This window comes from Semicossyphus pulcher, unplaced genomic scaffold (genome assembly GCF_022749685.1).
Source record: "Semicossyphus pulcher isolate SPU_LCO1_2020_fin unplaced genomic scaffold, fSemPul1.0.p SCAF_14, whole genome shotgun sequence".
NCBI classification, from domain to species: Eukaryota; Metazoa; Chordata; class Actinopteri; order Labriformes; family Labridae; genus Semicossyphus; species Semicossyphus pulcher.
In genome coordinates this window covers 3279010-3351098 of record NW_027211648.1, presented here as the reverse complement: position 1 = coordinate 3351098, position 72089 = coordinate 3279010, and the positions used below count along the sequence as shown (strand labels likewise).

General features: G+C 41.0%; 2 protein-coding genes across 2 annotated transcripts; one reads left to right on the top strand and one right to left on the bottom strand.

Annotated features, from left to right (window-relative positions):
* Positions 1-41186: 41186 nt before the first annotated feature.
* On the top strand, positions 41187-47739 carry LOC138591142 (dynein regulatory complex subunit 4-like). The gene is made up of 11 exons (XM_069661662.1): positions 41187-41321; positions 42123-42320; positions 43506-43706; positions 43830-43884; positions 43977-44167; positions 45030-45185; positions 45306-45386; positions 45490-45699; positions 45829-45894; positions 45977-46094; positions 47253-47739. The coding sequence occupies exons 1-10, from the start codon at positions 41208-41210 to the stop codon at positions 46049-46051; spliced, it is 1347 nt and encodes a 448-aa protein (XP_069517763.1). The 5' UTR covers positions 41187-41207; the 3' UTR covers positions 46052-46094; positions 47253-47739.
* A 2877-nt stretch (positions 47740-50616) lies between these two features.
* On the bottom strand, positions 50617-68771 carry LOC138591356 (M1-specific T cell receptor beta chain-like). The gene is made up of 7 exons (XM_069661929.1): positions 68726-68771; positions 68264-68577; positions 55070-55112; positions 51507-51854; positions 51372-51395; positions 51162-51268; positions 50617-50878 (listed from the first exon to the last, which is right to left on the bottom strand). Exons 1-7 carry the CDS (start codon positions 68769-68771, stop codon positions 50852-50854), a joined length of 909 nt encoding a protein of 302 aa, XP_069518030.1. The 3' UTR covers positions 50617-50851.
* Positions 68772-72089: the final 3318 nt, after the last annotated feature.

Here is a 72089-nt window from a genome sequence, read left to right as displayed (position 1 = left end):
CGGGAAGGGAGATGGGGTTTTAGGTATCTGTTTCAGACAGCCCAATGGCATCACTTCCGATTTATTGAAATGTATTCTGTAACCAGAAAAAGTACTGAACATATTAATGGTCTCAATAAGGGTTGGAATAGATACCTCAGGTTCAGTCAAAACAATCAAGACGTCGTCAGCATAAAGAGTAATCTTGTGTTGTCTAGTGGCCAAGGTGAGACCATGTATGTTTTCATTTATCCTGATAGCCTCAGCAAGTGGCTCAATTGCTAAGGCAAAGAGCAGGGGTGACAGAGGACACCCCTGCCTTGTACCTCTAAAAATTTGAAAGTTAGAAGATTGCAACCCATTGGTAAGCACTGCAGACAAGGGATTTGTATAAAGTAACTTTATCCAGTTTATAAAATTTTCACTCAGGCCAAATTTGTGTAGTGTAAAAAACAGGTATGGCATCTCTACGCGATCGAACGCCTTCTCAGCGTCCAGAGAAAGCACTACACCATTAAAAGACTGCTGTTGAAAAACCTGAATTGTGTTTAATAATCTGCGCATATTATTGTATGAATTACGACCTTTAATGAATCCAGTTTGGTCATCATTTATAAGAATAGGGAGTAAGCCTTCTAGTCTTGTTGCTAGTATTTTGGAGAGGAGTTTCAGATCAGTATTCAATAAGGAGATAGGCCTGTATGACGCACAGTCTTCGGGGATTTTACCTTATTTTAAAATTAGAGAGATGTGCGCTTCTCTCAAAGACTGTGGCAAAACGCCTCTCTTAAAAGAGTCATTGAACATATTTAGAAGTGGGTCAATCAGCAAATCACAGAACTCTTTGTAGAATTCACTACTGAATCCATCTGGACCTGGGGCTTTACCAGACTGTCACCCTTTAATAGCATCGAGTACCTCCTTCTTAGATATAGGAGCTTCAAGAGATGCTTTCTGGTCCTCAGATAAGCTAGGAAGGTTAAGAGAGGAGAAAAAATTGTTCATTTTTTCAGTTGTATCAGTTTGTAGTTCAGATCTATACAAACTTTCATAGTAAGTTCTAAATGCATCATTAATGGCTACAGTGTTAAATGTCTGTTTACCCCGACTGTCTATGATTGAAGAGATAACTCGGGAGTCAGCCTTCTTCCTCGTCAAATATGACAGATATTTCCCAGCTTTATCTCCATGTTCGTAAATTTTTTGTTTGGCAAGTCTGATTTTACCTTCTGCATCTTTAGTCCATAATAAATTTAAAGCACACCGAAGTGCAGAAATCTCCTTAAGTTTCTGTACAGATGAGTTTTTGACATATTCTTTCTCAGCATGTTTCAGTTTGGACTCTAAGATTTTTCTTTGTCCATCCTGCCTTCGCCTCCTAGTGGACATATAGGATATAATAATACCTCTGGAGAAAGCTTTAGATGTTTCCCACAACAATGAGGAGTCATTAGTGGAGGCTGAATTAACAGAAAAAAATGAGTGAAATTCTTCTCTAAAGTAAGATAAGAACTTGCTGTCTGTTAGGATAGAAGGGTTGAACTTCCAATGTCTGGTTTGGTTGACTGGGTTCTCTAAATTATATTGTATGAACACAGCAGCATGATCAGAAATAACTATATTTCCTATAGAGCTGGAGATAACTGACGGCAGTAGAGTTCTCCGGAGAAAGAAATAGTCGATCCTGGTATAGGATTTGTGGACATTTGAGAAAAAGGTATATTCTTTCTCAGCAATATGTTGGGCTCTCCATACATCTGCATAGTCTAGGTCCTCACAAAGTGCTGAGATCGTTTTAGCTTGAGGTAAAAGTGGTAATTTACCAGGTGGAGATTTGTCCATGATAGGATTTAAATGGCAATTAAAATCTCCTCCAATAAACGTGTTTCTGACATTAAGATCTATCACTTTAGAGAAAGAAGAAGTAAGAAGGTCACTTGGGTATCCAGGTGGGTTGTAAATATTCTTTATAGCAATTCCTTCCCCATGTAGTATGCCTCTCACAATCACATAACAACCTGCTGTGTCTTTTTCACAGTCTAGAAGTTTAAATGGTACATTCCTCTGGATTAAAATGGCCACGCCTCGACTCCTTGAAGTAAAAGATGAAAAATAAACCTGTCCAAAACCTCCTTGTTGTAATTTCAGATGTTCACTGTCGTTTAAATGTGTCTCCTGCAGTAGCGCTATGTCAACGCATTCCTTTTTAAGATAAGTTAGAACCTTTTTCCGTTTGACAGGTGTATGAACACCGTTTACGTTCCAAGTGCATAGCTTCAAAGCTGACGTGATTATGGGTTATGGACTAAAATATTGCCTGAACACATTGCCTGTAATGTAATCCATAATGATGTGAGCCGAACAGAACAAAACCAAAAACAGAACATTATAAAGGTTATAACAAAAAATAGTGCATCTAAGGCAGCCTCTGCCTAACACTGGCATAAAATGTACACGCTGTCCTTCTCCTAAACTTGGAGGAGCTCGAGCGAAAGGCTTCTCTAGCAACAAAAGAAAGATATCTATCCGGGAAATCCGGAGGCATTGCTTATATTGATCCTACAAAGCTAAAAGACATCATCAGTGCTCCAAATCAAGTGTAATGCATATCCATTATCTAACTGCAAAACTTACTAAAAGTCCGACAGATCCGCTGCTCAGCATGAAGACTTAGATTAATGTTCACACATCATCATCACGGGGGGCATCCTTCAGTGACTGGATGTATTTCTCCACCGCGGCTGGGTCGTGAAACATCTTGGTGGATCCGCGACAGGTGACTCTCAGTGACGCGGGGTAGACCTGCCTGTAGTCAGCACCGAGCGCTCTCAGCTGTTTCTTCACTCCGTCGTATCCCTTTCTCCTGCGGAGAACGGAAGCTGAAAAGTCCTGAAATATCATCACCGTCGCGTCCTCATGTTTCAGCGCTTGATTTTTCCTCCCCATCTCCCACGACGCATTCATCACACGCTGTTTATCCTGGTAGTTGTGGAACCTGACCAGCACCGGCCGCGGTCTCTGGGTGGAGGGGGGCTTCGGGGCCAGCGAGCGGTGTGCTCTCTCCAACTTCACGCGGCCTGACTTCGTTTCAATGTGAAGGATTTTAGGGAGCCAAGCCTCAAAAAACTGAGTCGGGTCATCTCCTTCAGCCTCCTCTGGGAGTCCGACGATACGGATGTTTTTGCGTCGTCCTCTGTTTTCCAGGTCGTCGGACCGCTCGCTTAATTCACACACCAACTTCTCCAGAGCTTTCAACTTTCCGTCCACCGGGTCTGTGACGTCCTCCAGCGCTGAAATCCTCTGCTCGGCCTCGGTTATCCGCTTCTCATGGCTGTCCAGTTCTTCTCTGTGTATTTTTAAGAGCTCTGACAGTGGGCCGAGTTTTTCGTCGATGACTTTAGAGATGTTGGCTGTAATTTCGCCCACCGCTTCGCGAAGCGCCCGTAAGCTAGCCTCGGCTCCGGTGTCGGCTATGATGCTAGCTCCTGCATGGACCTCGCCAGCCTGCTGGCTGTGCTCAGCATCATCGGGAGCTTGATTTTTCTTACGTGGCATGCTGTCGGATTGCCTCAGAAAGTAGCTGTCAATGTTCATGTTAGGCTAATGAACCATTAAGAGGTTGGAGTGCTATTTTTGTAGGGTTAAGTGAATAAATTAGCTAATAAGCGCAGCAGCTCCCCCGAACGTGACCTTCCCTCACGCCGCCATCTTGAAAAAGAATATACACTTTTAAAAAAACTATGTTCAATAGGTTTGGACTTTGAAGTAAATAATTAGTCTTGAATGAAAGAACATTGCACTGTAGTATAAAAAAAAAATATCCAAATGGTGAATCAAAGTGTAAGTGGGCTGTTTGTGGTGCTTGAGGTCCCCCTACAGTACATGAGACAGAGGGATGGAGGTTTGCCAACAGTGCACTCAGAGGTTTTTGTTCAGCTCTCTCATGTGTCTGTATCACTGTGCTGACTGACGGCACAGAAATACCAGCCTTTGTCTTCTGGCTGCAGGTTCTTCACAGTCAACGTTCCTCTGTGAGCGTCAGGCTTTGTCGCTGGGAATTTCTCCTCGCTGAAGTTTGGTTCATAGTCAGGCTTTTGTGACTGGGCAAACAATATTAGTCTCATTGTTTGTCCAGGCAGCTGTCTGTACCAGTACATCTGGTTGTAGTTAAAACCCTTTGAGTGATTGCAGTTTATTGTTGCATTTTCACCGCTGTATTTCCACAGTTTGGGAGTCTGGTAGACATCGCTCCCATCAGTAAGACCTGAGAGTATAAAAGTTTATCCAAGATTACTTCCTGTAAAACAACATCACTTATAATGAGAGCAGAAGCCTGAAACAGTCATTTAATGTGAACTTGTAATGATAAAAGTCCAGTTTTATTGTAGGTTACCTGTAGTCCACAGCGTAAAGACTGATAATATAAAGAGGTCTCGTTTAATGATAAGGTCCATGTTGTTCTGGAGGACAGAAACAGAGTGTCATATAGTTGATATAAAGAGCTGCAGGTGGGAGTGTCACTGCAACATAAAAGTGTCTCTACGTGTAGATTGGAGTATGATGAGTTCTGTGGGTCCCCCTGCTGTTCAACACTGTCAGAAGTGATCATTGAGCACCACGTCTGGCTTTATAACTCAGTCACATTAACATGTTTTGACCTGTGATTGGCCTTCATGCACATATAAATATAAATATCAAAAATGATTTAATGCTTATTGATTTTCTCAATGACCCAGTCTGTTTGTTCTGTAGAGGAGGAGACCTCTGCAGATAATTTGGCTCCTGTTAAAAACCTCCTGATTGGCGCTGGTTTAGCTCAGACGCTAGAGCAGGCGCTCCATATACAGAGGCAGAGTTCTCCACACATTGGCCACTGGTTTGACTCTGACCATGGCCCTTTGATGCATGTCATTCCACTCTCTCTTCCACACATTTCCTGTCACTCTTCACTGCACTATCAACAAAGGTGAAAGGCCAAGAAAACAATAACAAAACCCTCCTGAAGTATTCAAACTAAAGAGGCATTCAGGGACTTTTTTGTGTGGTGAACAGTCTGCCATGCTGTTGCTCCTCTGTGTACAATGACAGCTAAAAAACTACAATGCAGAAATTCGACTGATAACATGTGAGACCTTTGCATCCATAATATCCACTACTAGTATTCACCACTTGCTCAGTATGATGTCTGACTGAAGATAAACCACATGATGAAAGAAAGGAGCCCAGGTGCAAGAGGCTGTGAGCTGTTCTGTGGAGATGAAGAGGAGGTTTTTGTACTGAGGAGCAGAGAGATGCAGCACTGTGGTATCCAGCAGCACAGAAGTAAACTGCACTGCTGTTCAGGTCGAGTTCATTAATTGTTAATGTGCAGTTCTTGTCTTTAGCTGCACTCCCGTCCATCTTCACTTTTACTCCAGGCTCTACATTTTCACTGCCTGCTAACAGGTATCCCAGGAGCTGTAGCTGTCCGTCCTTCATTTGTTTGTACCAGAGGATTTGATTATAGCTGTCAATGCTGTGTGAACAGTGTATTTTGGGTGTTTGTCCTGGTTTGGTGTGAATGTCAGCTGGAATCTGTGTGACTTTTTCACTGAGAGACGAACCTGTGGAGAAAAAAACATTGAACAACAGACAAACATGAGGTCCAAGTGTGAGTCGTCATGAATGTAAAATAAAAGAACGTCAGCAGGAGTTTCAGATTGTAACCTGTGCAGACATTAGAAAGTTTTTGCTACGTTACCTGAAACCAGTATGAAGTTAAGAGCTATGTAGACGACCGTGATCATCATGTTGTGTTTAATGACCATTTAAAAATCCTCTTCACTGTGTTTTCATCTCTGTATAAGCAGTTGTAATGAATATCCACACCTCTGTTGCTGGGTAAACCCTTGGGTGGTGTCATGAAGCATTTTCCTCTTCCTGATCTGTCACTGCACACCGCCCACACACTCTACTGCCCCCTAATGAAAGAGACCAAAGTACAAAGACGTGAAATTAACCATGACTAAGGCACAACAGTACAGTAGAGAATATACACTTTTTTATTTTTTTTATTTTTATTTTTTTACATATATGTTTATTAGTTTTCCAACAGGTAATACAACACAAAACAAAACAAAACACAAAACAAAACAAAAACAAGACAAACATTTGGCTCACATACATATTCAAATCCATACAGCATTCTGAGCTGTGATACAAACCCCCTTGTGAGAATGGTGGAAACATTCAGACCAACATATGACAGAAAGGGTTCCCATGTTTTACGAAATTTAATAGACAGAATCTTATTAATTTCCTGCCCTATGACCTGCTAAAACTGCTGTACTTCTCTACAATCCCACAAACAATGTGTCAGACTACCAGTTTCTATCTTACACTTGGGACACAGTGGAGATGTATTAGGGTTGTATTTATGACGTTGAGAGGGAGAGATATGAACCCTGTGTAGGAGCTTCAGTTGCATAGCTCTCACTCGGTTACAGACATTCAGTATTTTAGCACTTTTCCAAGCATCATTCCAGTCATCATCTGTTATCCTAACATTAAGTTCCCTTTCCCATAAGCCCTTCAGAGAGGAGGTGTTTGTGATGTTAGACTCCTTAAGGATATTATAGAATTGGCTAATAGAACTGCCAGATTTTTGCAAAAAGAGCTGTCTCTCTAGGCGTGAGATATCCTGACACTGAAGGATTGAGGTATCCTTCGTGACAAAATCTCTCACTTGCAAATATCGAAAGAAATCCTGTTTTGGAATATCATATTTCGTTTTCAACTGACTAAAAGACATCATGGTAGAGCCTTCCAATAGTTTGTGTAAAGTAGATATTCCTTTATTTTCCCAAATCCGAAAGTTATTGTCCATTAGTCCAGGGGGAAAGTCAGGATTGTCACATATTGGAGTGAATACAGATGTGAATCGAGATCTGCCTTCTAATTTTCTAATGGCATAGCATGCCTTAACTGTGGAGATTGTAATAGGGTTAGTACAAGCAGACTTCAAAAATGTATTTTTCCTAATAAACAGAAGATTAACCAAAGGGTGTTTAGACATTGAACTTTCTACATCCAACCAGAGAGACGTGGACTTATTATGCACCCAGTCAGCTATGATACGCACATGAACACTAAGCTGAAATTTTCTAATGTCTGGGAGATCGAGACCCCCCTCTGAGGATGGAAGACATAGCGTAGCTATTTTCAGGCATGCTTTCTTCTTAGACCATATAAAGGAGCTAAACCAACTATTTAACTGTTTGATAGTCTTATGGAGGAATATGACTGGGATCATTTGTATGGGGTAAAGTAGCCTAGGGAGAACGTTCATTTTTAGAAGTGCGACACGGCCTAACCAGGAAATTGGGAGGGTATTCCATCTTTCTAGGTCTAGCCTTATACGCTTAAATATGGGTGGGAAATTTGCTTTGTATAGCTGTTCAAACGAGGGTGTTACACGTATTCCCAAATAGACAAAACCTTCTGGCGACCATTTAAACGGGAAGGGAGATGGGGTTTTAGGTATCTGTTTCAGACAGCCCAATGGCATCACTTCCGATTTATTGAAATGTATTCTGTAACCAGAAAAAGTACTGAACATATTAATGGTCTCAATAAGGGTTGGAATAGATACCTCAGGTTCAGTCAAAACAATCAAGACGTCGTCAGCATAAAGAGTAATCTTGTGTTGTCTAGTGGCCAAGGTGAGACCATGTATGTTTTCATTTATCCTGATAGCCTCAGCAAGTGGCTCAATTGCTAAGGCAAAGAGCAGGGGTGACAGAGGACACCCCTGCCTTGTACCTCTAAAAATTTGAAAGTTAGAAGATTGCAACCCATTGGTAAGCACTGCAGACAAGGGATTTGTATAAAGTAACTTTATCCAGTTTATAAAATTTTCACTCAGGCCAAATTTGTGTAGTGTAAAAAACAGGTATGGCATCTCTACGCGATCGAACGCCTTCTCAGCGTCCAGAGAAAGCACTACACCATTAAAAGACTGCTGTTGAAAAACCTGAATTGTGTTTAATAATCTGCGCATATTATTGTATGAATTACGACCTTTAATGAATCCAGTTTGGTCATCATTTATAAGAATAGGGAGTAAGCCTTCTAGTCTTGTTGCTAGTATTTTGGAGAGGAGTTTCAGATCAGTATTCAATAAGGAGATAGGCCTGTATGACGCACAGTCTTCGGGGATTTTACCTTATTTTAAAATTAGAGAGATGTGCGCTTCTCTCAAAGACTGTGGCAAAACGCCTCTCTTAAAAGAGTCATTGAACATATTTAGAAGTGGGTCAATCAGCAAATCACAGAACTCTTTGTAGAATTCACTACTGAATCCATCTGGACCTGGGGCTTTACCAGACTGTCACCCTTTAATAGCATCGAGTACCTCCTTCTTAGATATAGGAGCTTCAAGAGATGCTTTCTGGTCCTCAGATAAGCTAGGAAGGTTAAGAGAGGAGAAAAAATTGTTCATTTTTTCAGTTGTATCAGTTTGTAGTTCAGATCTATACAAACTTTCATAGTAAGTTCTAAATGCATCATTAATGGCTACAGTGTTAAATGTCTGTTTACCCCGACTGTCTATGATTGAAGAGATAACTCGGGAGTCAGCCTTCTTCCTCGTCAAATATGACAGATATTTCCCAGCTTTATCTCCATGTTCGTAAATTTTTTGTTTGGCAAGTCTGATTTTACCTTCTGCATCTTTAGTCCATAATAAATTTAAAGCACACCGAAGTGCAGAAATCTCCTTAAGTTTCTGTACAGATGAGTTTTTGACATATTCTTTCTCAGCATGTTTCAGTTTGGACTCTAAGATTTTTCTTTGTCCATCCTGCCTTCGCCTCCTAGTGGACATATAGGATATAATAATACCTCTGGAGAAAGCTTTAGATGTTTCCCACAACAATGAGGAGTCATTAGTGGAGGCTGAATTAACAGAAAAAAATGAGTGAAATTCTTCTCTAAAGTAAGATAAGAACTTGCTGTCTGTTAGGATAGAAGGGTTGAACTTCCAATGTCTGGTTTGGTTGACTGGGTTCTCTAAATTATATTGTATGAACACAGCAGCATGATCAGAAATAACTATATTTCCTATAGAGCTGGAGATAACTGACGGCAGTAGAGTTCTCCGGAGAAAGAAATAGTCGATCCTGGTATAGGATTTGTGGACATTTGAGAAAAAGGTATATTCTTTCTCAGCAATATGTTGGGCTCTCCATACATCTGCATAGTCTAGGTCCTCACAAAGTGCTGAGATCGTTTTAGCTTGAGGTAAAAGTGGTAATTTACCAGGTGGAGATTTGTCCATGATAGGATTTAAATGGCAATTAAAATCTCCTCCAATAAACGTGTTTCTGACATTAAGATCTATCACTTTAGAGAAAGAAGAAGTAAGAAGGTCACTTGGGTATCCAGGTGGGTTGTAAATATTCTTTATAGCAATTCCTTCCCCATGTAGTATGCCTCTCACAATCACATAACAACCTGCTGTGTCTTTTTCACAGTCTAGAAGTTTAAATGGTACATTCCTCTGGATTAAAATGGCCACGCCTCGACTCCTTGAAGTAAAAGATGAAAAATAAACCTGTCCAAAACCTCCTTGTTGTAATTTCAGATGTTCACTGTCGTTTAAATGTGTCTCCTGCAGTAGCGCTATGTCAACGCATTCCTTTTTAAGATAAGTTAGAACCTTTTTCCGTTTGACAGGTGTATGAACACCGTTTACGTTCCAAGTGCATAGCTTCAAAGCTGACGTGATTATGGGTTATGGACTAAAATATTGCCTGAACACATTGCCTGTAATGTAATCCATAATGATGTGAGCCGAACAGAACAAAACCAAAAACAGAACATTATAAAGGTTATAACAAAAAATAGTGCATCTAAGGCAGCCTCTGCCTAACACTGGCATAAAATGTACACGCTGTCCTTCTCCTAAACTTGGAGGAGCTCGAGCGAAAGGCTTCTCTAGCAACAAAAGAAAGATATCTATCCGGGAAATCCGGAGGCATTGCTTATATTGATCCTACAAAGCTAAAAGACATCATCAGTGCTCCAAATCAAGTGTAATGCATATCCATTATCTAACTGCAAAACTTACTAAAAGTCCGACAGATCCGCTGCTCAGCATGAAGACTTAGATTAATGTTCACACATCATCATCACGGGGGGCATCCTTCAGTGACTGGATGTATTTCTCCACCGCGGCTGGGTCGTGAAACATCTTGGTGGATCCGCGACAGGTGACTCTCAGTGACGCGGGGTAGACCTGCCTGTAGTCAGCACCGAGCGCTCTCAGCTGTTTCTTCACTCCGTCGTATCCCTTTCTCCTGCGGAGAACGGAAGCTGAAAAGTCCTGAAATATCATCACCGTCGCGTCCTCATGTTTCAGCGCTTGATTTTTCCTCCCCATCTCCCACGACGCATTCATCACACGCTGTTTATCCTGGTAGTTGTGGAACCTGACCAGCACCGGCCGCGGTCTCTGGGTGGAGGGGGGCTTCGGGGCCAGCGAGCGGTGTGCTCTCTCCAACTTCACGCGGCCTGACTTCGTTTCAATGTGAAGGATTTTAGGGAGCCAAGCCTCAAAAAACTGAGTCGGGTCATCTCCTTCAGCCTCCTCTGGGAGTCCGACGATACGGATGTTTTTGCGTCGTCCTCTGTTTTCCAGGTCGTCGGACCGCTCGCTTAATTCACACACCAACTTCTCCAGAGCTTTCAACTTTCCGTCCACCGGGTCTGTGACGTCCTCCAGCGCTGAAATCCTCTGCTCGGCCTCGGTTATCCGCTTCTCATGGCTGTCCAGTTCTTCTCTGTGTATTTTTAAGAGCTCTGACAGTGGGCCGAGTTTTTCGTCGATGACTTTAGAGATGTTGGCTGTAATTTCGCCCACCGCTTCGCGAAGCGCCCGTAAGCTAGCCTCGGCTCCGGTGTCGGCTATGATGCTAGCTCCTGCATGGACCTCGCCAGCCTGCTGGCTGTGCTCAGCATCATCGGGAGCTTGATTTTTCTTACGTGGCATGCTGTCGGATTGCCTCAGAAAGTAGCTGTCAATGTTCATGTTAGGCTAATGAACCATTAAGAGGTTGGAGTGCTATTTTTGTAGGGTTAAGTGAATAAATTAGCTAATAAGCGCAGCAGCTCCCCCGAACGTGACCTTCCCTCACGCCGCCATCTTGAAAAAGAATATACACTTTTAAAAAAACTATGTTCAATAGGTTTGGACTTTGAAGTAAATAATTAGTCTTGAATGAAAGAACATTGCACTGTAGTATAAAAAAAAAATATCCAAATGGTGAATCAAAGTGTAAGTGGGCTGTTTGTGGTGCTTGAGGTCCCCCTACAGTACATGAGACAGAGGGATGGAGGTTTGCCAACAGTGCACTCAGAGGTTTTTGTTCAGCTCTCTCATGTGTCTGTATCACTGTGCTGACTGACGGCACAGAAATACCAGCCTTTGTCTTCTGGCTGCAGGTTCTTCACAGTCAACGTTCCTCTGTGAGCGTCAGGCTTTGTCGCTGGGAATTTCTCCTCGCTGAAGTTTGGTTCATAGTCAGGCTTTTGTGACTGGGCAAACAATATTAGTCTCATTGTTTGTCCAGGCAGCTGTCTGTACCAGTACATCTGGTTGTAGTTAAAACCCTTTGAGTGATTGCAGTTTATTGTTGCATTTTCACCGCTGTATTTCCACAGTTTGGGAGTCTGGTAGACATCGCTCCCATCAGTAAGACCTGAGAGTATAAAAGTTTATCCAAGATTACTTCCTGTAAAACAACATCACTTATAATGAGAGCAGAAGCCTGAAACAGTCATTTAATGTGAACTTGTAATGATAAAAGTCCAGTTTTATTGTAGGTTACCTGTAGTCCACAGCGTAAAGACTGATAATATAAAGAGGTCTCGTTTAATGATAAGGTCCATGTTGTTCTGGAGGACAGAAACAGAGTGTCATATAGTTGATATAAAGAGCTGCAGGTGGGAGTGTCACTGCAACATAAAAGTGTCTCTACGTGTAGATTGGAGTATGATGAGTTCTGTGGGTCCCCCTGCTGTTCAACACTGTCAGAAGTGATCATTGAGCACCACGTCTGGCTTTATAACTCAGTCACATTAACATGTTTTGACCTGTGATTGGCCTTCATGCACATATAAATATAAATATCAAAAATGATTTAATGCTTATTGATTTTCTCAATGACCCAGTCTGTTTGTTCTGAAGAGGAGGAGACCTCTGCAGATAATTTGGCTCCTGTTAAAAACCTCCTGATTGGCGCTGGTTTAGCTCAGACGCTAGAGCAGGCGCTCCATATACAGAGGCAGAGTTCTCCACACATTGGCCACTGGTTTGACTCTGACCATGGCCCTTTGATGCATGTCATTCCACTCTCTCTTCCACACATTTCCTGTCACTCTTCACTGCACTATCAACAAAGGTGAAAGGCCAAGAAAACAATAACAAAACCCTCCTGAAGTATTCAAACTAAAGAGGCATTCAGGGACTTTTTTGTGTGGTGAACAGTCTGCCATGCTGTTGCTCCTCTGTGTACAATGACAGCTAAAAAACTACAATGCAGAAATTCGACTGATAACATGTGAGACCTTTGCATCCATAATATCCACTACTAGTATTCACCACTTGCTCAGTATGATGTCTGACTGAAGATAAACCACATGATGAAAGAAAGGAGCCCAGGTGCAAGAGGCTGTGAGCTGTTCTGTGGAGATGAAGAGGAGGTTTTTGTACTGAGGAGCAGAGAGATGCAGCACTGTGGTAACTAGCAGCACAGAAGTAAACTGCACTGCTGTTCAGGTCGAGTTCTTTAATTGTTAATGTGCAGTTCTTGTCTTTATCTGCACTCCCGTCCATCTTCACTTTTACTCCAGGCTCTAAAGTTTCACTGCCTCCTAACAGGTATCCCAGGAGCTGTAGCTGTCCGTCCTTCATTTGTTTGTACCAGAGGATTTGATTATAGCTGTCACTGCTGTGTGAACAGTGTATTTTGGGTGTTTCTCCTGGTTTGGTGTGAATGTCAGCTGGAATCTGTGTGACTTTTTCACTGAGAGACGAACCTGTGGAGAAAAAAACATTGAACAACAGACAAACATGAGGTCCAAGTGTGAGTCGTCATGAATGTAAAATAAAAGAACGTCAGCAGGAGTTTCAGATTGTAACCTGTGCAGATATTAGAAAGTTGTTGCTACGTTACCTGAAACCAGTATGAAGTTAAGAGCTATGTAGACGACAGTGATCATCATGTTGTGTTTAATGACCATTTAAAAATCCTCTTCACTGTGTTTTCATCTCTGTATAAGCAGTTGTAATGAAGATCCACACCTCTGTTGCTGGGTAAACCCTTGGGTGGTGTCATGAAGCATTTTCCTCTTCCTGATCTGTCACTGCACACCGCCCACACACTCTACTGCCCCCTAATGAAAGAGACCAAATTACAAAGACGTGAAATTGACTCTGAAACTAAGGCACACCAGTACAGTAGAGAATATACTAGGGATCGACTGATTATCGGCCGGGCCGATATTTGGCATTTTGACGCATATCGGCATCAGCCATTTTTTTTTTTTTTTTTTTTTTATCCGACGGACGATAAGAGTGCAGAGTGCTCACACACACGGCGAGGAGGAGAAAAAGTTTATTTCTTTGCAAATTTTATTAAACTTTGTTTTATTTACTTAATTAAAGGAAGTTATTTATTTATTTATCTAAATTTTCAGTTAACTTTATAGGAGATGCTGCTGACCCTGGGAACTCCCTGCGCTTTTTGTTTGTTTGTTTAATAAACATATGCTTAAAGGCATTTAATCAAAGTTCAGTGTTGGAGTTTGTATTCAAAATTTTGACGCCAATATTTTCACTTTTACTGCAAATGAATATCGGCTCCAAATATCGGTTATCGGCCTCCTTGACTACTAATAATCGGTATCGACCCTGAAAAAACCATATCGGTCTATCTCTAGAATATTCACACTTAAAAACACTTAAAAACACAATGTGCAATAGGTTTGGACCTTGAAGTAAATAATTTGTCTTGAATGAAAGAACATTGCACTGTAGTATTAAAAAAATATCCAAATGGTGAATCAAAGTGTAAGTGGGCTGTTTGTGGTGCTTGAGGTCCCCCTACAGTACATGAGACAGAGGGATGGAGGTTTGCCAACAGTGCACTCAGAGGTTTTTGTTCAGCTCTCTCATGTGTCTGTATCACTGTGCTCACTGACGGCACAGAAATACCAGCCTTTGTCTTCTGGCTGCAGGTTCTTCACAGTCAACGTTCCTCTGTGAGCGTCAGGCTTTGTCGCTGGGAATTTCTCCTCGCTGAAGTTTGGTTCATAGTCAGGCTTGATTTGTTCCGAAAAAATTAACAATATTAGTCTCATTGTTTGTCCAGGCAGCTGTCTGTACCAGTACATCTTGTAGTAGCTAGCACCCTTTGAGTGATTGCAGAGTATTGTTGCATTTTCACCGCTGTATTTCCACAGTTTGGGAGTCTGGTAGACATCGCTCCCATCAGTAAGACCTGAGAGTATAAAAGTTTATCCAAGATTACTTCCTGTAAAACAACATCACTTATAATGAGAGCAGAAGCCTGAAACAGTCATTTAATGTGAACTTGTAATGATAAAAGTCCAGTTTTATTGTAGGTTACCTGTAGTCCACAGCGTAAAGACTGATAATATAAAGAGGTCTCGTTTAATGATAAGGTCCATGTTGTTCTGGAGGACAGAAACAGAGTGTCATATAGTTGATATAAAGAGCTGCAGGTGGGAGTGTCACTGCAACATAAAAGTGTCTCTACGTGTAGATTGGAGTATAATGAGTTCTGTGGGTCCCCCTGCTGTTCAACACTGTCAGAAGTGATCATTGAGCACCACGTCTGGCTTTATAACTCAGTCACATTAACATGTTTTAACCTGTGATTGGCCTTCATGCACATATAAATATAAATATCAAAAATATTTAATGTTTATTGATTTTCTCAATGACCCAGTCTATTTGTTCTGAAGAGGAGGAGACCTCTGCAGATAATTTGGCTCCTGATGCCCTCCTCGGGCATTTCTGTACATTTTTCTCTTCTTTTTTTTTTGGATTTGGCGATCATTTTGGCTGTGTTACAGCTTTTGGCATGAATTTTTGCAGGAACTTTTCTTTGTAGCTAAATTTTAGAAAATCCAATGTCTTTTACTCTGACATGTCTTTTATACTCTCGTGATGCATTTTGCACCCTCTGGACACCTTTGTGGCAAAAATGTACACACACAAAAAACTGCTATAAAATCATCATACATCAATATTTTTTTCTGATTATTTTTTTCATAAATCACTTAAACAACTTCAGATCTGCTCAAAACTACCAAACATTCAATCATTTTCAGGATTTTAACCCTTTAAATGCCAGTTTAATTATTTGAATTATTAATTATTTATTTAAAAAAAACACAAAAAGTGAATTATTTTCCATATTATAAACAGTAGGGAGATGGGGCTTTGGTGGTGATTAGAGTCTTGGATATGTCAAAGATTAGCAACAAAATTGATTTGATTGCATTAGTATTTTTCATGTAGTATCAGATACTCCCTCTGGACACCTTCGTGGCCAAAAGTGCCTCATTGACTTCCATTAAAACCACATTTTTTAATCTGGCTGCCATTACAGTATAAAACCATGCATTCTGTAATGTCAGCATTTCATTTTGAAGAGAAGTAGTGATATTTGACATTTTTACTGTCTTCCACCATATTCAACCCTTTTCCCATTGTAGGCCGATGCATGAAATTCTTGTATTTTTGCCAGTTGTATTATGGAGCCATGTGACTATCAGGGGGCCCCGAGAATGATTTGTGTGTGTGTGTGTGTGTGTGTGTGTGTGTGTGTGTGTGTGTGTGTGTGTGTGTGTGCGCGTGTGTGTGTGCGTGTGTGTGTGTGTGTGTGTGTGTGTGAGTAAGTGTGTGTGTGTGTGTCTGTGAGTGTGTGTATGTGTGCGTGTGTGTGCGTGTGTGTGTGTGTGTGTGTGTGAGTAAGTGTGTGTGTGCGTGTGTGTGTGTGTGTGTGTGTGAGAGAGTGTGTGAATCTGTAAGCACGCACTGATCATTTCAGGGGTCAAAAAAGGGCATCTTTTGAGGGATGTGTTTCATGTGTCTTTGAAGAGGTGCTTGAGTAAAAACATGGCCTCTTTGCTGTACTCAAAAACAAAAACAACTGTTAGTGTGTTTATGCACCTGGCTGCTTTCTCAGCCAAAGATAAACATGCAGCTTGGCTGAGGGGTCATTTCATTAGTGAGCAGAGAAGGACAAAGACCTGGAACAAAGAGAAGGAGCGAAAATGAAGAGGCATTTCAGTTCAGAAGAGGCTTTAGAAATGGTCATGCAGCCTTTATCTGCCAGCGAGCTGCAGGATTCATCTGAAGAAGACACAAGCTCCATGGGGGAGTCACTGCTGCAGAGAGCACCAGGTCACATGATGCAGGACCTGCTGGTCTGCTGCTGGAAGTGAACTAAACTAAACTAAACTAAACCCCTGAAATGATCAGTGCGTGCTTACAGATTCTCACACACACACACACACACACACACACACACACACACACACACACACACTCTCTCTGTCTCTGTCTCTCTCTCTCAATTCATTTATCTGTTTCTCTCAAACACACACACACATACATCACATATTCAAAGCCTGGATATTTCAAATTTGTACACATTTCATTTGTTCTGTTGTGTTCTCTTTTGTTGTTGAAGTTTTCAAAGTTGTTGCAGTCTGCACAATAAATGTTCCCATTGATGAATCAGATGTTGATTTAAAAATGATTTCACACACACACACACACACACACACACACACACACAAATCATTCTCGGGGCCCCCTGATAGTCACATGGCTCCATAATACAACTGGCAAAAATACAAGAATTTCATGCATCGGCCTACAATGGGAAAAGGGTTGAATATGGTGGAATACAGTAAAAATGTCAAATATCACTACTTCTCTTCAAAATGAAATGCTGACATTACAGAATGCATGGTTTTATACTGTAATGGCAGCCAGATTAAAAAATGTGGTTTTAATGGAAGTCAATGAGGCACTTTTGGCCACGAAGGTGTCCAGAGGGAGTATCTGATACTACATGAAAAATACTAATGCAATCAAATCAATTTTGTTGCTAATCTTTGACATATCCAAGACTCTAATCACCACCAAAGCCCCATCTCCCTACTGTTTATAATATGGAAAATAATTCACTTTTTGTGGGTTTTTTGTAATAAATATTAATAATTCAAATAATTAAACTGGCATTTAAAGGGTTAAAAAATGAGCAGGTCTGAAGTTGTTTAAGTGATTTATGAAAAAAAAAGCTGAAAAAAATATTGATGTATGATGATTTTATAGAGGTTTTTCTGTGCATGTACATTTTTGCCACAAAGGTGTCCAAAGGGTAGTAAATTTGAGGAGGGCATAAGGGTTAAAAACCTCCTGATTGGCGCTGGTTTAGCTCAGACGCTAGAGCAGGCGCTCCATATACAGAGGCAGAGTTCTCCACACATTGGCCACTGGTTTGACTCTGAGCATGGCCCTTTGATGCATGTCATTCCACTCTCTCTTCCACACATTTCCTGTCACTCTTCACTGCACTATCAACAAAGGTGAAAGGCCAAGAAAACAATAACAAAACCCTCCTGAAGTATTCAAACTAAAGAGGCATTCAGGGACTTTTTTGTGCGGTGAACAGTCTGCCATGCTGTTGCTCCTCTGTGTACAATGACAGCTAAAAAACTAAAATTCAGAGATTCGACTGATAACATGTGAGACCTTTACATCCATAATATCCACTACTAGTATTCACCACTTGCTCAGTATGATGTCTGACTGAAGATAAACCACATGATGAAAGAAAGGAGCCCAGGTGCAAGAGGCTGTGAGCTGTTCTGTGGAGATGAAGAGGAGGTTTTTGTACTGAGGAGCAGAGAGATGCAGCACTGTGGTATCTAGCAGCACAGAAGTAAACTGCACTGCTGTTCAAGTCGAGTTCATTAATTGTTAATGTGCAGTTCTTGTCTTTAGCTGCACTCCCGTCCATCTTCACTTTTACTCCAGGCTCTACATTTTCACTGCCTGCATACAGGTATCCCAGGAGCTGTAGCTGTCCGTCCTTCATTTGTTTGTACCAGAAGATTCTATTATAGTTGTCACTGCTGTGTGAACAGTGTATTTTGGGTGTTTGTCCTGGTTTGGTGTGAATGTCAGCTGGAATCTGTGTGACTTTTTCACTGAGAGACGAACCTGTGGAGAAAAAAACATTGAACAACAGACAAACATGAGGTCCAAGTGTGAGTCGTCATGGATGTAAAATAAAAGAACGTCAGCAGGAGTTTCAGATTGTAACCTGTGCAGATATTAGAAAGTTGTTGCTACGTTACCTGAAACCAGTATGAAGTTAAGAGCTATGTAGACGACAGTGATCATCATGTTGTGTTTAATGACCATTTAAAAATCCTCTTTACTGTGTTTTCATCTCTGTATAAGCAGTTGTAATGAATATCCACACCTCTGTTGCTGGGTAAACCCTTGGGTGGTGTCATGAAGCATTTTCGTCTTCCTGATCTGTCACTGCACACCGCCCACACACTCTACTGCCCCCTAATGAAAGAGACCAAAGTACAAAGACGTGAAATTAACCATGACTAAGGCACAACAGTACAGTAGAGAATATACACACTTAAAAACACAAGAGGTTTGGACCTTGAAGTAAATAATTTGTCTTGAATGAAAGAACATTGCACTGTAGTATTAAAAAAATATCCAAATGGTGAATCAAAGTGTAAGTGGGCTGTTTGTGGTGCTTGAGGTCCCCCTACAGTACATGAGACAGAGGGATGGAGGTTTGCCAACAGTGCACTCAGAGGTTTTTGTTCAGCTCTCTCATGTGTCTGTATCACTGTGCTGACTGACGGCACAGAAATACCAGCCTTTGTCTTCTGGCTGCAGGTTCTTCACAGTCAACGTTCCTCTGTGAGCGTCAGGCTTTGTCGCTGGGAATTTCTCCTCGCTGAGGTTTGGTTCATAGTCAGGCTTTTGTTCCGGTAAAATAAACAATATTAGTCTCATTGTTTGTCCAGGCAGCTGTCTGTACCAGTACATCTGCCGGTAGTCGACACCCTTTGAGTGATTGCAGTTTATTGTTGCATTTTCACCGCTGTATTTCCACAGTTTGGGAGTCTGGTAGACATCGCTCCCATCAGTAAGACCTGAGAGTATAAAAGTTTATCCAAGATTACTTCCTGTAAAACAACATCACTTATAATGAGAGCAGAAGCCTGAAACAGTCATTTAATGTGAACTTGTAATGATAAAAGTCCAGTTTTATTGTAGGTTACCTGTAGTCCACAGCGTAAAGACTGATAATATAAAGAGGTCTCGTTTAATGATAAGGTCCATGTTGTTCTGGAGGACAGAAACAGAGTGTCAAATAGTTGATATAAAGAGCTGCAGGTGGGAGTGTCACTGCAACATAAAAGTGTCTCTACGTGTAGATTGGAGTATAATGAGTTCTGTGGGTCCCCCTGCTGTTCAACACTGTCAGAAGTGATCATTGAGCACCACGTCTGGCTTTATAACTCAGTCACATTAACATGTTTTGACCTGTGATTGGCCTTCATGCACATATAACTATAAATATCAAAAATGATTTAATGCTTATTGATTTTCTCAATGACCCAGTCCATTTGTTCTGAAGAGGAGGAGACCTCTGCAGATAATTTGGCTCCTGTTAAAAACCTCCTGATTGGCGCTGGTTTAAGGTCAAGGTCAAGGTATCTTTATTCGTCTCCCGTGGGAGAAATTTGTCTCGGACAGAGGGGTCTGCTGCAGACAGGACATTCCACCCACAACAACATTCCACGTCACACATACAATAGTCATCAATAAAAATGAGCAATACATAATAAATAAAATACTCAGCAGAGTCACATAAAGTGCAATTCATGTCTGTGCAAATTCAGCGTCACATAGCCCCTGATCATTTCCGTCCATCCTGAACAATCTGCCCATTAATGAGCTTGACTGAGAGTGGGATGAACGAATGCTTATGTCTGTTGTGCTTACATAGAGGGACTCTATACCTCCTTCCTGAGTTCAATAAGACATATTCAGAGTGCAGTACGTGAGATGTGTCAGATAAGATGTTATCCGCAAGTTTAAGGATTGATTGTTCAAACAGGTCTTGGGGAGTTACAGGTGCTGTCATACCAATGATTTTCCCTGCCGTTTTTATCAGATTTAATATCTGAGCTTTTGATTTAACAGTTAGGTTGCCGAACCAGCTGATAATGCCATACCGTAACACAGATTCAATGGTTGCTCTATAGAAAATCAACATAATGTTCCTACAGACACCAAACACTCTGAGCCGACGTAGAAAATGCAGGCGCTGGTGGTTTCTGGCACAGACACTTGCCACTTGCGTGTGCCAGCTTAAGTCGCTATCAATATGGACCCCCAGATATTTATAAGAATTCACCTGCTCAATGTTACGTCCGTGTATGGCCACAGAGCTGTGATCCCCAACTGACCTTGGATCCATCAGCATCTCCACTGTTTTACCTGTATCAATCTGGAGTTGGTGAGCGTCACACCAGCTCACAAACCTGTCCACTCCAGATCTGTGGCCGTTTAAGTTGATATTGGTTTTTAGCAGACTAAGTATAACAGTGTCGTCTGAAGATTTCACCACATGCTGGTCCGGCTGGGAGCTGACACAGTCATTGGTGTACAATGTGAATAAAAACAGCGAACTGACGCAGCCCTGAGGGGCACCAGTGCTGCTCAGTACAGTATCCGAGAGAGCAGAGTTAAGTTTAACCTGCTGTGGCCTGTTTGACAGGAAAGAATAGTACCATTGAATTAGGAAGGGGTTCACGTTCAGCTGAGTCCGTTTTTGAAGGAGGATGTGTGGCTGGATACAGTTAAAAGCAGAGCTAAAATCGATAACAACTAATTTGGCATATGCAGAGGGACTCTCGAGATGTTTTAAAACTAGGTGCATTATAGTTAAAATGGCATCACTCGTACTGCGTTTCCTGTTGTACACAAACTGATGTTGGTCTAGGTGTGGTTCCACCTCTACACGAAGCTCTTGGATTAGCAGTTTCTCCAACGCTTTCATAACGTTAGAGGTTAGAGCCACCGGCCTAAAGTCATTATTCACTCGAGGGCACGCTTTCTTAGGAACTGGAATAATAACTGATCTTTTCCAGAGCTCTGGTTCCACATGAGTGTCAATGTAGAGCTGGAACAGTTGATGCCAAGCTGGGGTGAGTTCCTCTGCAAATGTTTTTCAAAGAAAAGCAGACATATTATCTGGCCCTGTCGCTTTGTTAGTGCACATTGATTTAAAAACCCAAGTGACTGATTGTGGGTCCACTGTGATTCTGAAAACAATAACAAAACCCTCCTGAAGTATTCAAACTAAAGAGGCATTCAGGGACTTTTTTGTGCGGTGAACAGTCTGCCATGCTGTTGCTCCTCTGTGTACAATGACAGCTATAAAACTAAAATGCAGAAATTTGACTGATAACATGTGAGACCTTTGCATCCATAATATCCACTACTAGTATTCACCACTTGCTCAGTATGATGTCTGACTGAAGATAAACCACACGATGAAAGAAAGGAGCCCAGGTGCAAGAGGCTGTGAGCTGTTCTGTGGAGATGAAGAGGAGGTTTTTGTACTGAGGAGCAGAGAGATGCAGCACTGTGGTATCTAGCAGCACAGAAGTAAACTGCACTGCTGTTCAGGTGGAGTTCTTTAATTGTTAATGTGCAGTTCTTGTCTTTATCTGCACTCCCGTCCATCTTCACTTTTACTCCAGGCTCTAACTTTTCACTGCCTGCAAACAGGTATCCCAGGAGCTGTAGCTGTCCGTCCTTCATTTGTTTGTACCAGAGGATTACATTATAGTTGTCACTGCTGTGTGAACAGTGTATTTTGGGTGTTTGTCCTGGTTTGGTGTGAATGTCAGCTGGAATCTGTGTGACTTTTTCACTGAGAGACGAACCTGTGGAGAAAAAAACATTGAACAACAGACAAACATGAGGTCCAAGTGTGAGTCGTCATGGATGTAAAATAAAAGAACTTCAGCAGGAGTTTCAGATTGTAACCTGTGCAGATATTAGAAAGTTGTTGCTACGTTACCTGAAACCAGTATGAAGTTAAGAGCTATGTAGACGACAGTGATCATCATGTTGTGTTTAATGACCATTTAAAAATCCTCTTTACTGTGTTTTCATCTCTGTATAAGCAGTTGTAATGAATATCCACACCTCTGTTGCTGGGTAAACCCTTGGGTGGTGTCATGAAGCATTTTCCTCTTCCTGATCTGTCACTGCACACCGCCCACACACTCTACTGCCCCCTAATGAAAGAGACCAAAGTACAAAGACGTGAAATTAACCATGACTAAGGCACACCAGTACAGTAGAGAATATACACACTTAAAAACACAATAGGTTTGGACCTTGAAGTAAATAATTTGTCTTGAATGAAAGAACATTGCACTGTAGTATTAAAAAAAATATCCAAATGGTGAATCAAAGTGTAAGTGGGCTGTTTGTGGTGCTTGAGGTCCCCCTACAGTACATGAGACAGAGGGATGGAGGTTTGCCAACAGTGCACTCAGAGGTTTTTGTTCAGCTCTCTCATGTGTCTGTATCACTGTGCTCACTGACGGCACAGAAATACCAGCCTTTGTCTTCTGGCTGCAGGTTCTTCACAGTCAACGTTCCTCTGTGAGCGTCAGGCTTTGTCGCTGGGAATTTCTCCTCGCTGAAGTTTGGTTCATAGTCAGGCTTTTGTTCCGGTAAAATAAACAATATTAGTCTCATTGTTTGTCCAGGCAGCTGTCTGTACCAGTACATCTGGTTGTAGAGAACACCCTTTGAGTGATTGCAGTTTATTGTTGCATTTTCACCGCTGTATTTCCACAGTTTGGGAGTCTGGTCGACATCGCTCCCATCAGTAAGACCTGAGAGTATAAAAGTTTATCCAAGATTACTTCCTGTAAAACAACATCACTTATAATGAGAGCAGAAGCCTGAAACAGTCATTTAATGTGAACTTGTAATGATAAAAGTCCAGTTTTATTGTAGGTTACCTGTAGTCCACAGCGTAAAGACTGATAATATAAAGAGGTCTCGTTTAATGATAAGGTCCATGTTGTTCTGGAGGACAGAAACAGAGTGTCATATAGTTGATATAAAGAGCTGCAGGTGGGAGTGTCACTGCAACATAAAAGTGTCTCTACGTGTAGATTGGAGTATGATGAGTTCTGTGGGTCCCCCTGCTGTTCAACACTGTCAGAAGTGATCATTGAGCACCACGTCTGGCTTTATAACTCAGTCACATTAACATGTTTTGACCTGTGATTGGCCTTCATGCACATATAACTATAAATATCAAAAATATTTAATGTTTAATGATTTTCTTAATTACCCAGTCTGTTTGTTCTGTAGAGGAGGAGACCTCTGCAGATAATTTGGCTCCTGTTAAAAACCTCCTGATTGGCGCTGGTTTAGCTCAGACGCTAGAGCAGGCGCTCCATATACAGAGGCAGAGTTCTCCACACATTGGCCACTGGTTTGACTCTGAGCATGGCCCTTTGATGCATGTCATTCCACTCTCTCTTCCACACATTTCCTGTCACTCTTCACTGCACTATCAACAAAGGTGAAAGGCCAAGAAAACAATAACAAAACCCTCCTGAAGTATTCAAACTAAAGAGGCATTCAGGGACTTTTTTGTGCGGTGAACAGTCTGCCATGCTGTTGCTCCTCTGTGTACAATGACAGCTAAAAAACTAAAATGCAGAAATTCGACTGATAACATGTGAGACCTTTGCATCCATAATATCCACTACTAGTATTCACCACTTGCTCAGTATGATGTCTGACTGAAGATAAACCACATGATGAAAGAAAGGAGCCCAGGTGCAAGAGGCTGTGAGCTGTTCTGTGGAGATGAAGAGGATGTTTTTGTACTGAGGAGCAGAGAGATGCAGCACTGTGGTATCCAGCAGCACAGAAGTAAACTGCACTGCTGTTCAGGTCGAGTTCTTTAATTGTTAATGTGCAGTTCTTGTCTTTATCTGCACTCCCGTCCATCTTCACTTTTACTCCAGGCTCTAAATTTTCACTGCCTGCATACAGGTATCCCAGGAGCTGTAGCTGTCCGTCCTTTGATTTCTTGTACCAGAGGATTTGATCGTAGCTCTGAATGCTGTGTGAACAGTGTATTTTAGCTGTTTCTCCTGGTTGGTTGTAAATATCAGCTGGAATCTGTTTGACCTGGTCACTCAGAGAGGAACCTGTGGAAAGATGAGCAACAATGCTTTCTTTAAATCTCAAACAGCACCACCAACTGTCTGCAAAGACAAGAACAAATGTCTGAGAACACTCTTCATTACATTACCTGAAACCAGTATAATATTCAAGGTCATGCAGCAGACAAAGATCATCATGTTGTGTTTTCTGCCTGAATTTAAAGCCATTCTTGTTTCTGCTCCTGGTTTTTTCACTGTAGTTTAAATGTAGGTACACTGAAGATTCCCTTCTTCTTTATGAGTGAGCCCTCCTGTCAGATGACTAAGGTGGGTGGTGCTTTAGTGCATCCTTCTGTTCTAAACATCGAAACCATCATGTCATTCACTGCTGCAGACACTGGCTTAGTACACGGGTTAAAAAAACACTCCCACCTAAACAAACAACAAAGACCTTGATTTCCTTTGTTTTTAAGGTAAACTCGGGCAGCACAATGAGTCTTATTTTCACCATCACTGTAATATGAACATGTTCGTCATGTTTCAGACCGTTCTATAATTTTATCGCACAAGTAAAATAATTTAAAGGTACAGCTACACTAAACATGGGAACATTGAAGCCCTGGAGACATAGACCATGCATCCACACCATTTGGCCAATCAGATGAAATCCCAGCTGGCCGTTCGCTATCGCTCTAGCTGATCTCACGCGTGACCCAGAATAAACACCTGACCTCATGGTAGCTGAGGAATGAGAGCAAGGAGAGGACAAAAACAACACTTTCAGGTTTTGCAATTATTTTGGATTCAGGAGAAGCGATGTTACAAACACAGGGACTTTGTAAAACATGGCCAACAGCAGGAAGACATAGGAACTGTAACGTTATAGCTAATATGCAATTTTTTGTTTCTGAACCTCAATATTTATGTGTTTATCCCTCATCAGATCTTACCTTCGTCAGTAATAATCACTGTTTTTGCACATTCTAGATTTCCCTCATATTATACAATCCTGCAAAAACTACGATGACATACCTACATAGATATTTACTATTCAGTTCCATCAAAATGGAACTTTGTAGTGAAAAATAATGACACCTCTAAAGATCTGTGGAGAAACACTGCACCCTAAAGGATAACATAACATCAGCCTCATGGTGAGCCAGCTGTCTGATATCAGTCATTCACAAAGTGGTTTATTGTTGCTCATGTGGTATTTAGTGTTTTTGTGTAGCTGTCTGCATCAGAGCAGGTTTTTGTTGCAGGCGGAGGGTTTGTGTAGCACCGTGCATCACTGGCAGCACAGAAATACACCGCTCTGTCCTCTGATCCACTCAGCTTCAGGATATGAAGGCTTGATAGACTCTTCCCATTACCGCTCACATTATACGTGGCTTTGAATTTATCCTCCACGACTGCAGAAGTGAATCGGACATAGCCAAGCAGAGCCATGTCATGTTCCCCAGCAGGCTGTTTGTACCACTGGATCATGTCAAAATTAGAGTTGGAGTGGTTGCAGCTTATCAGGACTTTTTCTGCAGGGTGTTTGATCAGCGCAGTGGGAGCCTGATCAACCCTGTTTTTTGAGAGTTCTGCAAGAGACATTTAAAAGAAGCAGGTTTAGTGATGAAAATAAACCTCAGTCAATATATTTAGTTTCATTTTTTATTCATAAAAATTGTAATATTACCTGTTAAACAGAACGACAGAGCTGGTAAAAGTATAAGAAGTCTGAACAGCATCATGATGATCTGTAACGATGAATGTAAACTGCCTGGATATAGAGGAGGAGCATTATGGGCTGTCGCATGTCTTCATCAGTGGATTTGTACTTGCGATGTTGTGTTTTTGATTCCTGATTCAAAGATTAGATTGAAAGGATCCTTCAGTTTTGATCATCATATTCAAAAGCAGCCCTGGAAAATCCTCCTGCCTCCCAGAAGTCCCAGCTGTGGCAACACTTTGCCTCCCTGGTCAGACTTAAAAGTGTAACAGCAAAGCTATAGTGACTACTTTGGGCATTACTGTTCCTGAGCTGTTTACATGACTAATGAAGATGAATATTCTACAAATGTTCCTGGTTAAAAGCAGCCCTGCATGCTCTGATTGACCCCAGCCTCGCAAATGATTGTCATACGTTCTGTTTACGACACAGAGACCTGACCGCACACATGCAAACTGTTACAACACCTCTGAGCATGTATGTTTTCATGTCCAAACAATGCAGCTAAAATCTGAATAATATTGGAGGAACAATATGTAACATTGACAGCTCGCGTCTTAAAAGGGGAACTGCAGCGTTGTCTCCCCCCGCCCCCTCCTCCTCTGATACGAATGTTAGCGTCTCCTGCTTCACCCTTCGGGGGAGACTTATCGGTCTGCCTCGGGGCCAAAGCTGCTGCTAGCTTCGGAGGTTAACACACACTTTACACAAGCAGCAGCGAGCAGGAAGCAAGACACGGGAGCTCGGCTTCAGTCTTGAGGAGTACGTGACTTTACAGTCGTTCTGCTGATCCGCTCCGATCCCCGTTCACTCTTGTATCTCACGTGCACACATTCACTTCCTGTCTCTCTCACTCACTTGCTCCTCCACCCACACTCACACACTCACACACTCAGCTATTCCCAAACAGAGCTACGCTTCTTGTACAAAACGAAGCTCACGCAGGTTGCCAGGTTGAGGACACTGAACCTACTTGATTGAAGACGTGCGCTTTGACAATGATGAGCAACGAGTCCTGTGCGGCAATTTGTGTCATATCTGGCCTCACGGGGTGATGAAATGGGCAGTGTGCGAGATCGCGCAGGCCAAAACACACACACAGGTTCCGCACCAGAATGGACATTTCAGGGGGAGAACATACTGGCTGCAGCATTGTTGTTGCAGAAGCCTGTATTTTAACTTAGCGTGTTTCCTTAATCTCTAATGACATAGAGATTACAGTGAATATATTACATGTTGTTCCTCTAACATATCCTAAATCTGTCATCAGAAAATGCTCTATTTATAAGGCCTTTTTCAGGATTCAATGTAATATCCTGTTTACATTCTCCCTTAATTTCCGCTGATGTCTGTATTCATCAAATGTGATGTTTTTAGACTTGTTTATTGATTTTACACTTTTCACCTGGTTTACACAAATGCTCATTTAATGCACTGTTCCTGTGGGCTACATTTAACAATAAAAAACAGTAACAAATTCTTTAATATAGTCGAAAATCAGTGTGCATGTAAGTGTATTCACTGGCGTAGTGCTCAAAATGTTCTAACTGAATTTAATAATGACCTTTAAATGAAAGTTCAATCGAATCATGTGTCATCATGAGAATGATGAAACCCCTAATTTCCTCCCGCAGGCTGCAGATAGATGCAGGTGTGCTCCTCGTCTTAACTGTGAATTCATGTGGCTGATTGTCATTGAGGGTTTTTGTAGAGACGAGAGGAAGATTGAGTCACTGTGCCTACTAGCTGCACAGAAATACATGCCGCTGTCTTCTGCCTGTCTGAGCTTCAGTACATGAAGTTCAGACTTTTTCGAGCCATCTCCAGTCACTTTGAAATGTTCTTTGAATTTATCCTCAAGGAAGTCGTTGGTAAACTGAATATATCCGATGAGTTCAAGGCCAGAGGAGCCCACCGGCTGCTGGTACCACAGTATGACTTTGAGTAAACTGTCTGAATGGTTGCAGCTGATAGTTGCAGAGCCATGAGGACTTCCTAATATTGATGAAGGCTCCTGATCGACTTTCTTGCTCAGAGAACGACCTGCATTCAGAGAGAGAGACGTTTAGAAGACAGAAATGACGACAGAACTTTTATCAAACAGTTTGAATGAAAACCCACAGGAGAAGCAGAGAAGCAGCAGAACGATCCTGCTGAGGTTTCTGATCATGATGTCTTTATCCTCCTCTGACTCTGCTTTCACTGACAGACTGAACTTAAATGGGATCAGCTTAGAGGGGAGGAGACACATTCAGAGTCAAGGTATCTTCCTTGTCAGCATGACTTTTAATATGGTATAATTAATTTCAGTCCATCAGCTCAACATTTTTAGACAGGATTGACTTTTATCAAGAAAAGAAATACTAAATATTTACTTATTTCTGCTGTGTTTATCTTTCTTTGTATGTCAGACATGTTAACATGAAAATAAAATAGATAAAGTAATCCTGAAAGATTTATTTTATTTTAGTCTATCGCTCAATGAGGTAACACAATGGGGATTGAGCCTATGGCCCACTGATGAAAGCCTTTGCATTTGCAGTAGGGAGTTTACTTTTAGTTTACCTGCTGCTCACACGACATGAGGTTGAGCGTTTGGCGACAGGAAGTAGGATGTGCGAGATTCGTTTCAATAGTTCCCATCACGGGGCAGGTCACGCTGATTAAACATACATTTAAACACCGTTAGAAACGGTAGATGACAAGTAACCGAGATGCAGCCCACAAATCTCTTTGTAGTCTCTGAACCAGGTGTGGTAAAAGCAGGAGGATTTTTGTTTTGTGAAATAGAAAATAATAATATAATAATATAAATTAGAATTGTTCATTGTTTGTATCTCCATGGAAACACATTGGTGTGTTCCCTGACTTTAACAATAGAGCAAAAACAGCTAGAATCATACCTGTTCATTTTTTAAGTGTTTGACTTCAAGTTCCAACGATAAAATACCTACATAGATATTTACTATTCAGTTCCATCAAAATGGAACTTTGTAGTGAAAAATAATGACACCTCTAAAGATCTGTGGAGAAACACTGCACCCTAAAGGATAACATAACATCAGCCTCATGGTGAGCCAGCTGTCTGATATCAGTCATTCACAAAGTGGTTTATTGTTGCTCATGTGGTATTTAGTGTTTTTGTGTAGCTGTCTGCATCAGAGCAGGTTTTTGTTGCAGGCGGAGGGTTTGTGTAGCACCGTGCATCACTGGCAGCACAGAAATATACCGCTCTGTCCTCTGATCCACTCAGCTTCAGGATATGAAGGCTTGATAGACTCTTCCCATTACCGCTCACATTATACGTGGCTTTGAATTTATCCTCCACGACTGCAGAAGTGAATCGGACATAGCCAAGCAGAGCCATGTCATGTTCCCCAGCAGGCTGTTTGTACCACTGGATCATGTCAAAATTAGAGTTGGAGTGGTTGCAGCTTATCAGGACTTTTTCTGCAGGGTGTTTGATCAGCGCAGTGGGAGCCTGATCAACCCTGTTTTTTGAGAGTTCTGCAAGAGACATTTAAAAGAAGCAGGTTTAGTGATGAAAATAAACCTTAGTCAATATATTTAGTTTCATTTTTTATTCATAAAAATTGTAATATTACCTGTTAAACAGAACGACAGAGCTGGTATAAGTATAAGAAGTCTGAACAGCATCATGATGATCTGTAACGATGAATGTAAACTGCCTGGATATAGAGGAGGAGGAGGAGGAGGAGGAGAAGGAGGGGTCGACATTATGGGCTGTCACATGTCTTCATTAGTGGATTCGTACTTGCAATGTCATGTTTTTGATTCCTAAATCCAACATTAGATGGAATTGAGCCTTGAGTGGTGGTGATTCCCCTCTGTGAATCTGTGATGTAGTAAGGGTGGACTGGGTACGTCTGGCGGAGGCTCCTGTCTGCGAGGTGGTGGGGGGACATGGAGACATGGAATCTGAATGGACCGTGTTCAAAGCCTCCATTGTGGAAGCAGCTATAAGGAGTTGTGGCCAGAAGGCTGTCTGTGCCTGTCGTGGTGGCAACCTTAGAACCCGTTGGTGCACACCTGTGGTGAGGGAAGCCGTCAGGCTGAAGAAGGAGGCCTTTCAGGCTTTATTAGCCCAGGGTTCTCCAGAGGCAGCAGACACGTTCCAGGTGGCCAGAAGGGCAGCAGCTTCAGTGGTTGCGGAAGCAAAGACCCAGGTGTGGGAGGAGTTCGGGAAGGCTTTGGAGAAGGACTTTTCGGTTGTCCTCAAGGAAATTCTGGCAAACCGACAACTCAAGAGGGGGAAGCAGGGATTGTCTCAAGCTGCTCTCAGCAGGGGTGGAGAACTGCTGACCCGGACTGGGGATATTGTCAGACGGTGGAAGGAACACTTTGAGGAACCCCTGAACCCAACCAAGTCCAAAGGTCCAGGGGAAGCATTATCTTTATCTGTGGCAGAGGTCGCTGAGGTAGTCGAGAAGCTCCTCAGTGGTAAGGCGCCTGGTGTAGATGAGATACACCCTGAGATGCTAAAGGCTCTGCACATTGTTATGCTGTTTTGGCTGATGTGCCTCTTCAGTGTCCCGTGTGAAGTTAAATCGAATCATGTGTCATCATGAGAATGATGAAACCCCTAATTTCCTCCCACAGGCTGCAGATAGATGCAGGTGTGCTCCTCGTCTTAACTGTGAATTCATGTGGCTGATTGTCATTGAGGGTTTTTGTAGAGACGAGAGGAAGATTGAGTCACTGTGCCTACTAGCTGCACAGAAATACATGCCGCTGTCTTCTGCCTGTCTGAGCTTCAGTACATGAAGTTCAGACTTTTTCGAGCCATCTCCAGTCACTTTGAAATGTTCTTTGAATTTATCCTCAAGGAAGTCGTTGGTAAACTGAATATATCCGATGAGTTCAAGGCCAGAGGAGCCCACCGGCTGCTGGTACCACATTATAACATTGAGTGAACTGTCTGAATGGTTGCAGCTGATAGTTGCAGAGCCATGAGGACTTCCTAATATTGATGAAGGCTCCTGATCGACTTTCTTGCTCAGAGAACGACCTGCATTCAGAGAGAGAGACGTTTAGAAGACAGAAATGACGACAGAACTTTTATCAAACAGTTTGAATGAAAACCCACAGGAGAAGCAGAGAAGCAGCAGAACGATCCTGCTGAGGTTTCTGATCATGATGTCTTTATCCTCCTCTGACTCTGCTTTCACTGACAGACTGAACTTAAATGGGATCAGCTTAGAGGGGAGGAGACACATTCAGAGTCAAGGTATCTTCCATGTCAGCATGACTTTTAATATGGTATAATTAATTTCAGTCCATCAGCTCAACATTTTTAGACAGGATTGACTTTTATCAAGAAAAGAAATACTAAATATTTACTTATTTCTGCTGTGTTTATCTTTCTTTGTATGTCAGACATGTTAACATGAAAATAAAATAGATAAAGTAATCCTGAAAGATTTATTTTATTTTAGTCTATCGCCCAATGAGGTAACACAATGGGGATTGAGCCTATGGCCCACTGATGAAAGCCTTTGCATTTGCAGTAGGGAGTTTACTTTTAGTTTACCTGCTGCTCACACGACATGAGGTTGAGCGTTTGGCGACAGGAAGTAGGATGTGCGAGTTTGGTTTCAATAGTTCCCATCACGGGGCAGGTCACGCTGATTAAACATACATTTAAACACCGTTAGAAACGGTAGATGACAAGTAACCGAGATGCAGCCCACAAATCTCTTTGTAGTCTCTGAACCAGGTGTGGTAAAAGCAGGAGGATTTTTGTTTTGTGAAATAGAAAATAATAATATAATAATATAAATTAGAATTGTTCATTGTTTGTATCTCCATGAAAACACATTGGTGTGTTCCCTGACTTTAACAATAGAGCAAAAACAGCTAGAATCATACCTGTTCATTTTTTAAGTGTTTGACTTCAAGTTCCAACGATAAAATACCTACATAGATATTTACTATTCAGTTCCATCAAAATGGAACTTTGTAGTGAAAAATAATGACACCTCTAAAGATCTGTGGAGAAACACTGCACCCTAAAGGATAACATAACATCAGTCTCATGGTGAGCCAGCTGTCTGATATCAGTCATTCACAAAGTGGTTTATTGTTGCTCATGTGGTATTTAGTGTTTTTGTGTAGCTGTCTGCATCAGAGCAGGTTTTTGTTGCAGGCGGAGGGTTTGTGTAGCACCGTGCATCACTGGCAGCACAGAAATACACCGCTCTGTCCTCTGATCCACTCAGCTTCAGGATATGAAGGCTTGATAGACTCTTCCCATTACCGCTCACATTATACGTGGCTTTGAATTTATCCTCCACGACTGCAGAAGTGAATCGGACATAGCCAAGCAGAGCCATGTCATGTTCCCCAGCAGGCTGTTTGTACCACTGAAACATGTCAAAATTAGAGTTGGAGTGGTTGCAGCTTATCAGGACTTTTTCTGCAGGGTGTTTGATCAGCGCAGTGGGAGCCTGATCAACCCTGTTTTTTGAGAGTTCTGCAAGAGACATTTAAAAGAAGCAGGTTTAGTGATGAAAATAAACCTTAGTCAATATATTTAGTTTCATTTTTTATTCATAAAAATTGTAATATTACCTGTTAAACAGAACGACAGAGCTGGTATAAGTATAAGAAGTCTGAACAGCATCATGATGATCTGTAACGATGAATGTAAACTGCCTGGATATAGAGGAGGAGGAGGAGGAGGAGGAGAAGGAGGGGTCAACATTATGGGCTGTCACATGTCTTCATTAGTGGATTCGTACTTGCAATGTCATGTTTTTGATTCCTAAATCCAACATTAGATGGAATTGAGCCTTGAGTGGTGGTGATTCCCCTCTGTGAATCTGTGATGTAGTAAGGGTGGACTGGGTACGTCTGGCGGAGGCTCCTGTCTGCGAGGTGGTGGGGGGACATGGAGACATGGAATCTGAATGGACCGTGTTCAAAGCCTCCATTGTGGAAGCAGCTATAAGGAGTTGTGGCCAGAAGGCTGTCTGTGCCTGTCGTGGTGGCCACCTTAGAACCCGTTGGTGCACACCTGTGGTGAGGGAAGCCGTCAGGCTGAAGAAGGAGGCCTTTCAGGCCTTATTAGCCCAGGGTTCTCCAGAGGCAGCAGACACGTTCCGGGTGGCCAGAAGGGCAGCAGCTTCAGTGGTTGCGGAAGCAAAGACCCAGGTGTGGGAGGAGTTTGGGAAGGCTACGGAGAAGGACTTTTCGGTTGTCCTCAAGGAAATTCTGGCAAACCAACAACTCAAGAGGGGGAAGCAGGGATTGTCTCAAGCTGCTCTCAGCAGGGGTGGAGAACTGCTGACCCGGATATTGTCAGATGGTGGAAGGAACACTTTGAGGAACCCCTGAACCCAACCAAGTCCAAAGGTCCAGGGGAAGCATTATCTATATCTGTGGCAGAGGTCGCTGAGGTAGTCGAGAAGCTCCTCAGTGGTAAGGCGCCTGGTGTAGATGAGATTCACCCTGAGATGCTAAAGGCTCTGCACATTGTTATGCTGTTTTGGCTGACGTGCCTCTTCAGTGTCCCGTGTGAAGTTCAATCGAATCATGTGTCATCATGAGAATGATGAAACCCCTAATTTCCTCCCACAGGCTGCAGATAGATGCAGGTGTGCTCCTCGTCTTAACTGTGAATTCATGTGGCTGATTGTCATTGAGGGTTTTTGTAGAGACGAGAGGAAGATTGAGTCACTGTGCCTACTAGCTGCACAGAAATACATGCCGCTGTCTTCTGCCTGTCTGAGCTTCAGTACATGAAGTTCAGACTTTTTTGAGCCATCTCCAGTCACTTTGAAATGTTCTTTGAATTTATCCTCAAGGACGTCGTTAGTATTCTGAATATATCCGATGAGTTCAAGGCCAGAGGAGCCCACCGGCTGCTGGTACCACAGTATGACATACAGTGAACTGTCTGAATGGTTGCAGCTGATAGTTGCAGAGCCATGAGGACTTCCTAATATTGATGAAGGCTCCTGATCGATTTTCTTGCTCAGAGAACGACCTGCATTCAGAGAGAGAGACGTTTAGAAGACAGAAATGACGACAGAACTTTTATCAAACAGTTTGAATGAAAACCCACAGGAGAAGCAGAGAAGCAGCAGAACGATCCTGCTGAGGTTTCTGATCATGATGTCTTTATCCTCCTCTGACTCTGCTTTCACTGACAGACTGAACTTAAATGGGATCAGCTTAGAGGGGAGGAGACACATTCAGAGTCAAGGTATCTTCCTTGTCAGCATGACTTTTAATATGGTATAATTAATTTCAGTCCATCAGCTCAACATTTTTAGACAGGATTGACTTTTATTTTTTATTGTTTTTGAATTAAAGGGCCACACATACAAATCAAAAAGATGTCTGTTAAGTCCAGAGATAGACCGATATGGTTTTTTCAGGGCCGATACCGATACAGATTATTAGTAGTCAAGGAGGCCGATAACCGATATTTGAAGCCGATATTCATTTGCAGTAAAAGATGAAAATAATGGCGTCAAAATTTTGAATAATACAAACTCCAACACTTAACTTTGTTTAAATTCCTTTAAGCATATGCATCAGAGCCAAACCCAGTTTTAAATTGATCTCTTATCGGCCGTTGGATTAAAAAAAAAAAAAAAAAAAAAAGGCTGATGCCGATATGCGTCAAAATGCCGAATATCGGCGCCGATAATCAGTCTATCCCTAGTTAAGTCTCTATCTATTGCCCAATGAGGTAACACAGTGGTGATTCAGCCTATGGCCCACTGATGAAAGCCTTTGCATTTGCAGCATATGGTCTTATTATGGACTGGATGTCTGTGGCACCCCAAAAATCACAAGCGGCGCCCAGTTAGTGACTCGTTTTCCCATCAGCCAGCAGTGGTTGGTCTGCCAGAGAGGGTAGGCGGAGCTAAGCGTCTCCTTTTCCGCTCTCTGCAAGTGTTGCGAGTAAACAGTAATCTACTATGGCTGAACAGACAAAGAAAAGATGGATGACTACAGATACAACTTCAACAAGAAGTGAAAATCCAAAGAAAAAGAAACAAACTCGACGCGACCGTCAGCCAGGAAAATCAAGAGTTACAACCGGAGCCAACCGTGGACGTCTGGTTAAACTCGGAAGTTTACTCAATTACACACATACAATTTCCGTTTATCAGCATTAGGTGCTGCCAAAGACAACGAAACTGAAATCTTCAAGATTATATTTAAAGTACATTTAAAGTGACTTTTGTATGAATTGCCCATTGTTGCACATTTCCTGTGACATCATCACAGCTGTAACTGGACACTCCAGTATAACTCGTTATGTTGCAAAGCCACTGTCATCGTAAATGATCCTGCATTCTGACCTCAAACCTTAACATAGTCTACAGTTCTCCAGCTCCCCCTGCAGATAATCAAAGACACTGGTGTTTTTTAATCATTATTCAACAGTTGGGTTTTTGTGCAGCTGTCTCAGTCACCTGTTTCACTGTGTTGACTCACAGAGCAATAATACACTCCACTGTCTCCAGGCAGCAGCTTCTCCACCGTCAGAGATCCCGTCTCAGCTTTGTCCTTCTTTGCAGGAAACTTGTCCGCACTGAAGCCAGGCTCATACTGATGTTCCAAATTAGGACGTGTGAAAACTATTTGCTTCATTGTCTCCCCTGGCAGCTGCCTGTACCAGTACATGTGGTAATAACTAGCGTCCTTTGTGTGTTTGCAGGTGAATGTGGCAGACTGACCCTCTGATGTCCACAGCAGAGGGTCCTGGATGACATCACTTCCATTAACTAAACCTGTGGAGGGTAAAAATCACAAGTCATGTTACAGAACTACAAACATCTAATCTGTGAGCGCTTCTCCTCTCAGTCTTCAGCTTCATAACGTCAAGTACCTAAAACACAGAGCAGAGCTGCAGAGAGTTTGATGAGACCAGCTGCGATCATTGTTCAGAGTCACTGACAGGCTGTGTGATGGGAGGTGTGAAGCTACAGCAGAGGTATGAAGAGTTACATGTGGGAGTGTCCCTTTACTACGAGCAGCGGTGTAAATCCCCAGTGTCATCTCATTATGATACCAACGATTCTTTGGACAACAGTAAGGTTGTTGCTTATAATGTACAAGGAGCTCGGAGATCCAGGGGGAGCTCGGAGTAGAGCCGCTTCTCCTTCACATCGAAAGGAGACAGTTGAGGTGGTTCGGGCATCTGGTTAGGATGCTTCCTGGGCGCCTCCCTTTGGAGGTTTTCGTGGCACGCCCAACTGGGAGGAGACCCCGGGGCAGACCCAGAGCTGGCTGGAGGGATTATGTATCCCGTCTGGCCTGGGAACGCCTCGGAATCACCCAGAAGGAACTGGAAAACGTTGCTGGGGAGAGGGACGTCTGGGTCACCTTGCTGAGCCTACTGCCACCGCGACCCGGTCCTGGATAAGCGGAAGATAATGGATGGATGGATGGATAAAGTTTAACTGGAATTCAGAAGGAGTAAAATTAAACATGGCAATAATTAACTCAACTCTGAATTGGATTCTACTCATTTCAGGAGTACAAACTAAACATGGTCAGATGATTTTTGTATTGTTGCACATTTCCTGTGACATCATCACAGCTGTAACTGGACACTCCAGTATAACTCGTTATGTTGCAAAGTCATCGTAAATGATCCTGCATTCTGACCTCAAACCTTAACATAGTCTACAGTTCTCCAGCTCCCCCTGCAGATAATCAAAGACACTGGTGTTTTTTAATCATTATTCAACAGTTGGGTTTTTGTGCAGCTGTCTCAGTCACCTGTTTCACTGTGTTGACTCACAGAGCAATAATACACTCCACTGTCTCCAGGCAGCAGCTTCTCCACCGTCAGAGATCCCGTCTCAGCTTTGTCCTTCTTTGCAGGAAACTTGTCCGCACTGAAGCCAGGCTCATACTGATGTTCCAAATTAGGACGTGTGAAAACTATTTGCTTCATTGTCTCCCCTGGCAGCTGCCTGTACCAGTACATCTGGTAATAAGTAGCGTCCTTTGTGTGTTTGCAGGTGAATGTGGCAGACTGACCCTCTGATGTCCACAGCAGAGGGTCCTGGATGACATCACTTCCATTAACTAAACCTGTGGAGGGTAAAAATCACAAGTCATGTTACAGAACTACAAACATCTAATCTGTGAGCGCTTCTCCTCTCAGTCTTCAGCTTCATAACGTCAAGTACCTAAAACACAGAGCAGAGCTGCAGAGAGTTTGATGAGACCAGCTGCGATCATTGTTCAGAGTCACTGACAGGCTGTGTGATGGGAGGTGTGAAGCTACAGCAGAGGTATGAAGAGTTACATGTGGGAGTGTCCCTTTACTACGAGCAGCGGTGTAAATCCCCAGTGTCATCTCATTATGATACCAACGATTCTTTGGACAACAGTAAGGTATTAACTAATGAAGTCGGCCAGGATATGACTTTTATCTGATTAAACTCAGAGGCCTACAACAAAAAAACTACTAAACAAAGATCAGCCAATTTTATAGCTAAACTCTCCCAGACATTTAAATGAAAATAAATAAATTCTTAAGAAAATAAATTAACAGACTTATGTTCAGTATGAGGTGCCACATTCGTTTCTTTTTTAAGTGCAAAATTTGTGGTAACTAGTGTTTTTTTAGGTGCCATGCTGAGGTTATTGTGTCTCCTGAGTATTTTTTCTGGTAGCAGTTTTGTCTGCAGGTGGCAGGTTCTCCAAAATACACAGGTAGATACCCACCCCCCCTTAAGCCCTTCAGGAAATAATAAAATTAGAGTCCAAATGAAAATAAGGGCTATTAAAATTACAATAAACTCTGCAACATTGAGTAGTTGCTGTATGGAGGTAGTGCACATTTAAACATGGTGAGCAGAGTTATTGCAGAAACAGTCCGGTACAAATGTGCTTAAAGATTTTTAACCATAAATAAGAGAGTGTTAAAGTGTCATAATGATTTCAGTCCTGGTGTAAATTCACTTTTCAGTCTGTTCGATGTTTGAGTTCAAATACAAATATTTGAATAACTATAACCCTAACCCTATCTTCAAAATAATTTTTTTATTGTCTCTTGTATGGAAACAGCAACACAGACGGGTTATTGGAATTTCAGAATAAATGTGTATTTAAATGATAACTATATGGACTGAAGTTTTTACTTGACGTCATGGAAGTGATATATCCATATTGATTGAAAATACATCCCTTACCACTTGAGTCTCACATAGTTGATATAAAGAGCTGCAGGCGTGATGTGGTGCTGTTGTCTATTTTATCAAAGTCTTCATCATTTACAGATGCCCTTACCTGCCGTCCTCTCCCTTGCCCCTGTTATTCCTCTCTCTGTATACCTGTCATATCATCATTAAGGCAGCCAGGGGAGTTTTGAGTTATGGTGCTTCAGTGGATCAGAAAAAAAGGATCTAATAAATCTCGTCCTGAAGTTTACATTCCACAAAATCATTGTCCAAAGCTTCAACAAAGTTATTTTCACAGTTCCCCAGAGGTGGGTGTCAGGAGAGGGTGAAAACTGAGTCTAAACAGTTGATACAATCTTCAAAGACTCGGTTTAGATGGAGGCTGCAGGTGTTCACGAGCCTGAGCATGTTGTGTCTACAGACAGATGAAATAGTTTTTGTATTGCCTTGAAGGGAAGCTGCAGCTCTGTGTAGACTGGCAGCACAGAAATACACACCACTGTCACTCAATGAAAGTTTAGAAACATTGAGGCTCGACCGGTCTCGTCCATCTCCATCAAAGCTGATTTTTCCTTTCACGTCGTCCTCGAGATTCACAAACTTTACATTCATGAATCCCAGAAGCTTCAGAGCTCTATGTCCTTCTTGTTTGTACCACAGAATACGATCATAATCTGTCATGTTATGTGAACAGCTGATCTCACTGGTGACAGATTCACCAGTCCTCTTAAAGATGACAGAAGGTGTTTGGAAAACACCTTTGGTGTTAGCGGCACCTGTGAGGAGAGACCAAACATTTTAGATCCTTACTTTAAATCAGCTGTGCAGCTTTTTGCTTTTGTTTGGAGTGTTTTCTCACCGTTGACCCTTGGTAGATAACAGAGGTAAAATATGAGAAGCATTAACATCATGTTAAAGATGATGTGACACTCTACTGTCAGCTTTCTGTTCAGGTCCTGTCATTCAGTGATGGTGGATGAGTGCACATCACTGAGACAGTGTAAAGAACAGGGGTGGGGTCAGTTATCTACATCACAGCTAACTTTTATAGGGAAATAGCACTGTGTTGATACTGTCAGGTCTCCTTGTTTCATGTATTACAGTATGTCTCCCCCTGCTGGTGTAAACATACATTTGGTGCATTCAGTGAATAAAGGCTGTCTGAGGCTGGACCAAAGATTAATTAGATTTACAAAATCAAATTAAAAGCTGACTGTAACCTTAGAAAAGTGCAACAGTTTGTGGGACTGTCATTCGATCTTGAAACTTCATATTCATCACTGATTTGTCTAAGCTCTTGAACTCATCAGGAAGACTTTCCATCCATGCTTTATTCGTTCTCTAAAGCTCTGGGAATGGCATGCTGATGATCTTACTTATCTTTACAACAGAAGATTTTGTGCGGTTATAAATAATTTGTTACAAAGTGTTATCAAATTCCTGTTCTGCTGTTATTTCAGAGTGTAAGAACTCTTTCTGACTGTTGTGTTGCAGCTTCATCCAGTAGAGGGCGCCCCGACAGACTTAAAGCTGAAGTCTGCAAACTCAGGTGTCTTGGCACACACAGCCCCCATTCAGTAGCTGGAGCAGAGACGGCTGCAACTCGGAGCCATTCACACTCGTGCGTGTGTGCGTGCATGTAGCCTTGTGCTATTTATTTAAATTTAAATAAATAGCAAATGTATTATTATTTAAACCATTAACTTAATGTTTCGATACTCCGTTTAGCTGTAATTTGTGTGATTAGTTTCTTAGATTATGGTTATTGGAGTAGTTAAACTGTCCGACTGTCTGTATAATATAAAGCAACATGCCCAAATGTACAATGTAGTAATTTGAGATTCATAAAGTTATATCAGTGATACCGCCACAGTTACATTTAAGAGAGATGTTGGAGAACATTTTTATATTCTTTTATCTATCCATTCCTTTTTAAAAACATTACTTTATTATATATTCACTATATTTATTCTTCTTTATTGTTCTACATTTATCATTTTAAACTATTGTTGTAGCAACAAAACCAGAGAAGTTACATTTAAGATTATACATTTTACTTATCCTGTAAACTGGGCGCTTTCAAAGGGCGGTGACAATATTGATGACATGTTTTCTGCAATAAAAATACTGACACTGTCATTTTATTTATGAATACCTTTGTAGAAACTCTTTGGTTAGATATGAAATATTTCCTTAAGCAGATTTTTTTAATGATAAAAATCACATTGGTTGTAAAAGAATGTCTATTTTAGAAACTACATTCATAAATGCAAATGGCCGAAAAGGAATACCACTGACAACAATTCAAAATAAAATTCAGACACTATTCTGAAACTTACAAGGACCTAGTGGGCCAAGTGGTAAGGCTTGGAAAATCGTAATAATATACAAACCATGAAATATTTCTCTGTAATGTCTGTGTCGCAATGCCTTCATGTATATATCTTTTGTCTTTGTTGACATTGTATTCCTACGTGTTTTGATAATAAGGATCAATTGAAGACGACTAATAAAGTTGTTTTTTTTTGTTTTGTTTTTTAAAGAACGCCACCTCGTCACATAGCAACCCGCTTGCTTGTGTTGCCTTGGCAACAGCAGGCTAGTGATAGCGGTGAACTTTTTCTAGCTTTTAGTTGCTAACTTGTGTTAGAGCTGCTAAGAACGACTGAAACATTACCCGTGTGTCTCCCCGTGTTATCTGCGCAAAATATACGATGGTAAGTAATGTTTTTTTCCCCCATTTAATTAAAAAATAACGTGTATTCAATTCAAGCTAACAACATTAAATAGCTAACGTCAGCTGTTAGCTACACAGCAGCTAACGCCTCGTAGTATATGAATTTAATATTTGCCTTCTCGCTGCCGTAGTTCGTGCCTCGTATGTTATAATTACATTCGTGACAGACGCGCACTGGGCGAGTTATTTCACCACAATAAAAGAGTCAAATAAATACGCCTGGTTGCTTTTAGGAAGAAGTTCTAACCCTTTTTCTATTATGTTGACTTTTGAACAGCCACCCAAAAACAAAGGCTCAAGTAAGAAGCCTCCAAAGGCAAAGACGCCCACACTGATAGACGGCCTCACCAAGGAGGAGATGACCAAGGAGCAGGTCAGAGCTCAAGTGTGGTGTGTGTTTGAAAGTGTGGAGGGATGTTTGGATGTTTTATGTCTGGAGGAAATAAAAGTTAATCTCTACATTAAAGGAATATTTCAATAAGTTTATATTTTACTACCATATGGGCAAGTTTAACTCTTATTCTACCACAATATTTAACATATTAGGAAAATTATAGTAGATTTGTATATTTTGTTTAAACAAGATTGTGTGAAAAATACTGTGGCTATCTGTGTCTGTCTCCTTCAGAATGACTGAGTATATAACCCCCTGATTGTGTGTGATACTTTAAAGGTATAATCTTGAAGACTTTCATGTAGCCTAAATAAATGTCATTCAAGTCACCATCTATCGCCAAATGAGGTAACACAGTGGCGATTGAGCCATGGTCCACTGATGAAAGCCTTTGTATTTGCAGCATATAGTCTTATTATGGACTGGCTGTCTGTGGTGACTCAAAAAATCAAAAGCGGCGCCCAGTTAGTGACGCGTTTTCCATCACCCAGCAGTGGTTGGTCTGCCAGAGAGGGTAGGCGGAGCTAAGCGGCTGCTTTTCCGCTCTCTGCAAGTGTTGCGAGTAAACAGTAATCTACTATGGCTGAACATCAGACTAATGATTACAGATACAACTTCGAAAATAAGTGAAAATCCAAAGAAAAAGAAACAAATTGGATGCTCAAAAAAATGTAAATGAAAAATGTGGTGAATAAGGTGAGGTATGTGGTTCTTACAGCACAGACCTTTACAGTATAGATACTCAGTCAGTTCACCCTGAAATGTATTTCTGCAAATCAGCTTGAGGAGTACATTGTGCGCCTGCGAGAGGAGCTGGACAGAGAAAGGGAGGAGAGAAACTACTTCCAGCTGGAGAGGGACAAGATCCACACCTTTCAGGAGATCACAGAGAGACAGCTGGAGGATTCGAAGGCTGAGCTGAAGAACCTACAGAGGGACGTAGAAGAGGATGAGAGGCGCCACCAGGTGGAGATCAAAGTAAGGTTTTTTAACAGATGTTCTGCTACCAAGTTCACTGCCTAGATTCACCCAAGTCTGTATTTTAGGCCACAGTATTTCCTGACAGATCTTTTCATTTTTAAAACTCTTCAAGTGCAATCAATAGATACGACTGATACAAAACTGTGATACAAAATGGCTGTAACTCAAAAGTTCACAAGCTAATTATGACACAGTCTCAAACAAAAGTCTGAAAGAATAATGTGTTGAGTGATGACATTTTTTTTTACCGAAAAGGTCAAACACTTTTTTTTGGCCATTCTTCCTGCCCCATTTATCGTGTATGCGATATCGCAGGATCGCCTGGAGGGAATGTCTTCAAATTTCGCACAAACGTCTACTTGGACTTCACCAAAATGATTCCAAATTGGTGGTCAAAGGTCAGGGGTTGGGGTGCTGGTTTGGCTCAGTTACAAGAGCAGATGCTCATTGTATAGAGGCTGCAGTCCTCGACACACTGGTGGCAGGCTCAACTCTCATTTGGTGCATGTCATCACCACCTCTCACCTCCCCACATTTCCTGTCTCCCTTCAGCGATCCGGTCCAATAAAGGCAAAAGCAAAAAAAAGGTCGAGGTCACTATGATCTGTCAAAAGTGTTTTTGGCCAAAACTCAAGGATTCATATGCGTATGCTGACAAAATGGATGTAATGATGAAGTGAAGACTTTCTTTACATAAAAGGTCAAAGGTTAACTTCACTTTGATGCCAGTATATCCTGGAAAAACACCATGATTTAGGTCTTATTCTTGTGAACACAATATTGTTATTTTTTATACATCTGAGAGAATGACAAAATCAGAAAGAGAAGTGTTTTCTGTGATCATGTTCCTCTAGTTAATGATTGTAGAGCTACTTCTGTTTAAATCGACTTACTCATGCTATTATTTTGTTGTTGTTAGGATAATTTATTTGTTTTAATGATAAAGTATTTTATATATACAAATATAAGCCCATCTTCCATCATTCTGTGGGAAAATAACAGGTAGATGTAAACTGCAACTTTTCCAGTTGATGGAGGCAAACCAGACTGAGGTTGATATTCCTTTTTCTGTGTCATACATCCCACATGGATAACAGGACACAGATATTTTGCAGAAACCTACATTATTCTGTGTGGAATAAAGTGGAAATAAAGTTATTATTTGATTATTTTACCCACTAGGTATACAAGCAGAAGATGAAGCACCTCCTGTGTGAACACCAGAACACCATCTCTGAGCTGAAGGCAGATGCTCTGGTCTCCACTGAGGCTGTGCAGATTGAGCAACAACAATTAGAGTCTGAGCTTCATGAGGAAATGAAGACCGTCATGGTCGACATACTGGAGCTCGATAACGAAAGCCTCGTCAAGGAGCTTGAACTGGTTTGTAGACGCACCGAGTCTATTTTATTTTTACACTTAAAGATCTGTGGATTTAAGATTTACTTTCAACCTTAGTTTTTTTATGTTTTAATGCCACAAACACCGCTTTTGTTATCTCAACAGAAACACGGTAAAGAAATGAATGAAACTAGGAACAGCTTGGAGAAGCAAGTGAAGGGTAAAAAACAAATCTCATTTTGAGCTCGATTCAACATTTCACACGGTCAAAAACTAAACGGGAGCCGTGATTTTGTGTTGCTCTCTGGGTAGATGTTGAAGCCAAGTACGAGAAAAAGATGCAGTTGCTGCAACAAGAGCTGGAGAACTTGAGGAGGAAAGAGGTCGGTGAGAGAGAGGATCAATGGAACCGCCACGTCAGCGCTCTAATAGAGGACCACAACAGAGCTGTCAGTGAGATCGATGCCCTCATGCAGGAGTTGGATTTGGACAACACACTCCTGGTATGAATTCCATACTGACGCCAAGAATCCTTATAATTATAATAGACTTGTTAAGTCTATTAAAGACCCCCTCCAGTTAAAATCCAGTGTTTAACCTTGTGAACATCTCCATGTGGTGTTTTCCATGAGCTACAAGACATATCAGGGACAACATCAGCAGTCATCTCCATGGCTGGGCCTGTCTGCTTGAACTGCAGTGTACCAAGGACAGGCTGAACAACACGTTTACAGATTGGCAGGTTTGAGACGTCACAAACCTAAGGAGCCAATCCCGTTAATGGATAGGGTGACGCTATGCATATCATTATGTGTAACCTATGGCAACCACTTTGGCGATGCATGAGCCAGCTGTAAGCGTCATTGTAATTTTAACTCACTACTGACTACTAACTTAAACGTTACTACTGCTAATTTCTACATTTCAAGCGAGCTAAGTTTCAACGAGTTGCCACTAAATGATGACAGAGACGTGTTTTGTTTGGCGGATGGAAATTTGCGTAGTGGGCGGGGCCTATGCAGATTGGGGAATTTTTAATGAGGGAGAAGGAGGAGAGGAGGATTGGGAGGATTTTAAATGTAAAGGTAATTAAACGTATTTTCCAGAAAAACATATCAGACACAATTTATTATTTCAAACAGAGCACTTTATATGTTTTAAAACATGACTGGAGCTGCTCTTTAAATAATTCAAAATGGCAAACACAATTTCATATGTTAAATAAACACACCCTTGGCCTGGTTGTGTTTTACATCATTCTGGTAGAAACACTGATGGTTGTAAAGTGCAACTTGACTGGTTAGCGGAGGCATACAACCACTCGGCTCTTGTTTTGACCTGTTCTGTTTTATTGGCTTTTCTTAGGCACAAATTAAAGACATAAAGGAGACTATGAAGGCGAAGGAAAAGGATCTGGTCCGGGTATTGGAGGAGAACAGAAATGTCGCTGAGGATCTCTCAGAAGTCAAGGAGGAAATGGCTGCAACAGAGAGAAAAATGAAACACTTCACAGTGACAAAGGTTATTGTTGTGCCAATGTTATTTTTTTCTCATACTCAGCTTAACTTTAACAATTCCATCTGTTACTGCCACTGCCCTCATGAGACACACAAGGTTAATTTGTGACGCTCTTTTTGACAGAATGACTCTGAGAAGATCAGACAAAAGGAGTTGAATGATCTCAAAAAGGATCACAAGGAACTGGAACAGAAATTCAGCAAGGTGAAACATGTTTTGTTGCACGGTGTGGTGTCACTCTGATGTTAGCTTCTATCAGGTCTCTCTTGTGTTTAAGTTTTTGTGCTCCTGTTTACCTGTCGCACAGCTTCAACTGGAAAGGGACGAGCTGTACAAGGCGTTCACCCAGAATGTCCAGGAGGTGCAGCAGAAAGCCGGTATGAGGGGCGAGCTGCTGGGGAGGCAGCTGAGCGCCCTCACAGACCGCCTGGAGAAGACGCAGGCTCAGCTCGACTCGGTGCTCTCTGCCTCTAACATGGACCAAACTGCCCTCCAGGGGGTCATGAACCAAACTGAGGTTTGATTGTTTTCATCCACACGGTTATTCTGCATATCTCTGGTGTCATTCACATTCTTCCAACATTTTGAACACTTTTTGTCGACCTACTTTTTGTTCAAGTATAAAAGAGTCTGTTTTTTCTTTTAGGAAAGTCTTGACTCCATTAACAATTCAATCAAGGACCTGCAGCAGAAAAAAGCTCTGATTTCCACGGTTAGTAGCTGACATTTACTGTCATGCATTTAATAAACTCACCATGATGTGTTTGATAATAATCATACTGTGTGTCCGACAGGCCCAGAAGAATTTGCAGCTGTACTACCAGAAGAAGCAAAGGGCTCTCTTTGTGTCCGAGCAGGAGCTTGTGTAGATCCTCTGGAGGCAGCCGGCTGGGATCTTAGCTTTGTCTCCAAGTGAGAAACGATGTATCAAAATACTGAAGCATTCACAGCTAATCTCACATTCATGATCACGTCAGAATTGTTTGTACTATTTCTATTTTAATAGAAAGAAATGTTGAGTTGTAGTTCCTCAAACGGCCACTAGAGGCTGGCCCTGAATGCAAGTCGACCCCACAGAGCCCCGTGTTCAAATGACTTTACAGCAGAATTAAACACGTTTACAGCCTGGTACAAAAACAACTTGTTTTTGGTCTCGATGGCTCAATTCTCTTTTCATGACAACATTTATATAACTGACCCGTTTGAGTTATATTTAGGCCTACAGCTATGTACATGTGGTATCACCTCAGCTAATTCAGTCTCAGCTGTGTTTCGGTTGTTGGAGCCTTTCGGGAACTTTTTATGCAAATATCTAAAAATCTTTTGTCTTGCTGTGCAGTTTATTGTTCAAACAGACCATTCAAGGAGTTAAGTATATAAATGTTACAACATACATAATGTACATCTCCCAATAGGCAGCCTAGATCCCAAACGGATAACGGTTATTTCAGCATTGACCTTGCAAGGTTCAGGGCTGATTTAAACCAGTAAATGTCATGTTGAGTCATTTTAAACTGATGAAATGAGAAGTTTTATTTATAAGTTAGATGTTGGGTCATCATATAATAGTCATATTAATACGTTTACAAAAAAAAACACATTACAGTGAATAACATGGAGGGAGTTCAGACTGAGAGGTCCATCATTCATAGCCTGGACTCACACTGCCCTCCAAAGGCAGAAATAAGGAACCACAGAGGCAGGGAAAACTCAGGTTTTCAGGCTGAGTCGAACAGTGTTACAGATACAAAGGTTGTAAAATGTAATAAAAACTTTGTAGTGTAGTTAATTTAACCCTGAAAAATCATTTCCATGGACTGAATATGAGTTAAAGCTGCACTCTGTCTCTGACAATCCTCAGGAAATCTGCCTTTAACTAAAATGTGTTTCGTCTTTCATTTAGTAATTTGATCAGAGAAGTGTTTACATATTTTCTTACTGTGTCTGTCAATATTAGCATTAGTATTTATTGAAAGTAATGTATAAATAAATCCGTATTTAAATGTGACTTAAAAGACGCTTAACTAAATCACAATTTACAGACCTCATCATACCGCTTATCCTGTTCAGGGTCTCGGGGGGCTGGAGCCTGTCTTAGCTGTCATTGGGCGAGAGGCGGGGTTACACCTGGACAGGTCACCAGTCAATCACAGGGCTGAGTCATAGAGACAGACTACCTTTCACGCTCACACTCACATCTATGGGCAATTTAGAGTCACCAATGAACCTGACGAGCATGTCTTTGGACTGTGGGAGGAAGCCAGAGTACCCGGAGGGAACCCACGCATGCACGGGGAGCACATGCACATCCACACAGAAAGGCCCGCTACATCCATACTGGGACTCGAACTAGGAACCTTCTAGCTGTGAGGCAACAGCGCTGATGTCTGATTTATTGGGGATTATTTACTTTACGGTAGATTGTCCAAATTGCTTACGTACTTCACACCTTGACATATGGTCTGTTAATACTACACGCATCATTTTCATATTTCATTTACTTCTACTTCTGCTCCGACTACCTGGCACACTTGATTCTTACATGTCTGTACTTTGCACGTTCTCTCTGTATTTTTTCACTGTACAGCTCTTTCATTACACTTTATAAATAAATATTGTACATATTTTATATGTTTCATATTCTTATTTTTTATTTGAATTAAAGCTCCTGTGAGGAGTTTTTCACTGGTTATGAAACAGACTGAAATGAATTCTGATGTCTTTATATGAGCTACAAAAGCAAACCAGACCATCAGCAACAAGACTGATTATTTCTACATAGTTATTTTTTAATGCCTGAAACCACTCGGTGTCAGACGAAGCGATTATCTGCACGCTGCCTTTGTCCACTTTTTCCAGGGCTAAAACTGAAACTGAGTGATGCATATGACAGTAAAATTGGATTTTTTGTTAAAAACACCACTTAAGCATGAACAGGACAAAATCAGCAAAGAGATAAGAGGTACAGCTTTGTCCACAGGGGGCGCTAAATATGACACAAACCGACAGGTCCTCACAGGAGCTTTGAGTGTCTAAGCAGTGGGTGTGCTGGTGTTTCTTTATGTATTTCTTTCCACCAAAACATTAAGACAAATTGCCTGTATGATTAAACCCAAATCCTAATTCTGACGACCTCTTTGGGTGGTACACTTCAATTATTCTGGGGATTTTTCAAAAATAATCCAGACAGACTCTGAAGTTGTATTCTCGTCTTAAACAGATGGAAAGCTTCTAACGAGCAGTGTGTGCAGGAGGAGATATAAATATGCAGCTCACAGATGTCAGACACCAGCAGGTTTTCAGTTGCGGTTTCACTCACAGGGTTTCCTGTTTATGTGACACGAGCGAGCACAAACTTGTTTTTCCAAGACACCAAATGTAGAAAGTGGAATCTTTCTTTCCTCAGAGTCTCTTAACTGATTAAAGGATCTAATTTTAGACAGAGGCGATTAGGAAAAGGGCCGGGTTTGCTCACATTTTGTATTCACAGGAACACGACTTATAGAGGAGATCATATTTTATCAATATGATTATTTGTTTATTATTAAATGTCATCACAACAAAGTTGTTTTATGTCTGGCTGCGGATAAGTTACATTTACATCTCTTATTTTCTGCACCAACTTGCAGAAAGCAGCTGTTGCTAGAGATATAACTCACTTTATGTTCACTCTGCAGCTTCAGTTGACACAGAAATGGAAGATGTTTGATGGTGGTGGGGGTGGGGGGGGGGGGGTGGGGGGGGGGTTGGGTGCACAGCTGCAGGTGGTTGTGGTACATTTGCAGCACACAGCGAGCGATGTGCAGGCTGCTCTGTGACCACATCCTCTCCTCTCTGTCGCTCTCTGCTCCTCTGCAGGTTTCAGGCCTCGCTCCGTCTCCCTCACCAGCAGCAGCTCTGACCTCCTGCTGTGCACACGGACAACGCTCACTTCCTGCTGCTGTGTGCTCCACTCACACAGTTACTTTACTGACTGTTTGAACTAAAGGAAGAACTGCTCTATTCTTATAAACCATTTTGAGCTTCTTCTTTCATCAAAGTGCAAAGCGTTAAAACTGAACATCACCGAGATTAAGCAACTGAAACGTGTTCAAACGAGTCTTACAACAACTTTTAAATTCAATTTGTTGATTTAATTCAGTGAGAAACTTCAGTCACCTCTCTGTTTGTTTTCATGGAACATATTAAATGAAGCTGCTTCTAAAGTTTCCCTGAGCCGACATGTTTCCCACTCGTGTAGGTGACAAATAAGTGATTTCTCAGAAAAGAGTCAGATAAGGCAGCAGCTAAAAATACCTCAAACTGTCTGTGGAAAAAGTGACTCTGAGAGTGGGACGAGGTGTGACGATGCTATCTTAACTGCTTAAATCAACACACTTTGTTGCAAATAACAGCAAAGGATCAACTTAATCCTTGTTTAAATTTCAGGCTGAAATGAAGCTAATACATGAACTTATAGTTTAAATCAATAAGTAAACTTTATTTTATTTCCAACACATTATCAAAGTCAGTCAGTGAGAGTCTACAGGCAGGAGAGTTCATTTATAGAGCACTGTTCATACATAAAGCAATTCAAAGTTAAAAACAGCTTTAAATGAAATCTGACATCAAGCAAAAATAAGACAAAATATATTAAAATACAAGATCAGGTCAGATCAGAATAATGCAGCTGTTGTACGAGCCTGGAACCCTGTTACTGGGTCATACTTACAGTGGTGTAAGTGTTGATATATAAAGGAGTCTGGGACCCCAGAGGATTCTGGGAATTCTACAAACTAAGGAAAACTATAACTGACGAGTGATGCTTCAAAAGAAAGCAGGCTTAAGCCTGAGCATATACGGTGAACTCATCAGTTAAACTTTGCCTCTTATCAGTTCCCTGAACTTTCCCCTTAAAGGGTCCAGACCCTGAAATCTCTTTGATCCTAACTCATCAGTCATAATGTTCCTTAGTTTTAGTAGAATTCCCAGAATTCTTTCCTCTTGGGTCTCAGACCCTGGAGTCCCGGACTCCGACTGCTGCAATGTTCGATCTTCCCTTTTATTTTAAAATAGGTCAAATAGGAAATAGATTAAAGTGTAAGATCAATTAAAAAGTAATTAATTGTCGATTAAAGTAATGCATTACAGAGCAGGCGGTGTAAAACAGAATATTTTTGGCCTTGACTTTAAGGCGGGCGGTCAGAGTCGTTGCTCGTCTAACATCGTGCAGGATAAGCACGTTGACTTGACTTGGGAGATTATTCCAGGTCTGTGCGGCATGATAAAACTTCACCGTGTTTTGTTCTAACCCGTGGGACGGCCTCAGATGTCCTCAGGGTCCTGGATGGTTCATATGTCACGAGCGTATCTGAGATGTATTTGGGCGCTGAGCCACAGAGAGCCTTAAACACACGCAGAGAAACTTTGAAATGAATTCTCTGAGCAACAGGTAGCCAGTGTCAGGAAGTTAACACATTCTTTTATTGAGCATAAAATGAAGCATCAAATCAGTAACAAGCACAAACACACAGACTAAATATTTATCATTCATGCTGCTTTTGTCTTTAATATAGTCATAAGAACATGCTTCGAACTGTTCCTCCTGTTCCTGTCACAAACAAAGATGTGGAAATGTAACCACGACACATTTTATTTACAGACGCGTGATGGTTGAATCCGATCAGCTCTCAGTTCGTCTGCTTTCCAGCTGAAGCCTGCAACAAACAGAGGACACAGTGTCTCTTTTGACTCTTTCCCTGACAAATTAAAGTGTACAGAACCATTTCTTAGTGCTTCAGAACACAAGCAACAAATAATAAAAACTATAAAAGCAGAAAGCGACACGTCATCAAGCAACAAAACAAGTGAGGAAATATGTTGCTTTAAAAAAACAGTATCAGGAACACCTTTTACTATATTGTCTTTCAGTGTCACTTTTTACCCCAGCCTCCCCTTGTATGTTTTTTTGTATTAAAGATGGAGATGACGATAACGAACCTGAAGCTTCCACACCAGCAGCGTCACAAAGGCTCCGTAGAAGCAGCTCTTCACGATGAAAACAGTGTAGGAGAGTTTGGCGCTCACAGTGACCCTCAGGAATGTCTCTGCACAAAGTTCAGACGTTCAAATCAGCGACAGGATTCAAAGAGGAAACATCTGAACATGTCTGACAGTGATATCTGTTCTGTGATAATCATGAACATTTACCTCTTGACACGACCTTTCCTTCTCCTCCAGCAGTCAGGAGAATAAAGACAAGAATTAGACGAGGAAACACGATGATGATTTTCTAACAGGACAAAGCTTCAGATGAGATTATTCCTGAAGGTATTCTGAACTTACCTCCTTCTACACCTCTGATTGACTCTGATACAGGCAAATAATTTGTCCCGTTGTAGAAGTTGACGGTGCAGGTGAACTTATTCTCGGGTTCGTTCCAGTCTTTAGCAGAGACCCTCAGCCTGCTGCTGATGCTGTAAGACTTGTCTTCCTGCACGGCAGCGCTGTCTGTGGCCACACCTGAGGTTTTGTTCTCCCCGTTGATGGACCAGAACACGCTGACATGATCCGGGTAGAATCCAGAGGCCACACAAACAATGGTCTTCTTCTTCTTGTTCTGCTCTGCCTCTTGTCCACACTCCTTTGGTGAAGGTGGGAGAACTCTGACTGTTGGTTTAACGGGATCACGATCTTTTTTTGCAGAGACACAGGACAGAAACCACTGAATTAAAACCTAAATCTTACATCTCAAAACCAGAAACTACACATGAACATCAGGCCGCGCACGGCTTTTTCATACGCAACATCAATTGCAAATTAAACATGATCATTACAGGTTGAGTCTGCAGAATGTAGCTCCCACTTTAATCTAAATCACATCAAGTTATCAGGTCAATCTTACCCAGAACTGTCAGCCTGGTTCCATCTCCAAAATGAGGAGGTAAGCTGCTCGAGCACACCGCTAACTCGCGTGTAAAAAACTCACCACAGCGACTGATCAGAAGCAGCACGTTTTTGTTTGGAGCTTTTCACTAACTAAACACACACACAGTAAAAACACAGTCATGTCTCATTTACTGTCTTTTTTTACTTTACTTCTTAAATAAAGCAGGTGAAGAAATTCTGTTTCACTAGTCAGATAATGAGAATACTTTTAGTGCTGATGCCAGATTTCACAGCTTCAGCAGAATGACCCTGCTGATAGATTCATCTCAATGTTTTCATGGCCAAAATAACAAAGTGAATGACTGCATTCAGTAACACCCAGTAACCTCTGATCCTTCAGAAAACATCATCGGATTTCACTAAAGGAAGACCAGGTGTGTTAATGTTAAAATGGGTACCTTTGCACTCTTTGGCGTAGTTTTCAACTTCATTAGAGTGTAACACAGCCTGGTGAGATTTATCCTAGTATGTAGATTTGACATTTTCTTTGTAAGTTTAAACAACAAATCAGCACGACCATCTCTGAGCTAAACATTAAACTTATGAACGCAACCATAATTTAGCAGATTAAGGTAAAAAATGAACACTTATGGCTGTGATTTTTATCATTCTCTTACCTAAAACAGTCAGCTTGGTGCCTTTTCCAAAGTAAGCAGGATAGGTGTTCACACTGATAAGAGGCTGCAGAAAAAGCTGCTCTCTGTGTTGAGCTCTTATTGTTTCATTTATTTAAACTGAAAACATTTAAATGTGCTCACAAACCTCCTGAAGAACATTTACACAGTTCTCTTCTGATCCAGAGTTCTAGTTGGAACTTTAATTTGATATAGGCCTAACTGTTATTTTATTATAACTGTTAATTATTTTCTATGCCAACTTTTGATGCATTTTGTTGCTTTATGTTGAGTACATTTTGCGTGTCTTACCTAAAACTGTCAGCTTGGTGCCTTTTCCAAAGTAAGCAGGATAGTTGGTGTTCACACTGATACGAGGCTGCAGAAAAAGCTGCTCACCGTTTTAAACAGTGAAGCTGCACACTGTGTTGTGCTCTTATACTTAGAAAAAACATTTACATGTGCACTCAAACGTCCTGAAGAAGCACTTTTACACAGTGACATCTCTTCTGATCGATTTCAAACAGCTGATTTAGGTTCTATTTAAGAGCTGAAGATTAAAACAGAACTCTAACTTGATATAAGTCTTAACTATTTAACTCTTGATTTGAGTACATTTTGCGTGTCTTACCTAAAACTGTCAGCTTGGTGCCTTTTCCAAAGTAAGGAGGATCGTTGGTGTTCACACTGATACGAGGCTGCAGAAAAAGCTGCTCACCTTTTACGTTCTGAAGCAGCTCTCTGTGTCGTGCTCTTATTGTTTTATTTTGAACTGAAAACTTTTAAATGTGCTCACAAGCCTCCTAAAGAACATTTACATGTTCACTCAAGCCTCCTGAAGAAGCACTTTTACAGTGACATCTCTTCTGATCGATTTCAAACAGCTGATTTAGGTTCTATTTAAGAGCTGAAGTTAAAAACAAAACTCTGACTTTATATAGCTCTTTAACTTTTGATGCATTTTGTTGCTTTATGTTTATGAAAATTTTGCGTGTCTTACCTAAAACGGTCAGCTTGGTGCCTTTTCCAAAGTAAGCAGGCTCATAGTTGTTCACACTGATACGAGGCTGCAGAAAAAGCTGCTCACTGTGTTGAGCTCTTATTTTTAGTTCTGAATTAAACGTTTAGTGTGCACACACACACACTTTTACACAATTACATCTCTTCTGATGATGTCAAACAGCTGATTTAGGTTCATTTTCAGGGCAGAAAATAAAAACAAAACCCTAACTTGATATAACTCTTAACTCTTGAACTGTTGGTTTGAGTAAAATTGACGTGTCTTACCTAAAACGGTCAGCTTGGTGCCTTTTCCAAAGTAAGCAGGACTGTTGTTGTTCACACTGATACGAGGCAGCAGAAAAAGCTGCCGCTCAGAGAGCTGCTGACTGTCTCCGTCACTAAACTGCTGATTTCAGGTCCATTTAAGAGCGTGAGATTAAAGCAAACCCTCGGCTCTGTCCTGGCACACTTACACACTGGTTTGCTGTTAGATCCTGTCACACACTGTTTTAGTCTTTGTGATGGTCTTACCTAAAACGGTGAGTTTAGTTCCAGCTCCAAAGTAAGCCTCTCCCTGGTTACTCACAGTGTTTCACAGAGCTGATAAGAACCGGCTGTGAGAGTCACAATCTGGGCGTCGAGCCAAATGTTTTATTGCTGCTCAACTTTTACTGTTAAGTCAGACGAGGCTGATTTAACAAGCTCAAACTTCTTTTCTCTATGAACCTCTTTCACACTTTAAATGTAGCACATTTTTATTATGACGATCAAATAAAATGCCTGATTAATAGATTCTATGATTGCACGTACTCTTATAAAAGAACTAAGAGGAGAATGAGGCTCAGCTAGAATAATTTTCTTACCTAAAACGGTGAGTTTAGTTCCAGCTCCAAAGATAGCCTCGGTGTAGGAGCACAGAGACTCTCGACTGTAACAAAAACTCTTCCTGCTGACATTTTGAACATCAATCTGCCTTTCATTTGACTATTTCATGATTATTTAGACTCCAAACTTTAATGAAATCAAAAGGTTTTCTTACCTAAAACAGTTAACCTTGTTCCTCCTCCAAAGTGAGCTTCATAACCACCAGTCACAGTGAATTTGCTCAGAGCTCAAAACAGCCCAGACGCTGCCGTACATTTGCTTCTTTAGTTTCTAAATATGTCACACGTAACTCTAACTCAACCAACAGCTTCTGCACAGTGGCCTGTGTTTTACAGGCTCTATCTTATTTACTTATTGCAGTTTGTATGCACCACATTACTGTTTCTCTCTGTTAGGATCTTACACATTTAATTCTCACACAGGCGGATTCATGAGCAGAGAGTTTGAAGTTTTACTCACCGAGAACAGTCAGTTTAGTTCCCTGGCCGAAATAAGCTTCGTACTGACACAGTGTTGCAGCTTAAGAACAAAATGCTCTGAGCTGACGAGTACGATGAGTTTGTCAAAGAACCCCCCAAACTGCAGACTTTATCTCAGAAGTTTTACACATGATTTGTTTCTTACCTAAAACTGTTAACTTTGTTCCTCCACCAAAGTGAGCCTCTGAAGCACCAGAGTCACAGTGAACTTCATCAGTGCTCAAAACAGCCCAACATGCTGCCTCTACTCTGCTTCTTTACATTTGGTTACCTTTAGTTGTTGTTTTAAAATGGTCTTTCTTTCCATCCAAACTTCTCTAACAGGAGATTAATTGAGTCTTTTTACTCACCGAGAACAGTCAGTTTAGTTCCCCGACCGAAGTAGGCTTCCTTATTGACACAGCGCTGAAGCTTACTGTCAAAAAGCTCTGAGTGAAACGGGAACTTTAAAGAACTCGCGCTCACTAAGTTTGTTAGATGAACATCACGTTTGTTAAATGAACATCACGTTTGTTAAATGACTTGTTCTGCAGACTTTAAATGTTTCTTACCTAAAACAGTTAACCTTGTTCCTCCACCAAAGTGAGCTTCAGTTCCAGAAGTCACAGTGTGTTTGATCAGTGCTCAAAACAAGATGCTGTCCTCTTTACATTTGTTTGTCTGTCTTTAAGAGTTGTTCACTTTTATTCCAGACAATAGACCTGCTTTAACTGATTTGGTGTCTTTTTCTGAGGCGAACTGATCTGATTAGATTTAAAGGTTTTACTCACCGAGAACAGTCAGTTTAGTTCCCTGGCCGAAATAAGCTTCGTTCTGACACAGTGTTCAAGCTTGAGAACAAAAAGCTGCGAGCAGAAGGCCCAAACTTGTCCTTCTTACTGCAGACTTTATCGTAGACTCTATATACATGATTTGTTTCTTACCTAAAACAGTTAACCTTGTTCCTCCTCCAAAGTGAGCTTCAGTTCCAAAAGTCACAGTGTGTTTGATCAGTGCTCAAAACAACATGCTGCTTTTATACCTGACTTGCTTTTAAATGTCACTATTATTCGCCTTATTACTCTCTTATTACTGATATTATAATTAAAGAGACAGGTCTCCTTTTACTCCATTTACTTTGTTTCATGAGGAGAATCAATCTGATTAAATGTGAACGTTTTACTCACCGAGAACAGTCAGTTTAGTTCCTGGGCCGAAGTAAGCTTCGTAATTGGCACAGCGCTGAAGCTTACTGTCAAAAAGCTCTGAGCTGAACACAAACTTTAAGGAGCCGAGAACATTTTCATTCTACAAATCTTCTTACATTTGTCCTGTTTTAAACATTATGGACTCACCTAAAAGAGTCAGTTTGGTTCCTTTACCAAAGTACGCTTCGTTGGCGTTGTCACAGTGCAGAAACACTGAGCATCAAACTCTTGTTTGTTTCTCTTCCACAGTTAACTCTGAGAAGGTTTTACTCACAGTTTTATGATACTTCAAGTTTGAATCTTTGTGACATCTGTGAAATACAGTAAAAAACTGAAGTATTTACCTAAAACAGTCAGTTTGGTTCCTTGGCCAAAGTATGCTTCAGTATTGTCACAGTGCAGAAACACTGAGCATCAAACTCTGGTGTCTTTCTCCACCAGATTTCACTTAGTACGTGTTTCCAAGTATTTCTGTCTCTCTTCAGACTCCAAAGCAAAGTTGAATCTGTCTAAATACAGTAAAAAACGGAATATTTACCTAAAACCGTCAGTCTGGTTCCTTGGCCAAAGTAAGCAGGCTCATTGTAGCTCACAGTGTCTCTGTTCAGCTCAATATTTCACATTTTTCACAGCAGCTGTTTTTTCTTTCACATTCACACTCGTGTTTTCGTTGTTGCAGGTGAGTTGAAATGAACTAAAGTCACAAAAGCTGAAACTTACCCAAAACTGTGAGTTTTGTTCCCTTTCCAAAGTAAGCTTCAGCTCCAGTGTCACACTGAAAGTCTCCTCTACCAAAAAGTCTCAAAACTTTCCACAATCAGCACGATGAGCCTCAGAGTGATGATCCAGAGGATGAAGAAGGTTTAAACACGCAGCAGCAGCTTCATGAGGTTTAAATGTGTTCGCTTTGTCGAGATGAGACAAGAAGCATCCGAACACTGAACTTGTGATTTAAAAGTCTTTTTAAAAAGATTTTTCCTGCAGATTTTCTGCTCATAAATAAACTGTTGAATGCTGAGGCCTCCTGTCGTCCTGCACAGCTTCATATTTCAGCTTTTTCTGCCCTCCCGACAGCATGTAGCCGTCTGCACACTGTGTGTTAATGGGAGGAGGTTTTTGTACGGCGGCTCTATGGGATTGTATCACCGTGGCCCCCTGTCCCCACGGTGAAAAAGCATCACACAAAAACCTAATGCGCGTTTGTGTCTCTGCACTCTGCCTCCCCCACCCCGCTCCTCCATATCTCAGCCTCCATCTCTCTGAGCCGGAGAGCAGCTGTGCAGCTCTGTGCTGCGACCTGACTGCTGCTATTTCTGTGACAGCTAAGAAAAGAACAAGAGGAAACTGCTCTTTGTTTGTCAGAGGGAGTGACACCTCTGCTGGTCACACCTCTTCATCCAGTCAGCAGTGAAGATGAGTCGTATATAAAGAGAAACATTCACTACTTCATATCTCAAAATGTGAAAACTGTCGCTTGAACCAACAGATAGTTATGACCTGACCCTGAAATATCTCTCAAATCCACAATGTTGGATTTCTGAAGATAAATCTTTCCTGTTTTTCCAGAATGTAGATGTTATTATGTCCTCTCTTCTCATGATGGTCCACGCTTTTGGAAATGTACACATTTAAGAGGCAAAGTCGTTGTTGTTCAGTGGCTACTGGACGTGTAAGTTGTTGTTCTGCTGCACAAGATATAATATAAATATGATAATACATTTATAATGATACAGTTAGTGGCATAACAAGTTCTGTTAGTTTTATGTTAATATGTTTATGTTTATGTTTGAAAGGAGGAGCAATGCACATTATAAACATAAGAAATCATGTCAATTTGCAGATTTACCAACACAGGCTGATTTTCTCAACTTTAAAAAAGTTAAAAGAAAACATACTAAGCACATAAACATAGGAAAGCACACAAACAACATGATCATAAACATATAAACACAAACAAAATCAAACAGACTTGAAAAAGACCAACGCAGAAAAACAACAAAGTATGACAACAATCATTTTTAGATCATTCATCCAGTGTTAGCCTCGTGCTAGCTAGTTGAGGATGCGTTTCATCCATTATGAAGTCATGGTGGGTGATGGAACATATTTTAATACCAAAGAAATTATTGCATCACCAGATTTAATTTTCCATATTTTAAAGGGGAGTTTTATCAAATGTCATAAGTACAAAATCAGAACATAAAAACTGATAGAAATAAAAATCTGCGTTTGACATTTCAGAATAAGATTCAGTTTTTTGTGTCTTCCATCAGCACCTTTCTGAATGAGTCTCTATGAAAGTGTTCAATGGTTTCTTCATCAAACAGGACCTGATCTAAGTCAAGCTTTGCACATTCAGCTTAAATGTTTATGCACGTGGCGTTGGTCCGTTCTGTCCATACATTTTTTAAGATTTGAACAACATATTGTTTCATCTGTATTTTATTGATTAGTATTATTAAACTATAAAAGTGGCTGTGGTGATATATTCCCATTTATGATACTTAATGCAAGTTGCTGCATCCTTCAGCTCATTTAAACACTGAGGTGATTTGACTGGACGTGCTCTGCACTGACCTTTCTTTGAACCCCACACCTTGTTTTGTAATCCCACATGATCCCTGTAGAGGTCAGTGTATGTTAACCTCTTAAACATGATAACTTCATACTCTCAGACTGCAAACAGAATTTAAAAATACAGGTAAGTTAGTCACAGATGAGACGCTGCAATAAAGGACAGTAATGTTATATTGGAGTATTAAACTAACCCGTTAACACCTGCTGTCTTATCTGAACAAGCAGCCTTGTGGTTTTGTAGGAACAGCGCTGAACTGTGCAGAGGCAGCACGTCTTGTTCCTTTTCATAAGAGGACTTTATTGTGCTGCTTCACAAGTTTGTGTTTACTTATTTTATTGTGATTGTAAAAAGGAGCTTTCATGAGCCTCACATCTTTAGCAGAGGTAACTGTTACTAGATGCATTCCCTCGCTGTTGTTTCACAGTTCAGAAATGGCCATTTAGTGCAACTTAACACAGCCTTCCTAAACTGTGACAATAAAATAAACAAAAAAGCATATAAACTAATACATCTTCAGTATTTTATTTTATTATAATGTACACTGAAAATACAATGTATCTCCATCAGGGTTCAAATATGAATATCAGTATGCGATGCCCTTATCAAAACGTTTTAAAACAATCAGATCACAATTTATAATTAATAACTTTCAAGAGTCTTTAAACCTCTAGAGCACAATATTTAAGATTTATTACTTGAGAGGGCGTGCTGCTGTACTGAATATCAGCACGGCTGTGATTATCCTCGGCAAAAGGTGTGCTGATATTCAGTACAACAGCACGCCCTCAAGTGTCGTATTGCTTTTATAACGTCATATTTATATGTATTTATATATATACATATTTAACAACACATATGGCTCTGACTACATGACTAGCTTAAGAACTTAGTAGATAGATATAGATATACAAATTATTCTCATTGCATATGAAATGCACAATTAAATTATGTTTGGCAGCAATCAACTCCATAACAGCATAAAAAAAGTGTGTGTGCATCCACACACATTCATATGCATAGTTATATAACATATAAAACTAGCTATAATTAGACCGTGACTTGCATTTCATGCACTCTTGTTACTTCGTATGTTGTTCATGTATTTTATTAATTTGTTCCCATTTAAATAATTTAGATAATATTCTGTTAATAGTTGCTTTGGTGGCCTGTTTGATTCTGGTGTAACAGCTTGATCAATCTAGACAAAGACCATTAACTGTAATGTTTATTAACAGATTTCAAAAGTCCTGAAGTGGAACTGTTCTAAAAGGTGTCTTTATTGTTCCACTGCTGCCAGTTAACCAAACGAGCCACAGCTCCTTCCTGCCTGTGCTCCATCTGTTGTTATTTGTGTGACTGTCTGCTCTGTGTGCATCACTGTGACTGACAGCGCAGTAGTAGGTGCTGCTGTCATTCAGGATCAGCTCGCTTATCTGAAGAGTGAAGTTGTTCTTGGATGTATCGATAGACGTCTTGAATCGCCCCACAGTTTGGTCGTACTCTTTGGTGAGGAACTCCACAGCAGCTCCGTGCTGGTTTTGTCGGTACCAGAGCATGGTGTAGCTGCTCATGCTGAACCCTGAACCCATGCTGCATTCAAGATCTACCGTGTCTCCTGGGTGTGAAGTTTGACCCTCTGGCTGAAGAACGACAACAGTGAGACCTGCAGGACAGAGAGGATGAGTTTTTTATTGTCTCCTCTGAATTTACAATTCACAAATATTTCATTTAACAGTAAATGTGATGGGAACTGGACCATTCAGGGAACCCATTTAGAGTTAATACATAAAACCAACCTGAGTGTGAAAGCAGAGACAGATAAATGATGATAATAAACATGTTATCCATGAGCTCCTTCCAGCTGAATGAAGCAAATCAATCAAACTGTTCAGCACTAACAAACCATGAGGTCACATGACGAAGTAATTGTGATGCAAGACGGACTGTAAATCCTATTGGCTGATTGTGAAATGAGACTTTGGAGGAGATGAAAGACCAAATTAAACAGCAAACGTAAAATGGTTTTTGGTATTATTCGCATTATTTATAGAAAAATCATGTTTATTAAACCGAAGCTGCTTAAACAGTGAATCCATTTGTCGATCGACAGATGGAAAAAGTATTTTCAGTAATAGTAATAGGGAGTGAAAGCTGACTAACACCTGTTGAGTGATGAGCGTTTGTGAAACGTGATTGGTCGCCACTTATTGAGGCGGTTCCTTTAAATTGACAAAGCTCCGCCCACTCTGTAACGTTTCTGATCTGCTGAGATTTTAACGTCCAAGGCAGGGCAGCTTAAGGAATAATTAGGTGTGTTCAACTTCTATAAACATGGCCTTACACACATTTCTCTATATTTTAGAAACCAACAGTTCAGTGATGTCGCCTCAAGTTGTAGTGTGGGAGAAGACCGGTTTACCGCGCGCGCTTGTCTGCTGCGGACTCCAACGGTCGGCTGTTTGTCACATCAACGGTTCTCCAACGGTTGGAAACTCGAACTGGAGTTTCGAGATCCTCTGTATCAGATGTGGACTCTTACTGAAGACTTAACTCCTCTCTAAAATGCCCACAAGTTTAACAAGGTAAGCTACTATTTCTTGTGCTAACATATGTAGCATGACTTGGTGTTTTTTGGAGTTTTTCTGACATTTTTATTTGACAAATGCTTTGACAAGTTTTGCTTGACGTTGCACAGATAGTTTCCGACGTTGTACTTTTATTATTCACACATTTATCAGGTGTTTTCTGTTCTATTTAATTACATAATGGTTTTCTGACAGGCTTCCTGAGCTAGGTGTTTTTGTGCTTTGCTAAGCTAACATTTGGCTAAGCTAACGGCGGTGGGGCCCTATGCAGGATTGCCAGGTCTGTGTGACAACCAGCCCAACGGCCAATAAAACCAGCCCAAAAACCAGCCAAACACTAGAGCTCAAAATGTACCACTGTCAAACCATATACACTGCTTTTAAAGTCTAACAGCATTGCTATCATTGCCAAATGCATTATAAAATACACAGATTAAAGACGGTCATAGAGGTGGGTGAGAGGAGGATGCTATCAAAACTGGCATCCATCATAGACAACTCCTGTCACCCCCTGCGATCTCGGTTATACATCACCGACAAAAAGCTTGTGTATTATCTCCAGCCACACGTCCTATTCATTCTTTGATTCCGTTTTCACATTACCAGTCCCTTGTGTATTTCCTGTATTTTTCCCACTTACCAGGCGTCATGTTTCTCCCCAGTCGGAGTTGCTAGCTTGAATTGTCCGGCGTGTTAACGGATTCCGCTGCAGGTGTCACTGCTGATAATAGCTGGTTAGGTGACAGCACAGTGCACCGAACGGATACGGACTGTGTGCAGTTTAAGTTCGCTAACTGTGTGGCAAAGTAGAGTGTGTGGGTTTGTTATGTGGGCATGCATGTCCCATGTCCATTGTGTGTAGTGCTGAATGAACTGTCCGTTTGGTAGGATTTGGGTATAAATCAATTATTTAATCTAAAGTAATACCAAAAATTAAGGATTGCTATTTATAGATAGCCTAGAATTCATGTAATTTGCATGCAAAACAGGTCTACCCAACCAGCGGACAAAAATCGCCACCCGAGGCAACACTTAAAAAGTAGCCAAATTCAGCGGGAAAACCGCGGACCTGGCAACCCTGGCCCCATGCCAACGGTTGAGCTCTGTTTTATATCTATACATTTTATTGAACAATTATAAAACAAACAGAACAGACCATTGCTCATAACGTGTAAACAAGTTATACATCTTCAAATTTAAGTTGAATAGATAATGAAAGGACAATCAAAATTCCGAATTGGGACAAATAAGTTATAAAATATATAAGGGGAAAAACTAAAACAAACAAAATGCTACTGTGCTGGACACGTCAACGGATGAGCTCTTCTGTCTTGTGGTTTATGTTTTTGCGTCATTGAATGTGAATTGGCTGAACATATTCTTGGTTTAGTTTGAATGCTGCTGTTTTGGTGAATGTTTTGCTGAAATATAAACTCACTTGAAAGTGTTTTGGAGGAATTGATTCAACTTGATGGCTGATGTGGTAGGTGTAGTTTGTGTTGTTGAATTGTGATCCATTATTCTGAAAGGTAACACTGTAGCAGTTTATTTTAATACTAAATAATCCCAATCTTCCATACAGTTTATTAAGGTTGTAGCTTGTTAGATGCACTACAATATGTATAAAATAGCCTTTTTTAGCTTCAGCAGGCTGTAGGCCTAAATACTGTACAAATACTTACAATACAGTACATGAAACCCTTTCTATATATAGATTAACTTAGTACCTGAACCAACCCTGATTGTAAATTATATATTGACAAATAATCAGACTTGTAGTTTTGAGTAGTAGTAGTTTTGTCAAGCTTTATGTCTGTCTTTCACCATGTTTGCCCTCTGTGTGTATATTTAGCCAGTGACTGTATTGAGACAAGCCCTGCAGCTTTTCTCTCTGCATCATTAACTTGAAAATAAGAGAAAAGAGAGGTGAGGGTTTTTAGTGAGGGGGTGTCATTAAACCACATCACTGTGTCACTGGCAGCGCAGAAATAAACAGCTGAGTCTGATGGAGTCACATTCTTTATAATCAGAGCTCCTTTTCCGATCTCTTGTCGTGTCATCTCAAACCGATTTTCAAACTCCTTCTCATAGTCGGGATTACTCCTAAAGTAGTTGTATCCAATTAACTTCATAAGGCCGCTTTCTGTTTGCTGGTACCAGAGCATCGCATTAAGATTTGTATCATCGTGACTGCATTCAATTTGTACCCTGGTCTTTTCATCTACTATCTTTGGATGAGACGGTTCAAACGTCACACTTGTAGCTCGATCTGTTGGGAAAAACACAGATTAGAAAAACATTGATTCATATTCATATAATGGCTGTAAAAAATGAAAAACAAAGTTTAAGTTGCTGGTTTTTAAGTTAATTTCATTACATGGAAGCAGGATAAGAAGAAATGCGATCACAGCTGTAGACATCCTCGACGCCTTTTAACCTGCAAGTGTCTCTTAACAGGAAACAGGAGAGGGTTTTGAGTGAGGGAGTGTCATTAAACCACATCACTGTGTTACTAGCAGCGCAGAAATAAACACCCGAGTGTGATGGGTGTGCTTTCCTTATAATCAGAGCTCCTTTATTTGGTCCTTCTCTTGTGAGTTTGAATTGATCTTCAAACTGACCCTCATAGCTTGGCTTAACGTTATCATATCCGTACGTGATGAGGGTCATGGCCTGGCTGTTCTTTTGCTGTTGATACCAGAGCATTAGTACAAGGGTATTATCATCATGGCTGCAGTTAATCTGGACCTCAGTATTCTCCATCACTATCTGTGGAGGAGACTGCTCAAATGTAACCGCGTTCACCTGACCTGTGGAGAGAGCAGATTTTAGTTAAACTGTCATTGAAGGCAGAGAGACAACACAGCATTTAAATGATCTTATTTGTGAGCATTTAAATCATATCTAATGTGATCTGTAGGTGAATTCTGAGATCTTACTTGAAAACCAGATGAGGAGAAAACCAAATGTGTTCATAAGTGAAGACATTGTCGAGCAGTGATGTGAGAAACGTTTTGCTCTGATGAAAGGCTCAGTGTACAGAGGGAGGTGTCTGTGTGGTTTAATTCATCACCACTCTCTCCTGATGAAAGCTTCATGCATGTGCTGTGCCTCCACCTGTTGGCTGAATGTATTCAGGACAGTAATCAGTACGTCTGTAGGTGGACGCTTGTCAGTGAAACACAAACATGGGTTCTTTTAAAGAGTCTTTTTTTTTTTTTTTTTCCTAAGACAACAGTTAATCTCTTATTCTAGTTGTTTTCTTTAAAGCCACCAGACTCCATTGACAAAAACAGTCATTTAGCATTGCAGAAAACGGGAGTTGCTGGTCTACAGCTGCCTCGATCAGTTACATTTTTAGTATCATTTTGCAGTACACAAATATTGAGTAGGATCCAAACTGCCCCTTTGAAAACACCAAGGTCACACAACAACACAAACAAACAAGTCGATCGTGGCAGCAGGGGACCAGCAAGGTCTTTTTTTGTGAGGTGAAATAAATGTTTATGTTGAGTGAGTTTGGTGGCTTTAAAGAGAGAAATGTCACGACTGCTTCTGTTTTCAGAAAGCATCTTACTCTTTAACAAAAAGTTCTATCTTTGTAAGGATCCTTTCTGTAATGTTGTCAGACAATCACAAAAACAAGTGGACATACTATAATCAGGCATGTTTGCAGGCATCACGTTTTAGCCATTACAACCTGTGTGGCCGCTGCTGGCAGAAACAATGAAGCAATTAAAAACCTTAGTGTGCCTATTGGTCATTTAGACCCCCAAATATGTAAAAAAGGACGGCCCAGGTCTATAAAACAGAATGACCGTGTAACATCAGAAACATAATGTCTCTGGTGTTATCTCCTCCACCATATGCTTTGCTTCCTTCCTTCATTCAACTGTTATTAATGTGAGTCAGCTGTCAGAACAATAAAGAGCCTCCCCGCTGTATGTTTTTGTCACAGACCTGAGGTCTGCCACAGCACTGTGTAGACTAGCAGCACACAGATAAACAGCCTCATCTTTCTCCTGAACGCTCTGTATCGTCAGAGACCACTGCTTCTTCTGATCCTTCGATCTCTCTGCTTTGTAACCTGATTTGAATCCCTCTTCAAAAGATGGAGTGCCTAGTGCTATAGACACCATTAACTCAAAACCTTTTCCTCTGAGCTGTCTGTACCAGTACAAATATTCATAATCTGTGTTATTCTGGTAGCACTGCATTTCTGCCGAACCACTGGGATGACTGGAGATGTAGCGGGGCCACTGAGTGATCAGCACAGACTGAGACGCAGCTGAAACACAGGAAACAAAACAGAAAAGCTTCAATAGTTCACTTCTGAGCTACAAGTAACAGCAAAAGATTTTTCATCCAGAATATAGTGGGACAAAACAAACAAGAGCATGTTGCTGTTTTTATTTTCATAGATAAAATAAGTTTACCTGCAGCCCAAAGCAGACAGAACGTCAAGGTGACGCCCAGGATCATTTTAGTATTGGAAGAGCAAATGAAATGAGTGAACATACAGTGAGCCAGCACTTGAGATCTGTGGGGAGGAAGTGACATCAGAGTTAATGTTGAATAGGGAGGGGTGGTGCCTGTGTCCTGTGTTGCCTCTCGTCACCTCCCATTAGGTTGTTATTTCTTGGATAAACTAGCAAAACTTAACCTAAAAAAGTTTATTAACCTAATCTTTGCCTTAACCCCAAGAATATACCTACAGGAGAACTCGCATCTATTTTTTCTCAATCAAAACAGTGACTGATTTGTTTAGACCTAAGCCTCTATAAAGGACCTAGACGTCGCCTCGTGCTTTAAAAGTGAAGCCAGATCTGAAGTGCCTTAAACCTGCATCCTTTCTAATGACCAGACAAACAAGTCGATCGTGGCAGCAGGGGACCAGCAAGGTCTTTTTTTGTGAGGTGAAATTAATGTTTATGTTGAGTGAGTTTGGTGGCTTTAAAGAGAGAAATGTCACGACTGCTTCTGTTTTCAGAAAGCATCTTACTCTTTAACAAAAAGTTCTATCTCTGTAAGGATCCTTTCTGTAATGTTGTCAGACAATCACAAAAACAAGTGGACATACTATAATCAGGCATGTTTGTAGACATTACGTTTTAGCCATTACAACCTGTGTGGCCGCTGCTGGCAGAAACAATGAAGCAATTAAAAACCTTAGTGTGCCTATTGGTCATTTAGACCCCCAAATATGTAAAAAAGGACGGCCCAGGTCTATAAAACAGAATGACCGTGTAACATCAGAAACATAATGTCTCTGGTGTTATCTCCTCCACCATATGCTTTGCTTCCTTCCTTCATTCAACTGTTATTAATGTGAGTCAGCTGTCAGAACAATAAAGAGCCTCCCCGCTGTATGTTTTTGTCACAGACCTGAGGTCTGCCACAGCACTGTGTAGACTAGCAGCACACAGATAAACAGCCTCATCTTTCTCCTGAACGCTCTGTATCGTCAGAGACCACTGCTTCTTCTGATCCTTCGATCTCTCTGCTTTGTAACCTGAGTTGAATCCCTCTTCAAATGTTGGAGTGCCTAGTGCTATAGACACCATTAACTCAAAACCTTTTCCTCTGAGCTGTCTGTACCAGTACAAATAGTTGTAATCCGTGTTATTCTGGTAGCACTGCATTTCTGCCGAACCACTGGGATGACTGGAGATGTAGCGGGGCCACTGAGTGATCAGCACAGACTGAGACGCAGCTGAAACACAGGAAACAAAACAGAAAAGCTTCAATAGTTCACTTCTGAGCTACAAGTAACAGCAAAAGATTTTTCATCCAGAATATAGTGGGACAAAACAAACAAGAGCATGTTGCTGTTTTTATTTTCATAGATAAAATAAGTTTACCTGCAGCCCAAAGCAGACAGAACGTCAAGGTGACGCCCAGGATCATTTTAGTATTGGAAGAGCAAATGAAATGAGTGAACATACAGTGAGCCAGCACTTGAGATCTGTGGGGAGGAAATGACATCAGAGTTAATGTTGAATAGGGAGGGGTGGTGCCTGTGTCCTGTGTTGCCTCTCGTCACCTCCCATTAGGTTGTTATTTCTTGGATAAACTAGCAAAACTTAACCTAAAAAAGTTTATTAACCTAATCTTTGCCTTAACCTGAAGAATGAACCTACAGGAGAACTCACGTCTATTTTTTCTCAATCAAAACAGTGACTGATTTGTTTAGACCTAAGCCTCTATAAAGGACCTAGACGTCGCCTCGTGCTTTAAAAGTGAAGCCAGATCTGAAGTGCCTTAAACCTGCATCCTTTCTAATGACCAGACAAACAAGTCGATCGTGGCAGCAGGGGACCAGCAAGGTCTTTTTTTGTGAGGTGAAATAAATGTTTTTGTTGAGTGAGTTTGGTGGCTTTAAAGAGAGAAATGTCACGACTGTTTCTGTTTTCAGAAAGCATCTTACTCTTTAACAAAAAGTTCTATCTCTGTAAGGATCCTTTCTGTAATGTTGTCAGACAATCACAAAAACAAGTGGACATACTATAATCAGGCATGTTTGTAGACATTACGTTTTAGCCATTACAACCTGTGTGGCCGCTGCTGGCAGAAACAATGAAGCAATTAAAAACCTTAGTGTGCCTATTGGTCATTTAGACCCCCAAATATGTAAAAAAGGACGGCCCAGGTCTATAAAACAGAATGACCGTGTAACATCAGAAACATAATGTCTCTGGTGTTATCTCCTCCACCATATGCTTTGCTTCCTTCCTTCATTCAACTGTTATTAATGTGAGTCAGCTGTCAGAACAATAAAGAGCCTCCCCGCTGTATGTTTTTGTCACAGACCTGAGGTCTGCCACAGCACTGTGTAGACTAGCAGCACACAGATAAACAGCCTCATCTTTCTCCTGAACGCTCTGTATCGTCAGAGACCACTGCTTCTTCTGATCCTTCGATCTCTCTGCTTTGTAACCTGAGTTGAATCCCTCTTCAAAAGATGGAGTGCCTCCTGCTATATACACTATTAACTCAAAACCTTTTCCTCTGAGCTGTCTGTACCAGTACAAATAATCATAATCCGTGTTATTCTGGTAGCACTGCATTTCTGCCGAACCACTGGGATGACTGGAGATGTAGCGGGGCCACTGAGTGATCAGCACAGACTGAGACGCAGCTGAAACACAGGAAACAAAACAGAAAAGCTTCAATAGTTCACTTCTGAGCTACAAGTAACAGCAAAAGATTTTTCATCCAGAATATAGTGGGACAAAACAAACAAGAGCATGTTGCTGTTTTTATTTTCATAGATAAAATAAGTTTACCTGCAGCCCAAAGCAGACAGAACGTCAAGGTGACGCCCAGGATCATTTTAGTATTGGAAGAGCAAATGAAATGAGTGAACATACAGTGAGCCAGCACTTGAGATCTGTGGGGAGGAAATGACATCAGAGTTAATGTTGAATAGGGAGGGGTGGTGCCTGTGTCCTGTGTTGCCTCTCGTCACCTCCCATTAGGTTGTTATTTCTTGGATAAACTAGCAAAACTTAACCTAAAAAAGTTTATTAACCTAATCTTTGCCTTAACCTGAAGAATGAACCTACAGGAGAACTCACATCTATTTTTTCTCAATCAAAACAGTGACTGATTTGTTTAGACCTAAGCCTCTATAAAGGACCTAGACGTCGCCTCGTGCTTTAAAAGTGAAGGCAGATCTGAAGTGCCTTAAACCTGCATCCTTTCTAATGACCAGTAGGGGGCAACTGCGCTGGTTTCCAAAAGAAGTCCGATTGTATGGAAGCAGATAAAAAATGAACTTAGTCTTCAGTTGATTTATCACTTTATTTAAGAGGTTTATAGTCTCAATAACTAGTTGCAGGTCTTCCTCAATACATAATTTCGTAGACAATGGTCTCATTTAGAGTAAAATCGACTGTAGAGCAGGTGTGCTTTTGGGCGTGGCTACCTGTCATTGACCATCATCATTAGTTTAGTTTTTTGTCTCATGCAGTACTTTTATACTTTTGTTTGTCATCTCACAGCGGGATAAGAATACTTAACAGTTGTTAGTTCAAAAAGCAAACCCTCACTGCCTCTTTGTCATGCAGTTTAGGTTTGCTTCAGGTGCGTGTTTGATACTGTGAGACATGATGTTTTTGTAAAGGAAAAGAGAAGAGATGAAGCACTGTGATACCTGGCTGCACAGAAGTACTCTGCACTGTCTGCTGGGCTTATGTTTGATATAACAAGCTGAGCTTGGCGCTTTGAATGTCCCGTGATGTTGAAACGTGCCTCAAAGTTCTTCTCCAGGTTTGCGTTTTCATAATGAAGCAGTCCGATCAGCTCCATGGCCCTTTGGCCTCCTCCTGCTGCTGCTGACTGGTGCTGGTACCAAAGCATGTAGGGATAGTTGTTGTCTCTATGTTCACAATTAAGACGGGTTTCTTCTTCCTCTGGTTTTATCAGCAGATTTACAGGTGATTGTTTGATCGTAAGTGATGACACAAAGTCTACAGGACAAAAAGAAAAGTGAAGAAGAACATTGATGATGTCATGGGATAGTTAACTCTTCATACGACTCTTACCTGTGAGCAAAGACAGCGAGAAAAACAAAATGACAGACATTTTAAACCGAGAGAAACACAGGCATTCATGAAAATGCACTGATGTGAAATCTTCCTTTCATGTAGTATTGTAGTGAGGAAGGAGGAGCCAGCAACAGTCTTCATGTCAGCGTGCCGTCACTGCTCTCTGCTGTTCACTGTTTGGATTCTGATTCATGCAGAGAAGATTGAATGGAATGTATTTAACACAAATCAAGTTAAAACATCATAATCATCATAATAACTCAATACATTCTCCTAACTTTATCTGCAGAACAAGAAGCTGGCCAGCAAAGTATAACATGAGGAGTGGGCCTAATGGAAATTACACAAAATATCCTTCTTATTCAGTTAAAATTCCCTGAATTTCTATAACCTTTTTTTTCAAAGCTCTTTAAACTTTAGCCCTCTGTATAACGACAGCTGTGAGGAACTTTCATTTTGCATGATTTTCTTTGATGCCTTTATGATATAGGACAGCTGAAGAGAGACAGGAAATGTGTCATGTGTCAAATGAGTCTTCAGATAATGTGTTCAGTGTCTGCGTGCCGTAAATCTCAAAGTCAGAATGGGAGACGAAGACAGCTGTTACAGGCATAAAGGATGACTATATAGAATATATCCATTGGTGTCATAGAGAAGCATTGTCATTGAATTTAGACTGCTTTGGATGGAATCAGGTGAAGATTAATTGAGGTCAATTTAGACAAGAAAAAAAAGTTTCTTCTCTCATTCATTTTGGATTTAGGACGGACAGGTTGCAAACAGGTTTATTGTGTAAAACATGCAGAACAGCAGATAGACATAGAAACTGAGAGTTATAGCTAAAATGCAATCTTTAAGATATATTTATTTATCACACTTCATATCGTCATCATAATATTATACAATGTAATCACATCTCAGAGTTTTCTCATATCGTGCAGGCCTTGTAATAATGGAGAGTGTTTTTCTTCGAGTGTTGATCCTGTCTCGCATGTTGTCAGTGGTTTCCTGTTGATGTGCTGGATCGTTATCAGGGTTTTTGTATGAGGGAGTGACTGTTTCTCTAACTGTGCCTACTAGCTGCTCCTAAATATTCCCCACTGTGTTCAGGGTGTCTCAGGTTCAGGATGTGAAGATAAGCTTGATTCTCTCCGTCTCCACTCACGTTAAAGTGGCTCTGAAATGAAGGCTCGACATAAGGATTTTTATAACTCATGTAGCCGATCAGCTTCAGGGAAGTGTCTCCTGTCGAGCGCTGGTACCACAGAACAGTGTCGTAGCCCTGGATTTCATGTTTCAAACTCAGTTTGACTTCACCGTTTTCTTTCATCAGCAGGTCAGCTGGAGTCTGAAACACTAGTTTTTCCTTACTGAGAGAAACGCCTGCAAAGAGACACAATGTAAAGTAATGCGTCTATTGTATTAAGTCATAGACTTTATTACAGTTACATGTATAGTAAAAAAACATGATAAGACATCTATTATACCTTGACTCTCACTCTACACTATCAATTAAGTTTTATCAAGTGTTAGTTTAATGTTATGGTTAAAGGCTTTAGTTTGCATTAGCCTACCTTTAATCCAGAACAAAGCAATGACCGTAACGATGACGCATGAAGGAGCCATGTTGAATGTGAAGACCCAGCCAGAGTGTCTGCTGTGCTTTGTGGATCAGAAGGAGGAGCAGGAAGTGATGTAATGAAATCCTTAATTTAGCCTGTTTTTCTGTCATCTCCTGATGATGTACTGCAGCAGGACAATGAGACTGTGACCCTTACTAGAACCAGACTGACGTATCATATCGGTCAGATATCGCTTTTGCGCGTTCAAATATGTTTTTTCAGAACATATTATGCAGAACACAATACCTGCAATGATTTACAAATGGTGTCATTACATAGTTTGTCCAGCAGAGTGCGCTGCAACTCCATAGTTGACAACACTCTCAGCACTGTCTGCATAATGTTATTTTTTAAGGAAGCAGCCTTAAAGCAAACAAATAAAGTCAGTGTTGGTCATCTTATTGGTAATCGATGTTAATTAACATGCTAAATAGGTTATTGAAAAAGGCTTTAAACAAAATGTAATGTCCAACAAAGAT

Bases quoted from the DNA above. Each gene is read 5' to 3' on its own strand.
- LOC138591142 (XM_069661662.1), top strand. From the start codon at position 41,208: ATGTTGACTTTTGAACAGCCACCCAAAAACAAAGGCTCAAGTAAGAAG. The intron at 44,168-45,029 runs GTATGAATTCCA...GGCTTTTCTTAG, and splicing joins ATTTGGACAACACACTCCTG to GCACAAATTAAAGACATAAA. The intron at 45,895-45,976 runs GTTAGTAGCTGA...TGTGTCCGACAG, and splicing joins AAAAAGCTCTGATTTCCACG to GCCCAGAAGAATTTGCAGCT.
- LOC138591356 (XM_069661929.1), bottom strand. From the start codon at position 68,771: ATGATCCTGGGCGTCACCTTGACGTTCTGTCTGCTTTGGGCTGCAG. The intron at 55,113-68,263 runs GTGGCAGACCTC...ACACTGTGTCAG, and splicing joins CTGCTAGTCTACACAGTGCT to TACGAAGCTTATTTCGGCCA. The intron at 51,855-55,069 runs GTGAGTAAAACT...CTGCAAAAAAAG, and splicing joins AACTAAACTGACTGTTCTCG to ATCGTGATCCCGTTAAACCA.